The sequence below is a fragment of the Macrotis lagotis genome, chromosome 4 (genome assembly GCF_037893015.1).
Source record: "Macrotis lagotis isolate mMagLag1 chromosome 4, bilby.v1.9.chrom.fasta, whole genome shotgun sequence".
Classification (NCBI taxonomy): Eukaryota; Metazoa; Chordata; class Mammalia; order Peramelemorphia; family Peramelidae; genus Macrotis; species Macrotis lagotis.
The window spans coordinates 216,112,814-216,184,902 of record NC_133661.1 but is presented as its reverse complement, the minus strand read 5'-3'; the positions used below and the strand labels follow the sequence as shown (position 1 = coordinate 216,184,902).

At 33.0% G+C, this 72,089-nt stretch overlaps 1 long non-coding RNA gene across 1 annotated transcript; it reads left to right on the top strand.

The window, feature by feature from the left end:
* The first annotated feature begins 31,440 nt into the window (after window positions 1-31,440).
* LOC141520307 (uncharacterized) lies at window positions 31,441-62,761 on the top strand. Its single transcript, XR_012477584.1, has 3 exons — window positions 31,441-31,569; window positions 47,568-47,676; window positions 61,700-62,761. It is a non-coding gene; the product is annotated as an uncharacterized LOC141520307 (long non-coding RNA).
* The last annotated feature ends 9,328 nt before the right edge of the window (window positions 62,762-72,089 follow it).

Below are 72,089 nucleotides of genomic sequence, written 5' to 3'. Positions count from 1 at the left end.
ATCATAAAAGGAGTGTAGTAGAAATCCTTCCTTTCCTATTTTAAAAAATAATTTATGTAGAATAGGAATTAATTGTTCTTTAAATGTTTTGTAGAATTCACCTGCAAATCCATGTAGACCTGGGGATTTTTTTAGGGAGTTTCTTGATGGTTTATTCAATTTCTTTTCCTGAAATGCAGTTATTTAAGTAATTTATTTCCTTTTCTGTTAATCTGGACAGTTTATATTTTTGTAAATATTCATCCATTTCACTAAGATTATGTAATTTATTGATATACATTTTGGCAAAGCAGCTCTAAATTGTCTCTTTAATTTCTACCTCATTGGCAGTTAGTTAATCCTTTTCATTTTTGATACTGATAATTTGGTTATCTTCTTTGTTTTTTTAATCAGATTAACCAAAAGTTTGTCTTTATTTTATTTTAATGGCTTTTTCATAAAAACAACTGTTTGATTTAGTTATGACAGCAAAGGTTTTCTTGCTTTCAATTTTATAAATATCTCCCTTGATTTCCAGAAGTTCTAATTTGGTATTTAATTGAGGATGTTTAATTTGTTCTTTTTGTAGCCTTTTTTAGTAGCATGCCCAATTCATTGATCTCCTTTTTCTCTATTTTATTCTTATAGGCATTAAGAGATATGAAGTTTCCCTCAAAATTGCCTTTGCTGCATCCTATAAATTTTTGTAGATATCTCACTATTATCATTTTCTTGTATATAATTATGAATTGTTTTTATTATTTGTTGTTTGATCCACCCATTATTTAAGATAAAGTTAATTAATTTCTATTCAATTCTTGGTTTATCTTTCCATGATCCTTTATTAGATATAATTTTTAATGCATCATGGTCTAAAAATTGTTCATTTATTATTTTTTGCCTTTCTGCCTTTGATTATAAAGATTTTGTGACCTATCACATGGTCATTTTTGGTACAGGTGCTATGAACCATGAATAACTTTTCTAACTTCATTTCAGAGGTCTCTCATTTCTAAGTTTTCCAAGAATTTATTCACCCCCTTAATTTCCTTCTTGTTTATTTTGAACTGAGACTTATCCAGTTCTGAGAGAGGGAGATTGATTAAAGTTTTGATGTATATGCCTCTTTGTAAATCACTCAGCTTTTCCTCTAGGAATCTGGATGCTATATCACTAAAGACATACATGTTTAGTAATGATATAGCTTCATTTCCAATGGTGCCTTCTAAGAAGATATAGTTTCTTTCCTTATTCCTTTAAATGGAATTGATTTTTTACCTTTAATTTACCTGATATTTGTCAGGAACCAGAATTCTGGAGACACACCCCAGGTCACCATGCCCCAGGTGCTGGAACATTGTGTGCAAACAAACAGACTGCACTAGTTCCAGGAAGGGCCCTACCCTACAGAATAACAGGAAACTGCCACCCACAGAATGTTCCTTCTCACAGGAACTTCCTCATTCCTGCTCTTGAATATAAGCCTGCACTCAACTCAGTAAACTCAGACCTTGCTTGCCACCATCTCGGTCTCACTGTCCTTATTTCATACCCATTCCTATTCAGGCTGGGTCCTCCTCGACCCCCACTTAATTACTGACCCGCGCGGGTCAGATATTAGCATCACTATCTCTGATTTTTTACTTTAGCTGAGCTATGTATTTCTCCAACTTTTTACCTTTACGCTTTATATATCTCTACTTCAAATGTGTTTTTTTTTATAAATAACATATTGCAAGATTCTGATTTTTAATCCATTCAGATATCCACTTCTGTTTTGGGGTACAGTTAATCCCATTTACAATTACAGTTAAGATTACTAATTCTGTATTTCCCACCATGCTATTTTTCTTCATTTATAATTTTGTCTTTCCTTTTGTCTAATTCCTCCTCATCAAAACTTCACAAACTTTCCCCTTTGACTTTTTTTCAAAAAAATGTTTAGAAAGATTTTATTTATTTTGAGTTTTACAATTTTTCCCCTAATCTTGCTTCCCCCCCGCCACAGAAGGCAATCTATTAGTCTTTGCATTGTTTCCATGGTATACATTGATCTAAGTTGAATGTGATGAGAGAGAAATTATATCCTTAAAGAAGAAAAATAAAGTATAAGATATAGCAAAATTTCATAATGAGATAGTGTTAGTAGAATTGTCATTTTTATTAAATTAGCTCAAACTAACGATGAGCAGTTGATTTTTACCCAGGTATTTGAGTCTGATTAAATTTGTGTGAGAATCGCATTGTAATTGTTTTTGAAAAGTTTTTGTTTCTGTCTTGGCAGATAGACTCCCACATATTTTATATTGTCCAAGGTTACTTTGAATGGGATTTCTCCTTCTAGTTCTTTCTGCTGTATCTTGATATATATGTACACATATATATGTGTGTGTATATGTTTATATATATATATATATGTGTGTGTGTATATGTATATATACATATATGTATATATGTATATAAATGTTGAGGACTTTTGAGGGTTTATTTTATGTCCTGTGGTTTTGATAAAGTTTCTAATTATTTCAAGTAGATTTTGGGGTGGATTCTCTAGGTATACCATCAGGTCATCTGCAAAGAGTGAGAGTTTTGTTGCTTCTTTCCCAATTCTAATTCCTTCAATTTCTTTTTTCTTCCCTTATTGCTGAAATTAACATTCCTAAAACAATATGGAATAGCAGTGGTTGATAATGGGCATCCTTGTTTCAATCCTGATCGTATTGGGAATGAATCTAGCCTATGCCCGTTACATTTAATAATTGCTGATGGTTTCAGATAGATACTGCTTATTATTCTAGGGTCCAATCTATTTATTCCTGCACTTTCTAGTGTTATTAGTAGGAATGGTTTCTGTATTTTGTCAAAAGCTTTTTCAGCATCGATTGATATGATCATATGGTTTCTGATAGCTTTGTAATTGATATAATGAACTATACTGACAATTTTCCTAATATTGAACAAACCCTACATTCCTGGGATAAATCCTATTTGGTCACAGTGTATTATCCTAGGAATAACTTGTTGCAATCATTTTGCTAAGATTTTATTTAAGATTTTTGCATGCATATTCATCAGGGAGATAGGTCTATAATTTTCTTTCTCTGTTTTAACTCTTATGGGTTGAGACTTCAGAACAACATTAGTGTCACAAAAAGAGTTAGGTAGAGTTCCAAGTTCACCTATTTTCCCAAAGAGTTTATATAGAATTAGAAGCAATTTTGGCTTAAATGTTTGATAGAATTCACTTGTAAATCCATCTGGCCCTGGAGATTTTTCCTTAGGGAATTCAATAATGCCTTGTGAAATTTCTTTTTCTGAGAGGGTTACTTAGGTATTTAATTTCCTCTTCATTTAACCTGAGGAACTTATATTTTTGTAAATATTCATCCATTTCATTTACATCATCAAATTTATAGGCATAGAGTTGTGCAAAATAATTCTGAATTATTACTTTAATTTTCTTGTCAGTGGTGGTAAGTTCATCTTTTTTTATATATGATACTAGCAATTTGGTTTTCTTCATTCTTTTTTTAATCAAATTGACCAGAGGTCTATCAATTTTATTGGCTTTATCATAAAACCAGGTCAAACAGGAGGCTCAAGCGACACATGAAAATGATAAAAAGGGGGGGGAGTAAAAAAATGCTATCCAATAAGTTGAAACTGGGTATATCCCAGCATGGGGAAAAGATTATCATAACTCTTGAGAATTGTAAATCTAACAGAGAGAATATAGCGAGACAGAAGTGATGGACAAACATGACTTATCCATGAGACTGTTATCCAGTGGGATGAAACTGGCTATAACCCTACTTGGGAGAAAAACTCTAATAACTCTCAAGAATTGTAACTCTATTAGATAGAATATACTTAGGTAGAAATATTGGATACTCAGAATTTTATATGAGACACATAGAATGATTTAAAAATACCTCCTCCTTAAAAAGGGGGACAGGAAGGAAACAGGAGGAGGGAGGGGATTGAATGGGGTAAATATCATTGCATTAAGAGGTACAAAATACCTATGGTATTAGAGGGAAAGAAGGGAGCAGATGAGAAACACCTGAATCTTCTCATCAGACTTGGCTTAAAATTAACTTACATACACACTCAGTTAACTTAAAAAACATCTAACCTTTCAAGTATTTAAAGGGGAAAAGGGTAAGGGGGGGATGGAGTAAGGGAGGGGAGGAATAAAAAGGGAACTAATGGAAGAAAAGGAAAGGGAAAAGGGAAAAAGGGAAGGGAGAAAGGGTAGGGTTGGACCTAGGACGGTGAACACACTGAAGTGGGTGGTATTCAGAAATAAAATACTGGGGAATATGAATAAAGGGGGGAGGGGGAAATTACAAACAGAGGAAAGATAGCATGGAGGGCAATAAAGAGTTAGTAATTATAACTTGAATGTGAATGGGATGAACTCTCCCTTAAAACATAAGTAAATAGCATATTAAAAAGCAGAATCCTACAACATGTTGTTACAAGAAATTCATATGAAGCAGAGAGTAAACCATACAGAGTAAAGGTAAAAGTTTGGAGCAAAATATATTTTGCTTCAGCTGAAGTAAAAAAAGACAGGGGTAGCAATCGTTATCTCAGACAATGCAGAAGCAAAAATAGATAGCATTAAAAGAGATAAGGAAGGAAACTATATCCTCCTAAAAGGTAATAAAGTGATTTAAATATGAATATATATATACATATATGTGTATATATATAATATATATATATATATATATATATATATATATATATATATATATATATATACCCAATGGCATAGCAGCCAAATTCTTAGAGGAGAATCTGAGGGAACTACAGGAACACATAGACAGCAAAACTCTTGTAGTGGAAGACCTCAACCTCCCACTCTCAGATCTAGGTAAATTGAATCATAAAATAAACAAGAAAGAAGTTAAGGAGGTAAATAGATAGTTAGAAAAACTAGATCAGAGACTTATGAAGGAAACTGAATGGGAATAGAAAGGAATATAGCTTTTTCTCTGCAGTAAATGGCACTTATACAAAAATTGACCATGTACTAGGGCATAAAACTCTAATGATCAACTGCACAAAGGCAGAAATAGTGAATACATCTTTCTCAGATCACAATGCAATAAAAGTCACATACAATGTTGGACCAGGGAGTTATAGATCCAGAACTAATTGGAAACTGAATAACCTCATTTTAAAGAATGAGAGGATCAAAAAACAAAATATAGAAAGAATTAATTATTTTATCTTAGATAATGACAATAATGAAACAACATACCAAAACCTATGGGATTCCCTCAAAGCAGCTGTCAGGGGATATAGTATAACCTTAAATGCTTACATGAATAAATTAAAGAAAGAGGAAATCAATGAACTAAATATGCAACTAAAAAATTAAAGAAAGAACAAATTAAAAATCTCCAATTAAATCCCAAATTAGAAATTCTAAAAGGTAATGGGGAAATTAATAAAAGCAAAAGCAAAAATCCCTATAGAATTAATAAATAAAACCAGAAGTTGTTTTCATGAAAAAACCAATAAAATTGAAAAACCTCTAATCAATTTGATTAAATAAAAGAAAGAAGAAAACAAAATTGTTAGTATCATAAACAAAAAAGGTGAACTCACCACCAAAGAGGAGGAAATTAAAGTAAAAATGCAAAATTATTTTACCCAACCCTCTGCCAATAAATTTGACAATCTAAGTGAAATGGATAAATATTTACAAAAATACAAGTTGCCCAGGTTAAATGAAAAGGAGATTAAATACCTAAACAACACTCTCTCAGAAAAAAAATATTCAATAAGCCATTATTGAAATTCCTAAGAAAAAATCTCCAGGGCCAGATGGATTCACAAATGAATTCTACCAGACATTTAAGGAACAATTGCTTACAATACTATATAAACTCTTGGGAAAAATAGGGGAACAAGGAACTCTGCTTGACTCTTTCTATGAAACCAATATGGTGCTGATACCTAAACCAGGAAGAGTTAAAAGAAAGAAAGAAAATTATAGACATATCTCCCTGATGAATATAGAGGCAAAAAATCTTAAATAAAATCTTAGCAAAACAATTAAAAGTTATCACTAGGATACTACATTTTGACCAAGTAGGATACATCCCAGGAATGCAGGGTTGGTTCAATATTAGGAAAACTGTCAGTATAATTAATTATAACAATAACAAAGCTATCATAAATTATATGGTCATATCAGTACATGCTGAAAAAGCTTTTGACAAAATACAGTACTCATTCCTACTAAAAAGACTAGAGAGTGTAGGAATAAATGGACTATTTCTTAGAATAATAAGCAGTATGTACCTGAAACCATCAACAAGCATTATATTCAATGGGGAGAGGCGAGAGGCATTCTCAATAAGATCAGAGATGAAACAAGTATGCCCATTATGACCAGTACTATTAAATATCATATTAGAAATGTTAGCGCTTCAGCAATTAGAGAAGAAAATGAAATTGAAGGAATTAGAATTGGGAAGGAAGAAACAAAACTCTCACTCTTTGCAGATGACCTGATGGTATACCTAGAGAATCCCAAGAAATCATCCAAAAACCTACTGGAAACAATTAGCAATTTTAACAAAGTTGCAGGATATAAAATAAACCCTCATAATTCCTCAAACTTTCTATATATGATTAGCAAGAAATAGCAGGAAGAGCTAGAAAGATAAATTCCATTCGAAGTGACTTCTGAAAATATAAAATACCTGGGAGTCTATTTGGCAAGACAGACTCAGAAACTTTCTGAAAACAATTATAAAACACCTCTCACACAAATTAAATCAGATTTAAATAACTGGGCAAGTATCAACTGCTCATGGATAAGTAGAGCTAATATAATAAAAATGACAATTCTACCAAAACTAAACTACCTGTTTAGGGCCATACCAATCAAAATTCCAAAATATTACTTTAATGAATTAGAAAAAGTTGTAAGTAAACTCATATGGAGAAATAAAAAGTCAAGAATTTCCAAGGATTCAATGAAAAAAAGTGCAAAAGAAGGGGGCTTAACACTACCTGATCTAAAATTATATTATATTATAAAGCATCAGTCATTAAAACTGTCTGGTATTGGCTAAGATATAAAGTGGTGGACCAGTGGAATAAATTAGGTGCAATAGCAGGGAACGATTATATAAATCTTCTGTTTGATAAACCCAAAGAGTCCAGCTATTGGGATAAAAACTCTCTCTTTGATAAAAACTGCTGGTAAAATTGGAAGTTAGTATGGAAGAAACTTAGATTAGACTAATACCTCATACCCTATACCAAGATAAGATCCAAATGAATATAGGATTTAGACATTAAAAAATTATATAAGCAAATTATAAGGTTTACTTGTCAGATCTATGGAATGGGAAGCAGTTTATGACTAAGGAAGAGATGGAGAACAAAACAAACTAGAAGATTTCAATTACATTAAATTAAAAAGCTTTTGCAAAGACAAAACCACTGTAACCAAGAACAAAAGAAATGTAATAAACTGGGAAACAATCTTTACAACTAATGTTTCTGACAAAGGACTCATTTCTAAATTATACAGAGAACTGAGTCATATTTTTAAAAAAAGCCATTTCCCAATTGACAAATGGTCAAAGGATATGCAAAGGAAATTTACAGATGAGGAGATCAAAGCAATCTATAGTCATATGAAAAATTGCTCTAAATCATTACTTATTAAAAAATGCAAATTAAAGCTTCTTGGAGGTACCACCTCACACCTTTCAGACTGGTCAATATGACCAGAAAGGATAATGATAAATATTGGAATGGTTGTGGGAAATCTGGGATACTATTACATTTTAAGTGGAGCTGTGAACTCTTCCAAACTTTCTGGAGAGCAATTTGGAACTACGCCCAAAGAGCAACAAAAATGTACATGCCCTTTGTTCTAGCAATACCACTACATGATCTATACCCTGAAGAGATGATGAAAAAAGGTATAAACATCACTTGTACAAAAGTATTCATAGCAGCCCTGCTTGTGGTGGCAAAGATTTGGAAATCAAGTAAATGCCCTTCAGTTGGGGAATGGCTTAACAAACTGTGGTGTATGTATGTCATGGAACACTATTGTTGTATTAGAAAACAGGAGGGGTGGGAATTCAGGGAAGTGTGTAGGGATTTGCATGAACTGATGCTGAGTGAGATGAGCAGAGCGAGAAAAACATTGTATACCCTAACAGCAACATGGGGGCAATGATCAACCTTGATGGATTCACTCATTTCATCAGTGAAACAATCAGTAATAATTTGGGGCTGTCTGCAATGAAGAATACTATCTGTATCCAGATAAAGAACCATGGAGTTTGAACAAAGTCCAAGGACTATTTCCTTTAATTTAGAAAAATACCCTGATATCTTATTGTCTGATCTTGTTATCTCTTATACTTTATGTATCTTTCTTAAGGATATGATTTCTCTTTCATCACACTCAATTTGGATCATTGTATAACATGGAAACAATGTAAAGCCTGAGAAATTGCCTTCTGAGGGGGGGTAGGGGGGAGGGAAGTAAGATTAGGGGAAAAATAAATAAAATCTTTAATGGAAAAAAAAAGAAGACTCAGCTTTGCTGGGTAGTAGAGTCTTGGCTGCATTCTAAACTCCCTTATTCTTCAGAATATCTCATTCCAGGCCCTTTGATTCCTTAATGTTGATGGAACCAGGTCCTGCATAATCCTTACTGTGGCTTCTTGTTATCTAAATTATTTCTTTCTAGCCGCTTGCAGGATTTATTTTATTTGAAAGTTCTGGGATTTGGCCATAACATTCCTTGGTATTTTCATTGTAGGATCTCTTTCCAGAGGGGACTGACATATTTATTTCAACAACTATTTTGCCCTCTGATATCAGGGCAATTTTCCATCGCTAAATCCTATAATATCAAGTCCAGGGTTTTTTTCTCTTCATTGTTTTCAGGAAGACCAATAATTCTCAAATTGTTTTTCTTCTAAATCTATTCTTTAGGTCAATGGTTTTGCTGATTAGATATTTTACATTTTCTTCAATTATTTTTGACTTTTTTGGTTTTGTTTAACAGACTCTTGCTATCTCATGAATCATTAGTATCTACAGACTCCATTCTTTTTTTTTTAGAATTTTAGAATTTAGAATTTTTTAGAACTTTCTTCTTTTGCCTTTTGCAACGCCTTTTCCAATTGGTCAATTCTATTTTTGAAAGAGTTTTCCATTTGACCAGTTGAGGTTTTAAGAGAATTATTTTCATTTTGCATTAGTCCAATTGTATTTTCCAAGGATTTGCTTTCTTGTTGCAAGGTGTTAATTTTATCTCCCAAATTTTCCAATTGATTTTTCAACTCCTTCCTGATTTCTTCAAGAAAGTCTTTCTGTGCTGGAGACCAGATCATATTCTCCTTAGATGTTCTAGGTCTCAATGAGTTAGGGCCTTTTCCTTCTAGTAATTTTTCTAAGGACCCTCCTTTTCAATGGCCTTTCTTCATTTTCCTAAGATTTTGTGTTGGGGAAAGGCTGGTTCACACAGGTTTGTTCTTGATTTCCCTAGAGGCTTTACTCACTGGGTTTTGTAACTCCAAGTGGACTGGCCAGTAGGGTGTGTTGGTTGCTTCCTCTGGGGTGTCTGTGACCTTGATTTGAGGCCCTCTTGCATGGCCTGGAGGGGATGATTGAAACTGCTGAATATGTTTATCTTTGAACAATGGTGGCCTTTGCCCTAGGGCAAGGTAATTGCTCTCCCTATTCATAGCTGAAGGAACTCTGCTGCTCACACCTGAACCTGGGCCTGGGGTGGGCTGTAATTGTTTTGTTTTGTTTTTTTTCTGGAAGAGGCTTCAGCTGCAATGAAGGTATGGACTTTGAGTTCCTCCAGACCTGAGGAGCCCAGGGATCGATGTCTGCAACTGTCCCCACTGGAACTCACCCTCCCTCCCTGCCAGCAAACTCCAGACCATCAGTGCCACAACCAATGGCTCTGCTCCCCAATTGGCCCACACTCCCATGGTCGATCAGGCCAGTCATGCTCTGAGACTTCTGCCCCACCACTAATAGTCTCCCCTCAGACTCTCAGGCTCTCACACTTGTCCTGCAGTCCCCGCAGAGTCTACCCTCTGCACCTGGGCTCGCCTACCATCCTAGAAGACAAACCTTGAGATAGTTATTCTTCTCCTAGTTTCTCTTTCTGGATTTGGTCAATTGGGTTTTTATTAAGAGATTTGTTTCATATATACATATATATATATATATATATATATATATATATATATATATATATATATATACATGGGAAGATCTGGAGACTTTAATACAGTGCCTATTTTATTTTTTTAGCCTTTTTATTTTGGTTGATGGAATCTTGCAGTCTTATAGATTCATTGGCTTCTTTTTGTTCAATTCTAATTTTTAGGGTTTTATTTTCTTCAGTTACTGTTTTTTTTCTTTTCCAGTTCATTATTTTTACCTCTAGTGGAGATGATTTCTTTGGTCAGCATGTCACAATTTTCCTGCATGACTTTAATTTCTTTTTTTTTAAATTTTTCTTCTTCCTCTCTTCTTTGAATTTTAATTATTTTGATGAGCTTTTGTATTTGAGTTCAATTTGTAAAGCATCCTATTATCATTTTTACAGGAGAATAGCATTCTATCAAAATCACATACCACAATTTGTTTAGCCATTCTCCAATTGATGAGCATTCCATCAATTTTCATTTCCTTGCCACAAGAAGAAAGCTAATATAAATATCTTTATGCCTATAGTTCTTCTTCTGTGAGTGGTTTTTCACTTCTTCCTTCTTCAGACATGGCATTGCTATTATCTTTGTCTGTAAAGTAATTTTCTCTAGAGTGCTCTTACCTTTTTTTGTTCATCTTTGTTGTTTTAGGTTTTCTCCTGGGCTATGGGGAGTAAAATCCAACTGTTTTTTTTATTTTTTTTGCTGGGAATGGGATCTGATCCCTGGCTTGGTGTTGGTCAAGATGTTGCCTATACAGTCCAGACCTTCCTTTTGCAGAGGGGTTTTTTCCCCCTCCTTTATGTCTAGGTTCTGACTTGACAGTAGTTTGTTCCCAATCTAGTCTTGACTTTTACCCCAGTATTTTCAGAGTTCAGACTCTGCTTGGTTTTGGGGTCCTCCCTGCTGGTTTGCTATCTAGCTGCCAGGACCTCTGCTGTTGTTGTTGGGTTTTTTTTTTTTTTTTGCAAGGCAAACAGGGTTAAGTGGCTTGCCTAAGGCCACACAGCTAGGTAATTGTTAAGTGTCTGAGACCGGATTTGAACCCAGGTACTCCTGACTCCAGGGCCAGTGCTTTATCCACTGCGCCACCTAGCCGCCCCGCCTCTGCTGTTGTTAAGCTGTCAGGATCTGGATTGCACTATGGCAAAAAGCCTCTTATTTTTGTTTTTTAATATGTCCATGGGTAGCATTTATAACAACATCTGAAAACAGTTCATATATTTTAATCCTTTTTCAAATGGGGAATGGCTCTTTTTTTGTAAATTTGACTCAATTCTTTAAGTTTGGGAAATTAAGTGATTATCAGAGAATCTTGTTTCAATATTTTTAAATGCAGTTAGCAATAGTAAATATAAGACAAAAACAAGCAAACAAAAAACATTGAAACAAGATTCTCTGAAAAAGACCTCATTTATCAAACATAAAGAACTGAGTCAAATTTTTTAAAATGTCATTCTTCAATTGATAAATAATAGAAAAGTATGAAAAGTTTTAAATTGCATTCATCAGTACTATTCTATTTATTATCATGATTTTTTAAAACTGCTCTAACTCAATAATTATTGGAGAAATGCAAATTAGAACAATTCTGAAGTAATACCTGATACTTATTGAATTGCTTAATGGTATAAAAAGAGAAAAGTTGTGAAATGATTAAAAAATTCTGTAGAGCAATTTGGAAATATACCCAAAGGTCTAAAATAGCATGTTTACACTTTGACCTAACAATGCCACTACCAGATCTATATTCCAGAGAAGATGAAAAATGGGAAGTTTGAGGACCTATAGGCATAAAGATATTTATAGCAGCTTTCTTCTTGTGGCAAGAAAATGTAAACTGATGGAATGCCCATCAATTTGAGAATGACTAAACAAATTGTGGTATGTGATTTTGATAGAATGCTATTCTCCTGTAAAAATGATAATAGGATGCTTTTAAAAAAAACTGGAAGAAACAATGGAAAATGCACTACATATAAAGTGACAGCAATATTGTTGAATGATTAGCTGTGATTGATTTGTCTTTTTTTAAGAAAAATATTTATTTATTTTATTAAAGTAGTTATTTATTTATTTTCATCTATATGCACATGTACATTTTTAAGTTACAAATTTCCTTTCATCATCCCTTCCCCCACCCCAGCAACAAACAGTTAAGTAAGCATTGTGCATACATATTTTTGTTAAACATGTTTACATATTAGTCAGTTTTGGCATGAGTTAGGACTAAGGTAAAGAGACACATAAGAGTTAATTTTTATAAAATGTTCATCAAATTCTATAGGGTTGATTTTTCTTTTTTGTTTTGTTTTTCTTCTTCTGGATGGGGATGATATTGTCCATGACTTACATTTTATAAGCAATGCTGTGATCCAAGACAACTCTGAAGGACCTATGATAAAGAATACCATCTATCCCCAAAAGACAAAGTTGATGGTGTCTAAATACAGATTGAAGAATACTGCTTTTCAAAACTTTACTTTTCATGATGTTTCTCTTTTCATTGGAGAGGAAGGTGTAGGTTTACTTTCATAGCATGACTATTATGGTGGTGTTTTGCAAGACTATATATTTTTAACCTATATCAAATAATTTGTTTTCTCAATGAGTAGGATTGGGATGGGAAGAAAGGAGAGAATTTGGAATTCAAACTTTTAAAAATGAGTGTTCAAGGGGCAGCTAGATGGCAAAGTGGATAGAGCACCATACCAGGAGTCAGGAAGACATGCATTCAAATCTGGTCTCAGACTCTTAATAATATGTAATTATTATGTGTGATTTTAGGCAAGTCACTTAACCCCCATTGCCTTGAAAAGAAAATGAATGTTCAAACTTGTTTTTACATGTAATTGGGGGAAAATAAAATAAGATGAAAAATAAGAAAAAATAAAATAACAAAATAATTTTAATCTACTACCTCCCAAGATACATGGGAATAGTTTTCCTTGTTAGGAAATTGAAGTGAAATCTGCATTTTTACAAATTCTACTCATTGTTCTTAGTTCTGATACTCTCTGGAAGAAAGAAATGCCACATGAGAATCTTTCAAATATTTTGAAACTACTTTTATATACTCCTTTTTTTTCTTTTCCTAGGTTAAACATCTTAATTTTTTTTTTACTAATTTTTATGTGGTGTGGTGTCAAAACCTTTATTATTCTGGGATTCCTCCTTGGAGACTCTTCAGATTGTCAATTACCTTTCCAACTCTGTGTCCAGAATTGAATGCAATATTCAAAAGTTGTTCTGATCAGGGCAGAGCACATGAAGACTGGTGTTTGGATTCAGATTACCATGTTTCTGTGGAATGCCATGTTGCTCATTAGGGTAGCATTTTGATTAATATTGACCTTCCATTATAAGACTCAGATTTTTTACGACATTAATCATTCATAATTTGGGTCCTACTTGTTCGGATATTATGTTTTTTTAAGCGGATATTGGTGTGGATTTTTTTCAGGACAAACCATTAGTATATTAATTATTCTGAAATTCTCTTGGTTATGTTTTGTTCCTTTTGAGTTTCTATAGTTGTATAGTTTCTATAGTTACATCAAGGAAAAAAATAAGCCCAGAATAATTTTTAAAATAACTCTTGCTGAAGACCTAGTCACCTTTTCTCTGTTTTACTAATATAAACACATGGATTTTCAAAACAGTAATTCATACATTTTAACAACTATTAGAAAAATTATATGATGCAATTATTTATTTAAGGAAGATCAGGGACCCAGCAATTCAAATTCTAGGCCTTTATCCTGAAGAAATCAAAAATAAAAGAGGAAAAGTCCCATATGTTCCAAAATATTCATAGTGGCTCTCTTTGTAGTGGCAAAGAATCGGAAATTGAGGGGATGCCAATCAATTAGGGAATGGCTAAACAGGTTATAGTACATGAATACTATGGAATATTATTGTTCTGTAAGAAACCATAAATGGGCAGTCTCTAGAAAAGCATAGAATGGGATACAGAATCTAATGCTGAGTGCAGGGAGAAAAATTATGAGCAATATACACATTAACCACAACATTGTGAGATGATCAAACTTAATGGAAGCAACTCCTTTCAGCAGATCAAAGAGCTAGGACAATTGTATTAGAATGGCTATAGACAATGTCATTCCCATCCAGAGGAAGAAAAGTAAAACTAAACAAAACAAAACAAAAAACAACCCTTCAGAATCTGATGAACATTTTATGAAATTATCTTTTATGTATTTCTTCCCCTTAATCCTAATTCCTCCTACTGAAAATGACTAATCTGTAAACATGTTTATCAAAACATATGTTTGTACAATGCCAACCTGATTGTTTGCTGCTGAGGGTAGGGGTGGGGGAAGGGTGGGTGGAAGGAAATTTTGTAATTTAAAAATACACATGTGCATATGGATGGAAAAAAATAAAGATGCTATTCCAAAATAAAAAGGAATATCAGGAAAAGAATAAAATATTAGTCAGCAATAAAAATCTATGGAAATCTTCCACATTGCACATAATAAAATCATCTCCAAATGTCAATTGATGCATGTGTATAATTTATAATGAATAATTAATTTTATTGGTTTCTTCTATAGAATATATTTTATCAGTTATACTTTTTTTAAGGATGGAGGGCTTTAGGAATGAGAAAATGTAATATTTATTTGGACTAAAATATATAGAAAAGGCAAATGTGAATTTCTAATTAGGTTTCTGCATTCCAAATCAAGGACAGAGGTCACTGATTTTCTATATTATTTCACAATGAAACAAGTGCTTAGATAATGGACATTTCTGGTGAAGCAGAAATCTCATGTAATTCATAAAAGATTCAAGTTGTAGTTGTCTACAATGGGGAACTCTAATAGGACTATATCTAGGAAAGGTATCCTTTTATTTACAAAGTACATATTCTGTAAATTCTTCTATATGTTCACTTCACCCACCCCAGAACTAAGTATTATGTAAATTCATTAAAAGTAAGTATTATTTCTTTTTTCTCTCTTTGAATCTCCATTGCTTATTACAGTGACTGAAAGATTCTAGGTACTTAATAAATATGTATTCATTGATTAACTGTTGGACAGTTAAATATTTGTTATAACAATAGTTTAGGATACACAAGTATATAGCAGAAAAAGTGATTCATAATCAAAATATCTATGTTCTACTCTAACCCAGATATTTATAACTATGTGACTTTGGCCATATTAAGTTCTCTGAATGTAGTTTCTTCTTTCAGACATTGAGGATGGAAATAGATTCCCTGATTAATTTCCAAGTTTATGTGAGGGAAAAGTAATTTTTTTATTGAAAGCACTTTATAAACTATGCTGTTCTATGTAAATGTGATGCAGTAATGTTATGTGAACCTTTTGTAATGGTACAATACTTTTCAGAACAGTAATGGGCATAAGTAATATTATAAAATTTCTTAGAAGACAATATTACAATGGCTCCCTTTCTGGTTTAAGAATGATTCTGTCAGGGCAACTGGGTCACAAAGTGGATAGAGCACCAGCCCTGGAGTCAGGATGACCTGAGTTCAAATCCGGCCTCAGACACTCAAATAAATACCTAGCTGTGTGAACTTGGGCAAGTCACTTAACCCCATTGCCTTACAACCCCCTCCAAAAAAAAGAATGACTTTGCTACAGGATAAAGCATTCTCTGCTTCTTCCTGTTTTAAGGATCAAAGGGCAACATTTTGTTAAAAAAAAAAAAAACCCAGATTTTAATTATCTGAATAAGAGTGTTTATTACTTTGTGAAAAATTTCCAAATACTTTGTGAGTAAATATATACAGACATATTTTTTTTCAGTTCAAAAAATTCTTCATTCTGAGATATATATTGTTTTTTTTTTCTTTTTCTTGACAGAGATTTTATTTTTCAGGAAGATTCCAATCGCATTCTGTCAGACCTTGATAAATCTGAGCCAACAACTGAACTGCCAGGAAGAACTATAAAGTTGAATGTGATCTAAAAAGATTTACTACTTCACAATGTATGGAGAGAAATATACTCAAATATTAGAGAATATGTTACCCTCCTTTCCCCCAAATTGACATGGGAGTTAATTTTATATTAAAACTCTCCTATTGAAATCCAAGGTTATTCATTTGTAGTATTGCCTTTATCACTGTCTCTATCTTTTAGCCTTCAGTGATCATCAGAGACAGGAAGAAAGAAATTTTCTGAAATTGTATTTTCTGAAATGTATTATAATTAAAAGTTTACATGGAAGAAAGTAATTCCCAATTTAATAGGTGAATGACATCTAAAAATAGTTATTATAATATCCTATTTCTGAGTCAACTATGGTTGGTGCCCATTAGACTGTAAAATTTCATAATTTATATCTGAATCAAGATGGAAAGTAAATGCAAATTAGTTTGAAAATTAAAAATGAGTTAATGTCAAAAGGATTAATTTAACACATTCAGAATTACTGAAATCTATGTCATTTTTATTTATTTATTTTGGTGAGGCAATGGGGTTTAGTGGCTTGCCCAAGGCCACACAACTGGTTAATTATTAAGTGTCTGAGGCCAGATTTGAACTCAGGTATTCCTGACTCCAGGGTGAGTACTCTATCCATTACCCACCTAGATGCCCTGAAACCTATGTCATTCTTATCTGAACTATGCAAACTTTTGCAGTTTTAGACACTCTAACCACATGTTTTTTTTTTCTTTTGCAAGGCAATGGAGTTAAGTGACTTGCCCAAGCTCACACAGCCAGATATTTATTAAGTATCTGAGGCCACATTTGATCTTAGGTCCTCCTGACTCCAGGGCTGGCACTCTGTCCACTGCACCACTGAGCTATCCACATTTTGAAAGGAAGATGTCTTTCATTCATCTACCCTCCCTATTGTGTTTAAATACCATTTTTTTTCTATAAAATTAACTAAAAATTCCACATTTAATACAGCTTTTGTAATACATTATCCCTTGGGAATTTATAGCGAGTGGTAGATATAGTTATATAAAATGCCAACTTAAAATTGGATTTTCATCTTTAAGTAACTGAATCAACATTTTCCCCTATATTGCCAGCCAAGGTAGACAAAAGTACATACTAAGTTTTGCAAGAAATAGACCTTTCCTGATCGTTTTTTTTTTAATTTGAAGAATCACCAAGGGCTTGTTTTCACTTGTCGTATCATCTTGCTGACTCAACTAGGAATAATCCCATTGTGCTAGTGAACATAATATTATGTGGGCTCAGAAATATGTCTCTGGGCCAATGCCCAGATTTTGAAAATCAAGTAAGAAAGAAGAAAATTGGGAAAAGAAATGAGACAGATGCAGGAAAAATATGAAAACAAAGTCAGCAACTTAGTCAACGAGATGCAAAAAATGCTGAAGAAAATAACATATTAAAAACCAGCATAAGTCAAATGGATAAAACAGTTCAAAAAGTTATTGAGGAGAAGAATGCTTTAAAAAGCAGAACTGGCCAGATGGAAAAGGAAATAAGAAAACTCTCTGAGGAAAGCAAATACCTCAGATGTAGAATGAAGCTAAAAGAAACTGACGACGTTACAAAAAGTCAGGACACAATACCGCAACACAAAAGAATGAGAAATTAGAAGAAAATGTGAAATATCTCATTGAAAAACAACTGATATGGAAAAAAATTTAGGAAAGTTAATTTTAAAATTATTGGAATACCTGAAAGTCATGAACAGGAACAGAGCATTGACCTAATTTTTAAAGAATTCCTACAGGAAAATTGCCCAGATATCCTAGAAACAGAGGGCAAAATAGAAATTGAGAGAATCCACCAACCTCCCCTGGAAAGATATCCAAAAACAACCAACCCCCAGGAATATTATAGCCAAGTTCCAGAACTCTCAAGTCAAAGAAAAAGTATTACAAACAGCCAGAAGAACACAATTCAAATATCATGGAGCTGCAGTCATGATCAAACAGGACTTAGCAGCAACTACATTAAGGGCTCATAAGGCTTGGAATATAATATTCCAGAAGGCAAAAGAGCTTGGAATGCAACTTATAATCAAATGCCCAGCAAAACTGAACATCCTCTACCAGGGGAAAAAGATGAACTTTCAACGAAACAGGAGAATTTCAAAGGTTCCTGTTTAAATGACCAGAGCTGAATAGAAAGTTTGACCTTCAAATACAGGACTCAGGTGAAGCATAGAGAGTGAAGGAAAAGGGTAAAATATGAGGGACTTAATGATGATGAACTGCTTGTATTCCTGCATAGAAAAATGATACTGATAATACTCCTATGAAACCTCTCTTAACAGAGCACAAAAAAGAGTTTATATAGATGAAATACAGGAGAGAGATGAATTTGAACAAATATTGTAAAACTGGAGTCAATGACTAAAAGACAAATGTACTGGAAGCAAGAGAAAGGAGAAATGGAAAAGGCTAAGTTATTGTGTTTAAAAGATTTTTTTTATTGCAATGAGCTATTGCAATGATATGGAAGGGGTGAAGGTGAGGGGAGATGAGGGAAACTTCACTCTCATCAGAAACATCTCAGAGAGGAGACAGCATATACACTCAATAGGTTATGGACATCTAGAGTAAAAAGGAGAGAAGGGGGAAAGGGGGAAGGGGGAGGATGTGGGTGATAGAGGAAAGGGTAGATTATAGGAGAGAATAGTCATATATAACACATTTTCTTTTGTAATTCTAGCAAGGGCCTGGGATTGGGTTGCCTGTCCAGGACCATGGGCTTGGGTGGTGTTTGTGTCTCAGGGGTGGTATGTGGGCTTGTGTCCTCTTGGCCCCAGGGCTAGTGATCAGTCTGCTGTGCCACTCATAGATATATGAGAGAGTGGAAGGTATGGATGGAGGGAATTACAATCAGCCACAGCAACAGTAGAAAAATATGGAAGTAACTTTTGTGATGGACATATCATAAAGAATGTGATCCACCCAAGACAGAGCTGATGTTGTCAGAACACAGACTGAAACACATTTTTTCCCCTGTTTCTTTTATTTTATTTTTCAGGAGGGTCTATATTTTTTTGGGGGGGGATATATTATGTTTACTCTTAAACAAGAATATTTTAGTAATGTATAAATAAAAATGAGCAGGAATGATCTATCCATTGAGAATGGAGCACAATATAGCCCAGGCCAGAGCAGAACAGTCACAATACTAGCACACTAGAATCTAGCCTTTGGAGCCACTGAATCAACAGCAGCAGGATTTCCTTTTAGAGCTATCATCCCACAAAGGTTGAAGGGGTTGAACAACAGATCAACAGGTGACTCTTTGCTAGTACTGAGAGATCATATACATATCTGAGTCACAGTCCTGGATGGCAGTCCCAGGCTCAGGAGGAGCTTGTGACTGCAATAGAGTGGATATTCTTTATTCTGGAGGCAGAACCTAATATAAAAAACTAAAATTAATTAATACTCTGTGAGTAAGAGTAAACAGAAAAAAAATTTTGATCAGAGAGTTACTACGGTGATGAGGAAGAGTAAAACCTACAATCATAAGAAAATAACAGTCAAAACTCCTTTATCCAAAGCTCCAAATGGTCTCAGGTCATGAAAGAACTCAAAAGAGTGTTGAAGAAAAAAATGTAAATAAAAATGAGAGTGATGAAATCATGGGAAAAATCAAACAACAGACTGGTAAAGAAGATAAAAAAAATCAAAGCAAATATCAAACAGACTTGACCAAATGGTAATAGAGTTTCAAAAAAATCAATGAGGGGAAGAATTCCTTAAAAAGCAGAATTGACCAAATGGGAAAAAAAAAAGGTTCAAAAGTCCATTGAAGAAAATAATTCTTTAAAGATTAGAATTGAGCAAATGAAGTCTAATAATTTTACAAAAACTCAAGACTCAATAAACAAAATCAAAAGAATAAAAGAATATGAGAATGTGAAATATCTCAATGGAAGGACAATTGACTTGGAAAATAGATTGAAGAGAGAAAATTTAAAAATTATGAGACATCCTGAAAACCAATAATCAAACAAGAGCTAAGACATCATTTTCAAGAAATTAGCAAGGAAAATTGTCCTGATATTCTAGAAACAGAGGTTTGAATAAAAATTGAAAAATCCACTGATCACAACTTGAAAGAGATTTCCAAATGAAAAGTCTCAGCAATATTATCACAAAGTTCTAGAGCTCTCAGTTCAAGAAGAACATATTGAAGGAAGAATAAGTATCAGGGAACCACATTCAGGATAACATGAGATTTATCAGTTTCTACCCAAAAGGATAAGAGGATTAAGAATATAATATTCCAGATGGCAAAAGAACTTGAATTACAATCAAGAATCAACCACTCAGGGGGAGGCTAGGTGGCACAGTGGATAGAACACTGGCCCTGGAATCAAGAGTACTGAGTTCAAATCCGACCTCAGACACTTAACAATTACCTAGCTGTGTGTGGTCTTAGGCAAGCGACTTAACCCCACTGCCTTGTAAAAACTAAAAAAAAAAAAAAAAGAATCAACCACTCAATAAAAGTGTATGGTCTTTCAGGGGAAAAGATATACTTCCAAATGTTCCTGATGAGAAAAACAGAATTGAACAAAAATTTTAACTTTCCAGAACAAGACTGAAGTGAAAAGATAAAAAATGTAAACAGGAAAGGGAAATCATAAGGGATTAATGTGAGTGAATTTTATTCTCCACAGAATTGAACCAAATTGGGTATAGAAATTCTCACCCTACAGGAAAGTAGGAGGGGAGAGATAAGAGAAGGTGGAGTATTAGAAAGAAGGGGTGATGGGAAGAGAGGGTAGTCAGAAACCAAACTTTTTTTTTAGGTTTTTTCATTGGCAAGGCAAATGGGGTTAAGTGGCTTGCCCAAGGCTACACAACTAGGTAATTATTAAGTGTCTGAGGCCAAATTTGAACTCAGGTACTCCTGACTCCAGGGTCAGTGCTCCATCCACTGTGCCACCTAGCTGCTCCAGCCAAATATTTTTGAAAAGGGACAAGGTGAAAGAAGAAAATTAAATAATAGAGGGAGAAATAGAATGGAGAGAAATATAGCTATCAATAATGTGTATTGATCAATACTGACTGTATTTCAAAAAATTTTTGAAGCAGATTTGTCTGATAATCTATTTTTAATCGTATAGAGAACTGAGTCAAATTTTTTATTTAAAATGAGTCATTCCCCAATTAATAATTGATAAAAAGACACCATCAATTTTCAATAAAGTAATCCAAACTATCTATAGCCTATGAAAAAGTGCTCTCTCTATTGATTAAAGAAATGAGAATCAAAGCATTACTCAAACCTTTTAGATTGACTAATATGACAGAAAAGGAAAATGACAAATATTGGAGGGGATATAGGGAAACTGAGACATTAATGCATTGTTGGTTGAGTTGTGAACTGAATCAACCATTATTTAGAGCAATTTGAAAATATTCCCAAAGGGCAGTAAAATCGTGTCTACCCTTTGACACAGCAATACAACTACTAGGACAGTATTCCAAGTAAGATAAAAAGACAAAGGAAAAGTATTTATATTTACAAAAATATTCATACCAACTCTTTTCTGTAGCAAAGAATTAGAAATTGAGGGGAATCTCCATCAATATGGAAATTGCTGAACAAATTGTGGCATGTGATTATGATAGAAGACAATTTTGTGAGATGAAATGATGAGTAGGATGCTCTCAGAAATGCCTAGAAAGATTTAAATGAGTTGATTCACAGTGAAATGGACTGTGTACAAAGTAACCAGCAATATTGTAGGATCATCAGTTGTGGATGATATAGCTATTCTCAGCTACAGAATTCTAAAAGACATATGATGAATAATGTTATCCATCACCAGGCAAAGAACCGATGGGGTCTGAATAAAGATTAAACATACTTCTTTTAAAAACATACTTCTTTTACTTTATTTTTCTTGAGGGTTTTAATTTTTGATCTCCATTTTTCTTCACAACATTACTGTTTTAGAAATATTTTGCATAACTATATATGTATAAGCTATATTGGATTGTTTGCCTTTTCAATGGGGCACGGGAGCTTGGGGGTGGTGAAGAATGGGAAAGATTTTTGAACTTCATATTTTAAAAATGAATCGTAAAAAATTGTTTTCTATACAGCTGAGGAAATCCAAAATACTAACTAAACTAAAAAAGAAAATTAAAACTTCCATTAATAATAGGATACAAATGAGATTTGCCTTTTGATCATCATGACAATATTGTAAGGTTGGGCCTTTTAAATTTTTATAGATAATAACAGTGAGAGAGGAGAGAATTAATGTGTTCAAGGTTACATAACTAGTATGTCCTTGAATTAGAAATCATTTCATCTTGATGCTAAATCCAGCACTCAGTTTGTTATATCAGTTAGTTGTCTATAGAATGTCTCAAGTCTAGAGGAGAAAAATTTCAATAGAGTTTTCATCTAAAGAGATTTGTCAAGGATAAATCACCTGCCTCTTTGATACCTCAGCTTTTCCATGTGTAAAATGAGTTTTGTATAACTTTAGAACTATCATTAAACTATTGCCCATATTATTAGGGTTGGTTTTTCAAGTCTTTTAATACCTCAAGGAGAAAGTAATCAAGATTAACTTTTTTTCACAGTTAGGTCACTTTCCTAGAAATTCACTTTATTGTAAAAATGAAAGGGAATTGAATTATTTGGTGAATTTAGACAGCAAAGACAAAGGACATTGTTATTTCAAAATCTGAAGAGGATTTTTCCAACCTAAATTTTCAGAATCAATTCCCAGTGCTCCCAAATTCACTGACTAATTAGTCAGTTTCCATGAGATAAAGTTAAGCTTAATGTCATTATATTCTGTTACACTCTGACTCTATGCTGATTGGTTAAGACTGAAAGGCAGGATTTAAGGGGTGCTGGAAGGTTAGCTTACCTCAAAATATCTTCCTCTGAGGACAGAACCAAGATGGCAGCAGAATGGCCTTTCCTAGGAGCTGTCTCCAAAATATTTCAAAAACCTCAAAATTATGACTCTAAATTTTCAAGAGACAGAACATAAAGAAAGATCCAGTGAGTCAATTCTCCAGCACAAGGAAACCTGGAAAATAGTGGGAAGCCTCTGTTCCATGTTGTTGGAGGGGGCAGCATCACTGTGGAGTGAAGGAGTTCCAGTCTTCAGGGAACAGCACCAGGGCACTTGGGTCCCTGAGATGCTCGACTCCTAGCAGCAGAATCAGAAGCAGTTTCCTGAACTGCCAACCCAGGGAGCACCAAATACAACTTAGAAGATCAGCAGAGACACCTCTGCCAGAGTTAACATGAAGCCAGGCCAGCATGGCCCTCCTCAGTGTAGCCACATCCCTCAGCATAACCCAAATTACAGGAAACTGAAGCAGGCTCATGAAACCTCCCAGCAAGGAGTCACCTGGCAGCTGCTCCCTGAGAGCTCAGCCCATGGAAGGTAAGGGAGTGGGGTAAAACTTTTAAGGTCTTTCCTCTGTTCCTAGGACAGGATTCTGGGGCTTTGTCCATATTCAGACCCTGGTTGCAGTAAGGGTCCCCATACTGTCATAAAGCAGGGACCCTCCTCAAAGCCTGGGGGCAGAAGGGTGAACTTGTGGTCATTCACAGACCAGGAGAGCAGTCAACCTCCCATAAGACCTTGAAGGAACTGAGGTCCTTGCAGGGGTGTCCAAATAATGCTCAAAAATTTAGGAAGCACCCCAAAACCAGGGCAGAGGCTCGGGAAATGAGTAAACAGAATAAAAGGAACCAATTACTTTGGTCCCTTGGAGGACCAAAACACACACTCAGAAGATGAAAAAGTTCAAGCTCCTGCATCTAAAGACTCCAAGAAATATAGAAGTTGGACACAGGTTATAACAGAGCTCAACAAAGATCCTGAAAATCAAGTAAGGGAGGTAGAGAAAAAATTGGGAAGAGAAATGAAGGAGATGCAGGAAAACCATTAAATACAAGTTAGCAGTTTACTCAAGGAGATCTTTAAAAAATGCTGAAGGAGGGGTGGCTAGGTAGTGCAGTGAATAGAGTACCGGCCCTGGAATCAGGAGTACCTGAATTCAAATCCGGCCTTGGACACTTAATAATTACCTAGCTGTGTGGCCTTGGGCAAGCCACTTAACCACATTGCCCTGCAAAAACATAAAAAAAAAAAGATTAAAAAAATGCTGAAGGAAAGAACTTGTTAAGAACCAGTTTATGCCAAATGGATAAAACAATCCAAAAAATTAATGAGGAGAATACCTTAAAAAGCAGAATTTGCCAGATGAAAAAGGAGATAAGAAAGCTCTCTGAAGAAAACAACTCCTTCAAAAGTAGAAAGGAGCTAAAGGAAGCTGATGACTTTGTGAGGAATCAAGACAATAATTCAAAACCAAGAGTGAAAAACTAGAAGAAAATGTGAAATATCTCATTGAGAAACAACTGACCTGGAGAACAGATGCAGGAGAGACAATTTAAAAATTATTGAACTACTTGAAAGTTATGATCATGAAAAGATCCTTGAATTCATTTTTAAATAATTTCTACAGTAAAAATAACCTTATATTCTAGAAGCAGAAGGTCAAATAGAAATTGGGAGAATTCACTGATCTCCTCCTGAAAGAGATCCAAAAACATAACCCCAGGGCCTTTCTGCTGCACTAATTGGCTACCCCATAGAAAACTTTTGAAGGACAGAATGAAAGGAGAGAGAAAATATAATAAATGGTAGCGGGGAGGAAAGGATGGAGGGAATTAACAGTCAGCAAAAACAAATGTGGAAAAATATGAAAATAACTTCTCTGATGGACTTATGATAAAGAATGCAATCCACTCCAGAGAAAGAGCTAATGCTATCAGAACACAGACTGAAGCACACTTTTTTCTCTTTCTTTCATTTTATTCCTGATAGTTTTTTTTTATTTTTTTTTGGGGGGGGGTTATGTTTACTCTTATAGCAAGATTATTTTAGTAATGTGTAAAGAAATAAAAAATAAAGACAATAAATGTATAACAATATCTTCCTCTGTCATGATGTTTGTAATTGCTGCTCTTATATTCAATTCTTAGACATAATGGAAACATAGTAAGTGGGAGGGAACTTAACTATTTGCATTTGCTGTGGTAGTACACATTAACACAGATTACTTCATCTAATTAACAAAAAACTTGATGAATGAAATACATGATTTGCAAATTCTCATCTTCCTGGGGAGAGGGAGTGGTTAATATTACTGGTATATAGTCCTCCAGGATATAAGTATAGACTGCTACTGGTATACAATCCTTCAAAAATTCAGTTTAAGTTATTCCTTTGTCTGCAACACAATCATCACCATACCTTTTGGAATCCCTTGTGTACTTCAAACCTTAGCTCAAATGTCATCGCCCTTAATTCCTCTCAGCTGCTAAATCATTTCCCACTAAGACTTATATTTTATATATTCTTGATTTTTGTATACTTAAACAGGTAGATATAACCTCCCCTTCCCAAGCAAGCTTATATAGGTTATAAATGTCCGATCATGAAAATTTGTCCATGTTCATCATGTTGAAAAAGAAGAAACAGAACAAAAGTGAAAAACTACAAAACATGTGAAAATTATATACTTCAATCAGCATTCAGACTTCATAGTTCTCTTTTCTGGATGTGGATACCATTTTTGGTTAGGAGGGTTTTGAAATTGTTTTGTGAGATGGGTGAGAAGAAAAAAAATAATTGCTCAATATTGCTGTTACTGTGTACAAAATTTTGGTTCTGCTCAGTCTTTTCACTATCAATTCATGCAAATCTTTCTACGTTGTTCTAAAATGTGCTCACCATTTCTCAAAGTACAATAATATCCATTTATATTCATATACCATGACTTGTTCAGTCATTCACTAATTGATTTCTAATTCTTTGCCACTATAAAAAGAAATCCTATAAATATTTTTGTACATGTAGGTTTTTTCCTTTTTTAATTATCTCTTTGGGATAAAGACAAAGTAGTAGTAGTAGTAGTATGAGAAAAGAAGGGAATATATACAGTTTGTTTGCCCTTTGGACATAGTTTCAAATTTCTCTCTAGAATGGTTAGACCAGTTTACAACTTCATCAAGAGTGTCTCAATTTCCCCATGTCTTCTCTAATATTTACCAGCTTTCTTCTTCTATCATTAGTAGGCAATCAGAGAAATGTGAAGTTGTGCCTCAGAGTTGTTTTAATTTACATTATCTAATAAATAGCAATTTAGAGCATTTTTTCATATGACATTAGATAACTTTGATGTTTTCATCTGAAAATGCCTGTTCTTATATTTTTACCATTTATCTAGTAGGAAATGCCTTATTCATATAATTTTGAGTCTGTTCTCTATATATTTAAGAAATATAGCCTGTATCAGAAATACTTAATGTAAAAAAAAGTTTCCCTTTTTTCAATTTTCATTCTGATTTTGGTTGGCTTTGTTTTATATGTGTAAAAACTTCTTATTCAATGTGATTAAAATTATCCATTTGGAGAAGACTTTTCATAACTGGATATTCTTTATTTTATTCTTTTCTTGAGTCTTGTATTTAGAAATCAAATTTTCTGTTCAACTCTGGTCTTTCCATGAGCAAAGGTTAAAAGTCTCTTATTTAATTAAATGCCTATTTTTTTTTCCCTTGAAAGAGTATGTTCAGTTTTGCTGGATACTTGATCTTAGTTGTAATCCATTTTTGCCTTGCAAAATATCATATAATAAGCCCTGTGATCATTTAATCCTTTAAAGGATTTTAAGGAAACTTTAAAGAAGCTGCCAAATCTTGTCTTATCCTGACTGTGAATCAGTGATACTTAAATTGTTTGTTTCTGGCTACTTGTAATATTTTCTCCTGACTTCAGGTACTCTGGAATTTAACTATACTATTGTTGGAAATTTTCATCTTGGGATCTCTCTTTTGAGAGGAGATCAGTGGATTCTTTCAGGTTCACTTTTTCATGAATATAAGGGAAATCTACCTTGATAATTCCTGGAAGATGATGTGCTGTATCTTTTTATTCATGATGTTCACCTAGTTCAATAATTTTTAAATTGTCTTTCTTGTATCTATTTTCCAGGGTAGTTGTTTTCCAAAGGGATATTTCACATTGTCTGGTATTTTTTCATTCTTTTGGATTTGTTTTGTTTCTTGCTTTCTCAAAAAAGTAATTAACTTCCCTTTGCTCAATTCTAATCTTTTTGTTTATTTTTATTTATTTATTTCTTTATTTATTTTCATCCATTTGTATATGAATATTTCCAAGTTATAAAGCTTCCCTCCAGCTTCCCTTCCCAGGCTCCCCGCCTCAGTCGAGAAGAGTCAGGGCAGCATTTTACATACATATTTTGTTAACCATCTTTACAAATTAGTAATATTGGCATGAGGAATTAGGATTAAAGGAAAGAGATAACTAAGACATAATTTTTAAAGTTTTTATCAGATTCAGTGGGGGGACATTTTTTTCTGTATGTTTTGTTTTTCGTTCCTTCCTCTGGTTGGGAATAATATAGTCCCCAATAATATCATCCACAATATAGTACATAATCTGTCAAATATGGTTGTCATAGCTCTCTGGACTGCCAAAGGGGGTTGCTTCCATCAAGGCTGTTCATCTCATAATGTTGATGTATAAATTGTTCTCTTGACTCTATTCCCCTCGCTCAGCATCAGATCCCATAGGTCATTCCATGCTTCTCTACAGTCTCACAATTTATTTTTTCTTATAGAACAATAATATTCCAAAGTATTCATGGTTGATAACTTGTTTAGCCATTCCCCAATTGATGGGCATCCTCTTAATTTTCAGTTCTTTGTCACTACAAAATTAGCTGCTATGAATATTTTGGAACATATGGGATTTTTTCCAATTTTTGCAATTTATTCTGGATATAGTCCTGGAACTGGAATTTCTGGGTCAAAGGGTATTCACTGTTTTATTGCTCTTTGGGCATAAATCCATATTGCTTTCCAGAAAGGTTGAATCCATTCACCACTACAACAGCAATGTATCAATGTTCTAATACTCCCACAACCTCAACATTAATCAACATCCCTTTTTCTCTTCTGGGCTAATCTAATGGGTATGAGATGATACCTCAGTGTTGCTTTAATTTTCAGTTCTCTAATCAATAGTAATTTGGAGCATTTTTTAAAAGATTATATGCAGCTTTAATTTCTTCATTTGAAAACTGTTCATATCCTTTGACCATATATCAATTGGGGAATGACTTGTGTCCTTATAAATTTGAAGCAATTCTCTTTATATTTTAGATATATGACCTTTATCAGAACTCCTGATTGTGAACATTGTTTCCTAGCTTTCTGCTTTTTTTTCTAATTTTGACTCCATTGATTTTCATTAGTACAAAACCTTTTTAATTTAATATAGTCAAAAATCATTCATTTTGCAGTTTATTATGTGCTCTAATTCTTGTTTGATCATAAATTCATCCTATTTCCATAGATCAGATAGAATTTTTGTGTTCTACTAATTTATCCATGGTATCACTCTTTGTGTCTAAATCTATTATCCATTTTGACCTTATTTTGGCATAGGGTATGAGATATAGATCTATGCCTAGTTTTTGCCAAATTTTTTTTTTCAGTTTTCCTAACAATTTTTTTTTAAATATTGAATTCTTATCTCAGAGGTTTATGTGTTTGGATTTGTCACATAGTAGATTGCTGCAGTTGTTTACCGTGTTTTCTTTTGAACCTATCCTAATCCACTGATTGAATACTCTATTTCTCAACCAGTACTAGGCAGTTTTAATGACTGTTACTTTACAATATAGTTTAATATCTTGTAGAGCTAGGCCACCTTTTTTACATTTTTTCCCCATTAGTTCCCTTGTTATTCTTGCCCTTTTGATACTCTAAATGAATTTTATTATTATTTTTTGTACTTTGGTAAAGTATTCATTTGGTAGTTTGGTATGGCACTGAATAAGTCATTTAATTTGGGAAGGATTGTCATTTTTATTATATTAGCTCAATCTAACAATGAGCTGTGACATTTTTTCCAATTATTTAGAGCTGACTTAATTTGGGTGAGGAGAGCTTTATAATTGTGTTCATATAATTTCTGGTTTTGTCTTAGGAGGTAGATTTCCAAATTTAATGTTATCTACCATTATTTTATTTTATTTTGTTTGTTTTTTTTCATTTTAAGGATTTTGTTTATTTTGAGTACTACAATTTTCCCCATAATCTTGCTTCCCTCCCCTCATCCCCCAAAGATGGCAATTTGCCAGTCTTTACATTGTTTCCTTGGTATTCATTGATCCAAATTAAATGTGCTGAGCAAGAAATCATCCCTATATGTTATCTTCCCTTTGATTGTATTTTCCCCCTTTTTCACATTATCCATATTCCCTAGTATTTTGTTTCTGAATACCACCACCTTCAGTGTGTTTGCCCTTCTATATCTAACCCCCTCCCCTTTCTTTCCCTTTTCCCTTTTTTCCCCTTTCCCCTTCCTTTCTTCTGTTAGTTCCCCTTTTTCTCCCCCTCCCTGTCTCTGTCTCCCCCTTCCCCTTTTCCCCCTTTTAATACTTGAAAGGTAAAATGTTTCTTAAATTACCTGAGTATGTGTGTAAATTAACTTTTAAGCCAAGTCTGATGAGAGGAAGATTCAGGGTGTTTCTCATCTCCTCCCTTATTCCCATGTATTACAATAGATCTTTTGTACCATTTTATGTAATGAGATTTACCACATTTAATTCCCTCCATCCTCCTATCTCCTTCCCATACCCCTTTTTAAAGATGAAGTGTTTTTAAATTATTCTGAGTCACAGAAAATCATGAGTATATGTCACTTCTGGCCAGGTATATTCTCTCAAATAGAGTTCCAATTCTCAAGAGTTATTAGAGTCTTTCTCCCACATAGAGATCTAGTCAGTTTTTTCCTATTGGATAGCAGTCTCATGAATAAGCCATGTGCATCCATCACTTCTGGCTAAGTATATTCTCTTTGATAGGTTCTCAAGAGTTATGAGAATCTTTTTCCTTTGCTGGGATACAGACAGTTTCATCTTATTCAATAGTAGTTTTTTCCTCTCTATCCCCTTTTAAAAAAATGTTTTAACCCTTTCATGCGTCTCTTGAACCTCCTGTTGGATGTCCAAATTTTCTATCTAGCTCTGGTCTTTTCATCATGAATTGTTGGAAGTCTCCCATTTTGTTAAATGACCATCTTTTCCCTGGAAGAGAAGGCTCAGTTTTACTGGATAGTGGATTCATGGCTGCATTCCAAGTTTCCTTGCTTTTCAGAATATCTCATTCCAGGCCCTTCAGTTCCTTAATGTTGATGCATCCAGGTCCTGGGTAATCCTTACTGTGGCTCCTTGATATTTAAAGTGTTTCTTTCTGCTGCTTGCAGAATTTTCTCTTTTCTCACAACATTCCTTGATGTTTTCATTTTAGGATCTCTTTCTGGAGGGAATCAATGTACTCTTTCAAAAACTATTTTGCCCTCTGGTTCCATATCAGGGAAATTTTCCATCACTAAATCCTGTAAAATTAAGTCCAGGCTTTTTTTTCTCTTCAATGGTTTCAGGAAGGCCTATAATTCTCTGGTTGTCCTTTCTTGATCTCTTCTTGTGGTCAATGGTTTTGCTGATGAGGTATTTTACATTTTCTTCATTTTTTTTTTTTTAGATTTTTTGGTTTTGTTTAACAGACTCTTGCTGTTTCACGAAGTCACTGGTTTTCACAGAATCCATTATATTTTTTTAAGAGAAGAATTTTCTTTTTTCACCTTTTTTGCAACACCTTTTCCCTTTTGTCAATTTTATTTTTGTAAGAGTTTTCCATTTGACTAATTGAGGTTTTGAGAGAATTATTTTCATGTTGCAAGGTGTTAATTTTCTCTCCCAAGTTTTTCAATTGATTTTTAAACTCCTTCCTTATTTCTTCAAGGAAGTCTTTCTGTGTTGGAGAGCAGGTCATATTCTCCTCAGAGGTTCTAGGTCTCTCTGAGTTAATGTCTTTTCCTTCCAAGAATTTTTCTATTGACCCTTCTTTGTATTGGCCTTTCTTCTTTATTCTAAGACTTGCTTTTGGGGAGGGTCTGGTTCACAGAGGTTTGGTGTTGGGATCCCTAGAGGCTTTGCTCACTGAATATAATATCTCCAGCTGACCAATAGAGTATGCTAGACGTTTGCTCACTGAGTGTACTATCTCCAGCTGGCCCTACTGGCTGGTTGTTTTCTCTGGAGTGTCTGTGACCTTGATTGAGGCCCTCTCCCTTGGCATGCAGGGAATGTTTGAAGCTGTTGAATACTTTTATCTTTGATTTTGATGGTCTCTACCCTGGGGTGAGTTCATCACTCTCCCTAATCACAATGGAGTTGGTTCTGCTGCTTGGTCTTAGCCTGGGGGTGGAAGGTGGGCTGTGATTATGTTTGTCCGAGGAAGAGGCTTCAACTGAAATGAAGGTAAGAAGTTTGTTTCATATTCTATATGAGGAAAGATCAGGAGACTTTAAGCAGTGTGCCTGCCTTTTCTCCACCATCTTGGCCAGAAGCCCCTATCTACCACTATTTTAAATGAAATTTCTCTTTCTATCTCTTGTTCTTGAACTTTGTTGTGCATATATAGAAATGCTGATGATTTATGTGGGTTTATTTTATATTCTGCTCCTTTGTTGAATTTGTTAATTGTTTCATGGAGTGTTTTTAGATGATTTTCTTGGGTTTTGTAGGTATAACATCATATCATCTGCAAAGAGTGAAAGTTTTGCTTCCTCATTGCCACTTCTAATTCTTTCAATTTCTTTTACTTTTCTTATTGCTACTGGTAGCATTTCTAATACTATATTGAATAGTAATGGTCATAGTGGGCATCCTTGTTTCACTCCTGAATTTATTGGAAATGTTCCAAGTTTATTCCCATTAAATATATTATTTGTTGATGGTTTAGATAAATACTATTTATAATGTTAAGGAAAAATCCATTTATTCCTATATTTTCTAGTGTTTTTATAGGAATGTATATTGTATTTTATCAAAAGCTTTTTCAGTTTCTATTGAGATAATCATATGGGTTCTGTTGATTTTACTGTTTATATGTTTAATTTTGTTGAGTGTTTTCCTAATGTTGAATCATCCATGCCTTCCTGGTATAAATCTAACTGATCATGGTGTATTAACCTAAAAATAACTAGCTGTAGTCTCATTGCTACAATTTTATTTAAGCTTTTTGCATCAATGTTCATTGGAGGGATTGGTCTATGATTTTCTTTATCTGTTTTGGTTTTTCCTGGTTTAGGTATCAGAACCATGTTTAGTGTCATAAAAGGAATTTGGTATAACTCTTCCTCTTCTATTTTTTTAAAATAGTTTATGTAGTATAGGAATTAACTGTTCCTTAAATGTTTGGTAGAATTCACTTGCAAATCCATCTTGTCCTGGAGACTTTTTTTTAGGTAGTTTATTGATGATTTCTTCAATTTCTTATTCTGTAATGAGGCTATTTAATTTATTTCCTCTTCTGTAATCTGGGCAGTTTGTAGTTTTGTAAATATTCATCCATTTCACTCAAGTTGTTCAATTTATTGGCATATGATTTGGCAAAGTAGCTCTGAATTATCTCTTTAATTTCCTCCTCACTGTTGCTTAGTTCACCCTTTCGTTTTTGATACTGGTTATTTGGTAATCTTCTCTCTTTTTTACTCAGATTAACCAGAGGTTTGTCTATTTTATTGGTTTTTCATAAAACCAACTCTTAGGTTTATTTATGGGATCAATGGTTTTTTTGCTTTCAATTTTATTAATATCCCCCTTGATTTTTCAGAATTTCTACTTTTGGTATTTAATTGGGGATGTTTAATTTGTTCTTTTTCTAACTTTTTTAGTTGCATACCCAATTTCTCCAGAGGTATGTCATATCTAAGTTTCCTAAGATTTCATTCACCTTCTTAACTTCCTTCTTGTTTATTTTGTTATTAGATTTATCTTGTTCTGAGAGGGAGGTTGAGGTCTTCCAGCATTAATGTTTTGCTGATTGTCTTCTTTTAATTCACTCAGCTTTTCCTCTAGGAATCTGGATGCCATATCACTAGGTACATATATGATTAGAAATGATATAGCTTCATTACCAATGGTGAGTTTTAAGAATATGTAGTTTCCTTTCTTATCCATTTTAATGAGATTGATTTTTGCTTTTACTCTGTCTGAGATTAGAATCTCTACCCCAATTCTTTTTAATTCAGTTGAGTAATAATGTATTTTGCTCTAACCTTTTAACTTTATCCTTTGTGTATACTTCTTCAAATGTATTTCTTGTAAACATATTGTAGGATTATGTTTTTAATCCACTCTGTTATCCATTTCCATTTTATGGGACAGTTCATCCCATTTACATTTACAGTTAAGATTACCAGATCTGAGATCTGATCCCTGACTTCTATGCTATTTTTCTCCATTTGCATTTATCTCTTTCCTTTTCTCTTTAATCCTCCTCACCAAAATTTTACTACCTTTCCATTTTGATTTATCTTTTAAAAATTTAGTTTTCATTTATACCTTCTCTTCCCTTTTATCAGTCTCTTCTTCCCTTATCTTCCCCTTTCCCAGTGCCCCCATCCCTGTAAATTAAGTTAGATTTTAAAATCCAAGTGGGAATGCATCTTATTCCTTCTACTGAATAGAATTTACTCAGCACTCACATTCTCCCTTCTTTCCCTCTAAAATTAAAATCTTTGTGTCTCTTCTGTTGGTACTCTAATATTATTAATCAGGTATCATCAATCACAGTTTTTGATTGTTTGATAAGCTCCTATTGTTATCAAGATATCTTCACAGATTGTTTACTTGACTGTTTGATATTCAGCATTGATTCAAATTGCAAATATTACTATATTCGTTTTTTATCTTACCCTGTTTTCAAGTATTTTTTAAGTACACAGAATCTTCTTCACAAGCCACAGTATCCTCCAAAACCATATTATTTTTTGAACTATTTGTGACAATTGCCTCCCCCCCTCTTTTCTTTCCCACTTTACCTCCCCTGCTCTCACTTAAGGTACTTAAAACCTTGTTAAGTGAACCAAGGTCCTTTGTCTCTCCCACTTTAACCCCTCCCCACACACAGGGTTTCTAACTCCTTGTTTGGTGAAGCATCTTGATCTAATTAACTGAAAGTATCTTAAAGATCTCTAAATACTGGGAGACTCTGGTGATCTCACTGAGAACTTTAGACATTATTCTAGGTAATAGAGGCACTGTCTCCTGTCCTTGGGGTTTATGCTGTCCTCATTAGACAAAGTGCTTGGTACCTTGTGATTAAAGCCAGTCAAAGTAGTTAAAGGTGACAATCCTGCTTTTTTTTCAGAGCTTTTTAATGTCAAACACAGTAATGTGATCTTGGACTTCTTCAATTGAGAGATAAGACCCAATTACACCTATATCCCTTAGGTTCATTCTCTTCAATTATATTCTATCCTCAAACTATTCTTAAAGAAGAAAAGTTCTAATGAGTTAAAATTGTTATATCTTGCCTTTTAGGTACCAACATTTGTTTAAAACAGTTTTATTTTTTCAGTTCCCTTTTTCATTTACCTTTTTTTATGTAAGTCTTCAGTCATGCATTTGACAACTTAATTCTCTGTTCAGTTTTGGTCTTTGTGTCAGGAAATTCTGGAAGTACTGTATTTCATTCAACATCCATCTTTTCCCCTGATAATATATGCTGAATTTTTCAGGATAGTACATTCTGGGTTGTAATCCCAGGTCCTTAGCTCTCCAAAATATGTTATTATTCCAGTTCTTCTGATGCTTCAATGTTAAGGCATATAGGTCCTGTGTTAGTCTGATTGTGTTCTCTTTGCATTTGAATTATTTTCTTTTTACTCTTTGCAATATTATCTCTTTTATTTGAAGGTTCTGGAATTTGGCTATTACAACCCTTGGAATTTTTATCCTGGATGTCTTTCTGTAGGGATTCTGTGGATTTTTTCAATTATATTGTTATCTTGTTCTAATAGATTGGGACAACTTTCTCTTATAATTTCCTACGTGATGTTTTCTTCTGTTGATCCAGGCTTTCTAGTATTCCAGTGATTCATAGATTGTCTTTCCTGAATTTGTTTTCCAGGTCATTCATTTTCCCTAGCAGGTACTTTACATTTTCTTCAATTTTTTCAGCCTTTTAATTTTGTTTGATGGAATCTTGTAGTCTTGTAGTTTCATTAGTATCTAAATCTTCAATTCTATTTTTCAAGAATTTATTTATAATTATCTATAATTACCTTTTGTGTTTCCTTTTTAAATGTTGATTTCTCTGGTAAACTTTTCACAATTTTCCTGTATGACATTCATTTCTTTATTCCATTTTTCTTCTTCCTCTTTACTTTTATTTTAAAATTCTTTTTTAAGCTTTTCAATGAACTTTTGTATTTGAGTCCAGTTTATAGACTGTTTTGATACTACTGTGAGTGATGTTTCACAGCTTTCTTCTTTAGATATGGTATTGCTGTTATCTTCATCTGTGAAGTATTTTTTCTATAGTGAATGCTCTTTTAGCTTTTTTTTGCTCATCTTTGTTGTTATAGTTCTGCTCCTGGGGTATATGGAGTATAGATCCTAGCTTTTATTTTGCTGGGGCTGAGATCTGATCCCTGGCTTGTTGTTGTTGGTCAAGATGTTGACTATGCAGTCCAAGCCTTGTCATGGCAGAGTTTTTTCCCCTTCCTTTATGTCCAGGTTCTGACTTAACAGAGGATTGTTCCAGACCCAATCCTGTCTTTTGGGCTTTCAAGGTTCAGATTGTTGGGGTTGGGATCCTCCCTGCTGGCTTGTTAATTAGCTGCTGGGTCCTCTGTTATTACTAAGTTGTAGGGACCTGGATTGCACTGTATCTAAAAGTCTCCTGTTGGTTTTCCACATTCTACTGCCTCCTGGACTTTTCTCTCCCTTTTTCACCAAAGAAACAGACCTTGCATGAGGATCCTCCACAATGTCTGTAGCTGAAAACTTCTTTGAATCTTCTCTTTTGCTTGGTGGGATTTGATTTATCTTTTAAAAATTTAGTTTTCATTTATACCTTCTCTTCCCTTTTATCAGTCTCTTCTTCCCTTATCTTCCCCTTTCCCAGTGCCCCCATCCCTGTAAATTAAGTTAGAGTTTAAAATCCAAGTGGGAATGTATCTTATTCCTTCTACTGAATAGAATTTACTCAGCACTCACATTCTCCCTTCTTTCCCTCTAAAATTAAAATCTTTGTGCCTCTTCTGTTGGTACTCTAATATTATTAGTAAAGTATCAGAGAATGTCAGAGTAGAAGCTTCATGTACCTTCGATAGGGAAAGGCTCCAGGAGCTTGTTAACTTTGCACCACCATCTTGGTTCCGCCCCAGAAGTCTGCTCAATTCAAATCTTTAAAGAATTATTTTCTTCTGTGATATTTTGTGACTCCTTTTACATTTGATTAATTCTATTCTTTAAATAATTTTTTATTCAATGAAATTGTGTGCCTCTTTGTCTATTTAGCTAATTCTACTTTTGAAAGAATTCTTCTCCTCATTGGCTTTTTCTATCTCTTTCACCATTTGACCTAGTATTTTTTAAAGTGTTATTTTCTGGGGCAGCTAAGTTGCACAGTGGATAGAGCACTGGCCCTGGAGTCAGGAGGACCTAAGTTCAAATCTGGCCTCGGACACTTCATAATTGCCTAGCTGTGTGGCCTTGGGCAAGCCACTTAATGCCATTGCCTTGCAAAAACTATAAATAAATAGGTAAATAGATAAATAAATAAATAAGTATAGATAGATAAAGTGTTATTTTCTTCAGTATTTTTGTCTCCTTTAGCAAACAGCTGATTTATTTTTCATGATTTTTTTAAACATCATTCTCATTTTTTACTTCCCAATTTTTCATCTATCTGTTACTTGATTTTCAGAATCATTTTTGATACCTTTCCTAACTTTAAATCAATTTTTACTTTTCTTGGAGGCCTTGGTTGCAGGAATTTTTACTTTGTTTTCTCCTTCTGAGTGTGTGTTTTGAACTTCCTTCTCACCCTAGTAGCTTTATACTGTAAGTTTTTTCCTGTTGTTTGTTCATTTTACTCATCTATGACTTGATTTTAACTCTTTGTTAAAGTAGGACTCTACTTTCCAAGTGGAGGGCATACTGACCAAAGTCCTGAGATTTTGTGCAGTTGTATTCAGAGATACTTTTGGGAGCCTCTAAATTTTCAATTCTTCTAAAGTAGTATGATCTAAAGAGAGGTGATTTCTGCTCTTCTAACCTGTATTCTTGTCTATGAATGACCACAAGGATTATTTTCTGTCTGAAATTGTTAAGATGGTCTCCTCTTCCCTGTGGCCTCCAAATTGTGGTGAACTAGTGCTTTTCCTTGTCCTGAGACAATTACCCAGGACTGGGATCAGGATCTGAATTAGGGCAAAGTAACAGAGTATTCCCTCAGTGCTAGTATATAGTCTCCTTTTGACCTGTTGTTTGACCCCTTTGCCTTCTGAGGGTTGAGAGCTTTGGAATTCAATGATGCCTCTATTGATTCAGTGACTTCCAAGTTTGGAGATTTGCTGGAAGATCCTACCCTGGACTGTGCTCCTTTCTTGCCTTGATGCAAAATTCTTTTTCTGCTGATCGTTTGGGTTATATTAGACTGGAAAATTGTTTCATTCTGTTATTTTTCTGAATTCTGCAGCTCTATAATTTGTTTAGAGTCATTTAAACATATTTAGAGAGACCAAACAAGAATTAAAGCACATTATAAAACTGCAAAATGAAAGATCTTGACTATATTAAATTAAAAAGGTTTGCTTTAATAAAACCAATGCTGACAAAATTCAAAGGAAAGCAGAAAGCTGGGAAATAATCTTCACAACTAGGAGTTCTGATAAAAGTCTCATTTCTAAAGTATATATACAATTGCATCAAATTGATAATATCACAAGTCATTCCCCAATTGATAAATTGTCAAAGGGTATGTTTTCAAATGAAGAAATTAATGTTATATATGACCATATGAAAAAATGCTCCAAATAATTAGTGATTAAAAAATTCAAATTAAAACAACAATGAGGTATCATCTCATACCTATTAGATTAGCCAAGATGAGAAAAATGGAAAATGATCAGTGTTGGAGAGGTTGTGGGAGGACTGGGACAATGATGCATTGCTGGTGCAGTTGTGAATGATTCCAACCTTTCTGGAGAGCAATATGGAACTATGCCCAAAGAACAATAAAGCTGTTCATACCATTTGACACAGCAATTCCAATTGTAGGTCTATATCCAGAAGAAATTTTTTTAAAGAAAGGAATGTTCCAAAATATTTAAGCAGCCCTTTTTGTAGTGGCAAAGAATTGGAAATTGAGGGGATGCCTATTAACTGGGGAATAGCTAAACAAGTTATAGTGCATGAATATTATGAAATACTATTGTTCTATAAGAAATCATAAATGGTTGGACTCTAGAAAAATATGGAATGACTTATAGGATCTGATGATGAGTGAAGGGAGTATAACCAAGAGAACAATGTACACATCACCAAATTATTTAATTATTCAATTAAAACATGTTATGAGATGAACAAACTTGCTGGAAGCAGTTCCTCTCAGCAGTTCAGACCGCTTGGACTACTATATTTGACTGGTTATGGACTATATTATTCCCTTCCAGAGGAAGAAAAACACACACACACACACACACACACACACACACACATAAAATAAAAACAATCCCTCTGAATCTGATGAATACTTTATAAAGAATATCTCTTATGTATTTCTCTTAATACTAATGCTTCATACCGAAAATGACTAATCTGTAAACATGTTTATCAAAAATATGTATGGACAATGCTAACCTGATCATTTGCCACTGAGGAGAAAGGTAGTGGCAAGGGAGGGAGGAAGAAAATATTGTAACTTAAAATATTCATATACACATGGATGAAAATAAATTCATTAAAATTTTTTTAAAGTATTTAGAGAGTTTTGAGAGAGAGCTTGAATAAATCCCCTCCTTTGCTATGCCATCCTGGTTCTACCCCCCAATTTTTTTATTTATAATTTATCATCGTTATCAGAGTCACCTCAGAAAGGCCAGCAACCATTTTTATTGACACACAGAAGAGAATCTAGTAATATCAAATTGACTCTTCTAAGAAAAGTGGTTTGGCATTTAGGTGTAATTTATCATGCCCCTTATGACAATTAAACAATGCTAATTGCTTTCTGAAACTCCTCTGCCTCTTACAATCTTTGCTAGAGTATCAGTACCATGGGATTCATTGTTTCCCTGGAAGAGATCAAATCTCATCTAACTGCACAAGGAACGGCAAGGATAGAGACATATCTTTTTGGTGGATGGCACCTAGGTTAAGCAGATTGGAGTTTAACATAAAAGGAGCTGATGTCTTCAAGGGTAATGGTATGAATGATAACTTTTCTTTTCAATCATATCTTTAATTTACATAGGAGGGAAAGCTCCATAACTGAATAAAAGTTATGAATAGAGAAATATGGCTTGAAAATGAGGCATTAATCTAGAGTAAGATCAGTTACAAAATGGAATTGATTACTAAATGATGCAGAATAATTTTAATTTATTCAAGGGATGAGCAAAGAAATTTCTAGAATTATTGGGAAACTTTGTATATATGCTGGACACTTAATCTTTGTTGAATTGATATAGTATTATCTCCTGAGATGTCAGAGGAACAACACTAGGTGACTGGTCACTAAGAATGAAGATGAGGAGACAAATCAAACACTAAATCCAATTTTAATTACTTCTCAATTTTGCTTTGGTGTAGTGCTAGATATCTAGAATATGAACTTTAAGTAGTCAAAAAATCAAAACTACTATGTAGTTTAGTTTTTGGAAATGGAACATAATTAGACACTTCACTACAGTAGTAATTTAGAAAAGCATCATTCTTTCCTGGATTTCATTATTCTTTGAAACTTCCAATGTCCTTTAAACATGTTTTAATTGAATAAAATTTTTTCAATCTCTCTTTCTTTAATTTATTTTTATTAAAGATATCATTTGAGTTTTACAATCCCCCCCCAAACTTACTTCCATCCCCCCACCCCTTCAATCTCTCTTAAAACCATGGCTCATGTTGAATGTACTGTGTTGGCACCTAGAATATTAAATTTAGCACCTTTCAACTACATTTCCCATCCTGTGCAATGCATGCACTAAGTTTTCTAAGATATCAATATAATACTTATTTAAATTGAAACACAAGCAAGAATATTCAGTTCATTTCATGCCCTCCTAGAAAGACGAGTATTTCATTCTCTCTAGCTCATTCTTCTCTCTCCTCTTTTTCCTTCTTCCTATTTTATTATGAAGAAGGGAATGAAACGAGGAAGAAGAGGAAAATAATGAAATAAAGAAAATAAATTTATGATAAATATTGGATATGAATTATTCAATTTCTGTACAGCATATGATAGATGTTTAAAAATCCCTAATTCTTATAGAATATTTATATAAAAATTGTTCCATTGGATATTATTTGCATAAAGTTGTTACATTTACTGAATGTATTTTATATTTCCAAAAGACAGGATAATGATCTTGAATGTTATTTACTTATGGATCCTTTTATATAATGATGCTTAAAAACCAAATAAGAATGCATTCCACACATACTTCCATATCATAGTATTCACTAATGAATTATACTTGAATTCTTAAAAGCATATGTGTTATAAATGGATTCTGCCCTACGCATTTTTAAAATTACCTTTTAGACAGAGGAAGTATTTTTGTGCCGGTAGTTTTTTTTTTAATAGTTAACAGTTTTCTGACAAGCTTTATTTTTAGGAATTAGGATTGTGCTGTGGTTTTGTCCTAATGAATTTTCTGAGGGAGGCAGAGTAGATAATGGAGAAGCTGAATCTGTAGCCATAAACTCTAGGTTCAAGTCTTGGCTCCCACTCTTATGAAAAATAACAATTTAATTTTTCTTCCACCTAGGCATTAATTTCCTCACTTATAAAATGATGGGCTTAAATTGGGGTAATCTACCCCATATCCACACTCATGTGTACACACACACACACACACACACACACACACACACACTACTTTCTTCCTTTTAGAACTAACCAAAATAGGCACAATATCAGGAATCATGAAAATCTGTTTTTGAGACCAGCCTCAAACACTTAATAGCTGTGTTATGATCCTGGTCAAACTATTTAAAATCTAGTTTTTATAGTTTCATAATCTGTAAAAAAAAAAAAAGGTGGTGGTAATATATTCTATCTCCCAGGATTGTCTTGTGGATCAAGTAAAATATTATAAATTAATTTTCAAATTGTAAAGAACCATAGAAATTCAAGTTATTACCCATTTTTCTATCATGGAGTTTCTTATTCATGCATTAGTTGCATGGTTGTCAGTCTTATTTCAGACTAAATTCCTAAGATTCTTTGAATTTGTAACCAAATAATCTCTAAGATCCCTTCAGAATATAAAATCCTATGACCTCTTATTACCTAGTTTCTTTTTTTTCTCTTTTAAGAAGATAACAAATACATTTATCTGTAAGATTACAGAAATATAAAATTGAAAAGTTGGAATTTCAAATACCTTCTAGTCCCATTCATCACTGAAAGGAATGTCTATAACATACCTCACAAGCTATCTTCTAAATGTCATTTGAAAAATCAATTTATTTCCTGCCACATTTCCCTTTATAATTTTTTTAATTTAATTTATTTGCATCCATATGTCCATGTATATTTTTAAGTTACAAAATTTCCTTCCATTCTCCCTTCCCACCCTCCTCCCCTCAGTGGTGAACAGTCAGGTTAGTGTTGTATATATATATTTTTTTGATAAACATGTTTATAGATTAGCTATATTCAGTATGAAGAATTAGGATTAAAAAAAAGAGATACATAAGAGATAATTTTTTATCAAGTGTTTATCAGATTCTGAAGGGTTGTTTTGCTTTGTTTTTTTGTTTGTTTTTGTTTTTAGGGATTTGCAAGGCAAATGGAGTTAAGTGGCTTGCCCAAGGCCACACAGCTAGGTATGTCTGAGACCAGATTTGAATCCAGGTACTCCTGACTCCAGGCTGGTGCTTTATCCACTTTGCCACCAAGCTGCCCCTGGGGTGTTTTTTTAGTTTGTTTTTTCCTTCCTCTGGATGGGGGTAACATTATCCATAGTTAGTCTAATATAGTTGTTCTTACTCTCTGAATTTATAATTTTCTGATTACAGTATTAATGATTCAGGTTGCAGCTATTCTTAACTTCTTACAAAACACAATAGAGACAGGATAAATAGAAAATTTATAACTAAATAGAGGTTTAGATGACAGTATCTTAAGATAATAAAGAGAGCTATTATGATTAATAGATGATGTCCACAATATTCACATGGACTTACAAAGTATAATAACTCTCCATGGACTATGGAGAACAACTAAATTGTTTAGTCTTTAAATTAGTGACAATGCCTCTATTGTATATATGTTACTGTATGTGTATATGTAGGCATATTTATGTTTAGGCAACGGTATATGAATATTTTTGTTTGAAAGAGAGCACAGCTTTCTGGAAGGGTTAGAGGAGACATATAATTGAAAATCTAATTAAAATGAAATTAATTATTTTATTTTTGTATCTAAAAATTCCATGCATGTTTCATGACTTTTGTCTTCAAAAAATTAAAAGAAAATGGTAGAGACAATGTTTTGGTAAGAATTTCATAACATTAATATCTTACCTATCCTGAATTCCTTGTTTTACAAAGAGCATTTTTCACAAAATCAAACAAAAACCCACAACAAAAATTTGTATTATATGAAGCAAGAATAATTATTGTTGCTTTGTAAAATAGAATTACATTAAATATCTTGACTTGGGTCATAGAAAATAAATAATTTATATGAATATTAAAGTATTTCCTAGTGTGGCTAGAGCGCCTTCTCTCATGTTATATTTTTGTATTTTTTTAAAAACTGGTTTTAATTTTTTTAGAATCAAATTTTATCATCATCATTTTCATCAATTATCTTTATTTTTATGGAGGTACATTACCTCATTGTGTTCCAATTTTCCCAATAATTATATTCAAAAAATTCCTGTGTAAGCAAAAAAATGACTTCTTGCCCCCCCACCCCCAAAGTACCAATATAACTATTGGATAAGCATCTGTATTTGCAGAGTTACTACTAGACACCATTTGGGATTATGGAAGCAACAGTATCCAGAGGTTGCAAATGACAGTTCATGATGAGTCATAGATCTCTTCAATTCTTACAATAGGCTCTTTGTTCAGCTTCTCAGTATCCAACTATTAAATTATTTAATCAAAAACAAAAGATTATAACCCCCCAAAAGAGCAAAATTTAAAAACAATTTATATAGACCTTACAGGTAACCACGAGTGATTTACAAGTTAATAATAAAAACAAAACATATGTACATTAATACTTAGAGAACAGTCCTGGTAAAGGAATACTTAGGATGAAATATACCATGTTTTATTTGTATATATTGGGTCAATGTATAAAGGGTTTTTTTGGTAAAATTACAAAGAATATTCATGTGACCACAAATACAATTTATTAGAATATACTCCTTTGCAGTGGAAGTAATACCAAGTGTACTGAATGACATTTTCCTGACACATCGGTTTTGCAGATTACACACCCACATATATACAAACAGACACACAATTGTTGTCTTGTCTCTGGATTTTGATAACTCTGGAGGAGAGAGATTGACAACTTTTGTGGTTCTTCTTCACTTAAATCCAGTTCATTCACATGTTAATACATCTCTTTCCTTATGTCATTTGTCCTCTCTGTAAAGACAAAAAGTTATGTTTTTCATTGAACCCCCAGCCCAGATTTCTGTGGTTCATTGTTTAGGTTTTGATGACTTCAAATAATATTTGGAAGTGAGCTTAGTCAAATCACTGATTAAAATTATTTATACACATACACACACACATACTCCACACACACATTTACTTTTAGTGAAAAGTATTCTTTTTTTTTTTTTAGATTTTTGCAAGGCAAATGGGTTTAAGTGGCTTGCCCAAGGCCACACAGCTAGGTAATTATTAAGTGTCTGAGACTGGATTTGAACCCAGGCACTCCTGACTCCAAGGCCAGTGCTTTATCCACTGCACCACCTAGCTGCCCCCTTAAAGTATTCTTCTTATTGTGGATAAGTTAGTATTAAGAAAGTTTCAGTCTTTTGATCTAAAGGAAGAAGTCAGTCATATAAAATATACAGGTTAAGTACTGAAACAACAAGTGCATAATATTAAGGAAATGGGAGCCTGATTTAATAGTCATGATTAAGAAGGGAAGAAATGGGTATTTACTAGGTTTTTGTCTTGTATTGATATTCCGCATCAATGAGTTTCAAAGAGAGGGAAGAAATAGTATAAAAACAGAGTGGGGATTTAATGTAAAACACAACCAATGAGTAAAATGAGCAAAGAGTATAATAAACAATTTGTCATGCTTAATATAAGAGAGAATACTGGCATTGTATTTAAATCCCTAAAGTAATGTTAACTCTTCCCATTTCTTTGAACAAGCTTCGGTTGTGGAAGGCCAAAACTATGTCTGAGTTCAGCTCACATCATGAACCATTTAAAATCTGGAACTATGTTTAATATAAAACTTTTAGCTCATTCACTGTGAATGCTCTGCACAGATTAGGTATTTAATAAATATAGAAGTTGAATTGTTCACAGGAATATCACGTGATTTTTGTCCAAACCATTGCCAAAATTCAGATACATGGAGTCAGAAGCTATGGATCTAGTCTAATCATCTATAGAACAATGTGCAAGAGAAAAAACACAAAGAAATTTGGTCAATTATGTATGATCCATTCTTTGCTGATGCATATTAATGCCTAGTTTTTACCAATTTCTTCTTTTAATTAAAAGTATTACTATTTATTTTTCATCATTTTCATTTCCAAATTCAATTCTTCTTTTCAAATACTCATGCTTTATAACTAATGATTTTAAAAAAGAGAAAAAAAATTCAACAAAGCAACAAATATATGAACTGAATATAAAGTTTCACCTTCATAGTTTCCCACCTTTGCAAAGAAGAGTGGAATATACATTTTCTTTTCTTCAGGATCAGGTTCATTCATTATAATAACAACATTCAGTTTCATGTTTTGTTTCCTTTATTGTTATTATTTTTGCTTCCATTTAAAGTATCACAGATATAAATATATATATATATATATATTTCTTATTTCATTTTGTATCACTTCAATTTTCTCATATTTCTCCATAGATTTTTATAGGCATAATATTTTATGTCATAATGTATTAATTTATCACAATTATTTTCTATTTTTCCCATTTTGGGGTTTACACTTTGTTTAAAGTTGCTACTAAAAAGATGCAACGAATATTTTGTTTATATCCTTCAGGGGGCGTTTGTCCAGTACTAGGGCATCTATGTGAAAATTATAATTTCTTCCTCATTGCTTTCCAGTACTGATACATCAATTTGTTCTTTTGCTATTAGTTGCCAGGGGCCAAGAAGCCCCCATAAAAAGAGCAAATAAATTCCAGACATACCAGGAGCCAAGAAGCCCCCTGTCAGATAAGATAAAAGGAGCAAACAAAATTCCAGGCATACCAAGGGCCAAGATAAAGAAAAGAGGCCTCACCCTCCATTATCAAGAACAAACAGACCACAGACTATCCCTTCTCTCAGGCCAAGGCATACCAACTCCACCCCTAAGCTAATCCCCTTGTTCCTTCTCTACAATATAAGCATGTACTTTCTCAAATAAACTCAGACCTTATCCACCATCCTTGGGTCTCACTCTCCTTATTCTCACCCATTCCATTTCAGGCTGGGTCCTCCTCGACACCCCACTTTTATGTCCTGCGGGTCGGGGCAATTAGTAGTATGCCACTGGGACAGCTAGGTGGTGCAGTGGATAAAGCACTGGGCCTGGAGTCAGGAGTACCTGGGTTCAAATCCGGTTTCAGACACTTAATAATTACCTAGCTGTGTGGCCTTGGGCAAACCACTTAACCCCATTTGCCTTGCAAAAAAACTAAAAAAAAAGTAGTATGCCACTAATTTCCTTCCTAAGGACTCTCCCAATAGAATCTATTCTAGAACATTGTGTAGGATCTACATCTATCTCATCAGTCTATAATTTTTAAAAACTATCTTTACTTTTTTAAAGATTATTATCTTTGTCCAATGCTCTGTTCTTCCTCATGATAATTAATAGCAATTCAGTAATTATATTTCAGAAATCTTTCTGAGAATACAATTTATTCTCATTGATAAGACTAAAACTTATTGAGTCACTAAATGATTCTTTACAACATCCATATAATTTGGGTTCCAATTTGGGCTTAAGTAAGTTTATTTTAGCCTTTTCATCCTGCATAGAATTTTCATTGAAAGAGAAGATAAAAGCATAAATGCTTCATGTTATGTCTCAGTTTTTCTCCTTAGATAACCCATCGAAAGTATTTATCCTTATTTTCTTTCTCATCTTTTTCTGTAAAACATATTTTAAACTTAATTCCTGTTTCTACTGCACTTAGCATTTCCAAAAAAATTCTCCTCATTTTAAAACTTCTATGTCATTTTTGGTCCCTTCCATTTTGTGTGCATGTTATTTTTTTGAAACTGAGTTCCTAGGAGATCAAGATCTATTTCTTTGGACCTCCCTCAATTCTACACACACACACACACACACACAATCACAAAGACACATTTCTTTCCTCATCAGGATAATTTCTATAGTATCATGGGAATTTCACTTATGAGAAGTTTACAGACCTCTTGAAGTTGTCTTTCAGATTATTTGTCTTCTTTTGACTGAGATGTTACAAAAGAATGTGTCAATGAGAAGGAAACTAGTTACCTCTTGGACTTGCTATTGAACCCCTTACAATGGTTCAATGGCCTTAGTCCAAGGCAAAATGATTTTTTTTCCTTTAAGTATATTGGAGAATGAATCAACCTTTGTTAAAGAAACTTCCTGTCTTGATGCTATATGAATTCCTACACCGGTATGTCAGGTCATACTGCTCTTACAGCTGATCTTTGCAATCAAGAAAAATTTGAGAGAATGAGCAGAAATTAGAATGTGTTTGCTAGACTACAAGAAAAACAGAGCAGAAGAGCATTATCTAAAATGGAAGGGGAATGTGTTCATCCATGTGCACATATTTATGTATTCATAATATACTTAAGCAAATGTAGAAAGATATGAGAGTTAAAATAAATAGTTGCCATGATTTCTGTTTTGTATTAGTCACCTTTCTTTTCATTTGTATCAAAAATTGAGAGGTGAGTTGTTTTAATAATTGAAGTCCCACAATGTACCTAGTATTATGCATAAAAAGTCTTTTATGCTGTCTTTGCAATTAGCTTCTAACTACCTAAGAACTGATTATCTACTTTTTTCTTTCAGCTTCTTCCTATCTGCCAAGTGGTCATTAGCACCTCCTATCTCCCTGACATTAGCACATTTCTGGCTCCCTGCCATTTGCTTGTTAGCACCTCCACTGGAGAATGAGCAGGTAAAATAAAATGAGATAAAATTCAAAGTTGTCTATTTTTCCATTTTGAGCAACTATGGTAAAATATTAGGAAGGAAGGAAGGTTAAAGTATTGGCTAAAATTGTTTTGAGTTCCTCAGTGGACAATAAACATTCATAACATATGAATTTTGGTATTTGTGGTAGGCAAGGTGGGGGAGGAAAATGGAAACAAGATATCGGGTGCTATATACTTTGAACTCATTCTATATTTTACTTAAAATGGTCCAGAATATTTTGAAAAATAAGTGAAATTAAATACAATAAATGCAACCCCAGGATAAGAATTAAAATGATCATATACAGTGTTACAAAACCCAAGAGGAGATATACTAGCAATGATATGAAATTTTCTTGTGCGTTTGCTTTTACTATGTAGAAGTTTATTTCTATTGAGGTGGAGAATAAATGACTGTTAAGTCAAATCAGGAAAAATTTAGGCTGTGAGAGAGCTACTTGACAGAATGGTGTGAAAGCACTGATTTCATAAGAGAGAACATAGCATGTCCATAACATTTTTTAAAGCAAAGAATCACCTATACAGAATAGATGAGGTATGGTCCTGTCTATAGGTAAAGAAAATTGTAGATTGTGACTTCATGTCATTTAAAAATTGAGATTCAATAGTCTCTGTGTCTAAAGTACAAAGGATAGTAGATATTTTGCTAGTATCTGTGTGTCTGTGAGAATGTGTGTGTGACTGTATGTGTGTTTGTATGTGCATATGCAGATATAGAAATAAGAAAAATGGCTCACCAAAAGACTAACACATTAAATGAGAGAAACTGTTATTCCTAAAATTATTAACTAAGATGAGTCCTATGTGTCAGGGAAGAAGTAAAATAATCAAGTCAAATCAAGAACTACAAGTGGAGGAATTGATCATTTCTTAATTTTTTCTTTCTTTTCCTTCTTTCTATCTTCTCTCTATCTCTGTGTCTCTGTATCTTTCTCTCTCTCCCTCCCTTCTCCTCTCCTCTTCCTATTCTCTTCTCTTCTCTCCTCTTCCTATTCTCTTCTCTTCTCTTCTCTTCTCTTCTCTCCTCTTCCTATTCTCTTCTCTTCTCTTCTCTTCTCTTCTCTTCTCTTCTCTTCTCTTCTCTTCTCTTCTCTTCTCTTCTCTTCTCTTCTCTTCTCTTCTCTCTTCTTCTTCTTCCTCTTCTTCTCTCTCCCTCTCTCTCCCTCTCTCTCCCTCTCTCTCTCTCTCTCTCTTTCTCTGTCTCTCTCTCCCTCTTTCTGTCTATCTCTTTTCTCTCCCTCCATTTCAAATTTAAGAAAATGTTTCTATTCTTTGGAACTGTAAGAGCGCCATCTGGTGACTTCCAGGACTTCAAGATGATCTGATTTTCCTAATAAATTTTTTAGGGTCCTAGGGGTATGGGTCTACATTACAATGGAGATTAATATATTTTCACGCTGTATTTTTACTTTGTGTACAAAGGAAATTAGAGTTTGCTTCCAATGGGAAGATGGCCGATAATACAACTCTAGAAAGTATATAAATATTTAAAACAAACTGAAACTTGATTGCTTCTCCCTGCCAAACAAAATATAACACAGTGCAGAAGCTTATGAAGTATAATACCAAACCACAGGACTTTGAACTTGTTTGAGATTTGAATAGATATATTCTCATGAAAATTATTGCCAAAACCCAAGAGGAGAAATACTAGCAATGATAGAATAAGCCTGGTTGCAGAATATTCTGCTTGCATTGATTTTATATAATTACAAAATATAGAGTGCAGTTTTTCTATAGGAATACACTTATATTTTAGTATGATATTAACTGAACTACTAAAATGTCTTATATATTCATAGATTTGTCAGAAATTTCCCCAGTGGGAGTAGATTTAGCACCTGAAAATGCTTGTAGTTTTGTATGGAAGACTAGCTTAAAACTGTGTGTAGTTCCATTAGATTGCAAACTTGAATTTCAGATGAAAAATGCATAACCAAGATTGAATTAGGATTAACAAATAAAAAAATCTTGTTTTTGGTAAAGGAAGAAATTTTGAAATACAATTATGTCTACTGAGTCAACTGTGAGAAATTCAAAACTGATTAAAAATATCTTGCATGTAGCCAATTAAGGATAATAATTTTATGAAAAATATCTTATTAGGAGAATTTGGAACTATATATATAATACAAAAAAAACTGCAGATGAGTATTTCAATTTTTAGTCATGATGTATTTATTGCTATACTCTTTCTTCAATTGCATGTCTGTTTTAGTACCAAAAATGTCTTGAGGATTGCCATGCTAGAGAAGGTTACTCTTAGCCATACTTGGAGTTTGACAGAAATAAAAAGTAAATGAAATGATATCTCAAAGTTTTGTGAGGTTATATAACTATAAAGGGCTTTCATCATAACAACAGTATAAAGTTTTTAATTCCTAATCTCATAAAGTGGGAGATTGAGGTTGAGAGAGAGAGAGAATGTGGCTTGGCATCATTTTGGAAAAAAAATCCTCATTTGAGAAGTTCAATTCTTCCTATTGAAGCTGATTTCATTTTTTTAGACTTGATAGAATTGATTAATGTTCATTTTAAACTTAAATTGCCTACCTTTGAACTTCCAGATGGGAAAATAGACAGTAACTGTCTCTCTCTTTCCTGGATGGGGGATGGAAAGTCACAACATCCATTATCTATCATATTATCTAGAGCATGAGGATGATCCATGGAAATTGTAGAAGCATAAATGAAATTTATATTTCTAAAAGCATCATTAGAAAGAGTAGCTATATAAAATGTCAGCAATCCTTCATGTTGCTAGGTAGGCCTAATGACTAACGGCATATCAAAATGATGCCCAAGCAGCTCCTCATTTACTGAGGGCATTTAAGTGGACAGCCCTTGTACACAAGTGCAGAGTAACTAATGAGCTGTGATCTGTGAATACTTCACACGAGCAATGATCAGACTTCCTTCACTAATATTTTGACTTTTGCTATTCATGACAATCATACTGTGAGTTGCAATTTCTAGATTTTTCTCTCCATAAATATTCCTCTTTCTCAAAGCAAACAGTCTTACTTTTCCCTTCCCCAGCTTTGAAAATGTGTCTGCTTTAATGCTGGGCTTTGTTCTACAACGGCACAACTCTTGACTGCCTATTGATTTTTCAGATGTTGTCGCACCAGAATCTACTTGAAGCATTGTATTCTGTGTATGGCCCAGGAAATCAAAATAACAGCTCAAATAGATTTATGCAGCAAGAAAATTGCATTACCATCCCTGCAACCAATTCTGAACAATGAAAATTGAAAGGATAAGCTGAGTATGTTCAAAAGTGTTTTGATGTTGTGATAGTATAGTCCCAAGTTAGAGCTCAGCAGTTTTACTTTGAAGAATTCTAAGTCAGTAAGAAAAAGAAAACAAAAACAAAAACAAGAAAAAAACTTTGTACACAAATGGCCTTCCACTTTTACAAATTTTAGTATACTTCAACATTTCAGTGCAGTGAACTAGTAACATTCTTGCACCTGACATGTATTTCTTAAGGATCTGAATATAATTCTGCTTGCACTGGAATCAAAAGCTATATAGAGCAAGAGATTGCTGAGGAAATGAATTGTGTACAAATAAAACACAAATAAACTAAGTGCTATCTAAAAGTATAATGAACTGTTGATTAATAATACATTAGCAGTTAACACTGAAATCAAATTAGTCATCTGAAGAAGTTTGCATATATGTTTCCCCCTTGTCACTGATGGTGCAGTAATAGTTTTTAAAGCAAGTGTGCCTGTATGATGAGTTCATTTGGTATTCAGTGTAATGGCACTGATAATAACGAACTCATTTGGCTTCCATTATATAAGCATTAGATAATGGATACCTATATTAGAGTGTTACTGCCACAGTAGTGCTTATTTCTGTCTTCATTTGTACGCAGCTCTAAATCTTTAAAGTTGAGCTTTTATGCAAATTCCTGACATTTATATCTTTGAATCTTGACTAATTTTATGGACACAAGCATCCCATTATTGTCAGAGTTGTTTCCCATCCCAAGACTTGCAACAATCATATTTGCTAAGAGTTTTATGACTACTATCCTAGTTGATAGCTTTTATACTTCCCCTTTTTAAATTATCTTTATTTTTGTAAACAGAAATTCATAATATTATCTTCGAAAATGTCATTATATCAGGTCCTTGAAGAAACCAGCTGGGCGAATGCTCTGTATTGCTGCAGTTTCTTATTGATTTCTGTTTATTCTTTTCACTTTCTTACTGAGAAGGAATGAATTTTACCCAGAAATAAAATTAAAATATATGAAGGCAGCAGAATGAGTATTAACTTTCTGTCAGGAGAAACTGTAGTTACACATAGTAAAGATCATGTATTGGCAAATATTTGGACTTTATCTTTCCTGTCTATATGTAAATTGGTCTATGAAAATTTTTTTTTGTAAATAACTTCTGACTTCATATTTCTTATATTTTATACTAAAATAATTTGTGTCCCCAATGTCTGTATCAGAATTAATTTAAAGCACATGAAGAGTTAATTTCATATTTTGAAAGACTGACAAACATTTCACTCTAACACATTGAGAGAGTTTCTCTAAAACAGAAAAGTGCTTGACTTTAGTGCATATCTTTATCACATTTATTTTATAAAACCTATAGAAACTATTAATTTATACAAAGTAAAGAGTGAAAAAATATCTACTTATTGGAAAACATATGCATATGATTTCATGGCATATTCCCTTATAAATGGTAGAAATAGTAAGCATTATAGCTCAATGGCAAGAAGAAAGAAATTCTGTTACATGGAAAGTTGTCTTACTCTAAATAAATGCTAGCAAGAAGAGAATGTCATATATGTAGAAAAAGCCATGGAAACTATAGTCAGTTGTGCCCCCCCAAAAGCTTTCTACAATATGGAAGGGAAGATTGTTAATTCATGATTCAGCTGATATTTATTGAGTACATATCCACCATGTACAAGTAACTGGATTGAGAGCTATATGGCATAGCTAGATCAATGAGTTATGGTTCTATCTGGAGATATCCATTATTTACTCTTCTATCTACTTACCTTACACCTGTCATGGCTTTGTAAAATTGACAAACTATTATTTACTGTAAAGAAAAAATGGCCAGAGAGAGAGCATGACTCCAACTAGGCTTTGATTTTATGCATGAATATTTTTTTGATCTCTAATTTGTATTTACTGTTTTAGATGGAACTGAACTATTTTGCTAAAAAATTCTAAGGTCACCCTTGTTCATAGTCTGTAAATAAATGGTGCTTGAATCATTCATGTTTTCCTTTAAAAATGTCCTTCATGTATATCCCAGAAAGATCACATAAATTAAGACCTTCCTAAAAAATATTGGACTAAAAATGTTTGAAATGTTTGGCAGCGTCATTGTGGGTAGATAGTTTACAGGAAACCTCATGTACACATTTGAATAGGCCTATGGGAATAAACTTATATAATACATGTGAAGCAGAGTTGAGTATTCCTGAGATTCTGAAGTGAAAATGATTCTCTGTCCTAGAGGACTTATGCTTTAATATGGCAAAACAATTCTTTTATTTTTTTCCATATTTTGTGTGTTTTCTCTATCATGTCAAGGCACTTGTCTAGGAACACTGGGATGGGAGTCAGAATACCTGATCTTTGATCTTAGTATTTCTGTGAATTTAAAACATGAAAACTTTTTGAACTTCAGTTTCTTTCTCTCAAAAGTGAGCAGGAACTAGATTTTCAACATCATGTTCTATGAAAAATTTTAGAATTTTGGGAACCCCCATCATTCATCCTTAGTTTTATATCTTTTTAATGTTAAATTCATATTATTAATTTATTTCATTAGTGTGCTTATCTATACCATAACTTCCCAAGCAGTAACTAAAATAGTACTTAATACCTTGTAGAAGTTCAACACCTCTGAAATTTAAATACACTATATATTTTGAAGTTGGAGATTTTCCCCATAATAAAACTATAAAAACAGCTAATAACAGGGATATATTTTTGTTATGATATGCTTATCAGATCTGGAACTCATTAATATATTAAACTTTATCTAATCCTAGTATGCAACATTAGCAAATTTTCTTCATTACAGTGACCTATAATAAGTATATTTGACAGTACAGGAAAGAGAGTCCAGACTATGCACTTATTACCTGCTCATGTGATCCCCCTTCCCAGTCGTCATGAATCTACTAAACATCAATAAAATATTAGGGCAGAGAACCAGGACATCTGGACTCTCAATTGGAGTAAATGTCCCTTTGTATGCCTAATTCACTATTCTATAGAACTATAGGGTGAGGAAATTACATATTTAAATGAATGTGAATAATAAAGTGACTGACTCATGATGATCTTTTGAGTGTTTATGTTCCTTCCTCATCTATGAACTAACTTCTACAAAGGGAGATCTCAAATTCATTGTTATCCTCCTTTTATTGAAGATTCGTGAGCTGAGACATTGTCCGTGGTCTTACAACTAATATCTTTTGAAACCTAAGTTATTCTGGTTCAAAGTTCAATATTCTATCCACTATGAGATATTGGAGTGTATGGGTATTCAGGGAACACCAGCATCTTCAGTATGTGTTTCTGAGCCCTTTTCTTACCTGCTTTCCACCTTTTGTGTCCAACTATCTCCTAAATTTCACTTATGTCTCCAAGAAACTATAGCATGAACAATGGCCACATTTTGGCAAATGATTTTGGCAGGTGGGCAAAACTAGGTAAAGGTTAGCAGTCAAAAATAGGGAGATGAGAGGTGAAGACTTCCCCTGGTGGAATAGGAAGATAAGAACAATTTGGCCATGAAAGCAACAGAAGCATGCACTGTAAAGCAAACACTAAGAACTTGATTAGACACTGAAGACATAAAGGACATCTGTGGTACCTTATAACCAGTTGTCTTGACTTTCATGTTGCCAATGGACTTCAATTGCTCTCTTTGAGAGAGTGAAGCCCCATAGTGTTGTGCAATTCTATTTCACTTCAATTCATTTCAGGTGCAATTTCCATGCAAAGGCCTCACATATAATGTCTTAGGTCCTCTTCAAAAATGAAAAATGAACAACCTAAATTAAAAAAACAGCATTTTGATGAAATCAATGTTGAAGATCACAGGTCATCCATACCTTCTTATTGTTGATTAGCTTTTTAATCATGTTCTTCCATAAACTCTATCCAAAAGGATATCCAATATACTGGGGGGTATTTCCTTAGATCTCAAGACATTATGTAAATTAGAATTGAATGGACATCATTTATTCCTCACTTTCACTACTTGCCTAGACAACTTCTCTCCATGCATTTCTTTAGTATTTTCTGCTCGTCTTTTACTGGTCAATTATTTATTAATAATGTACACAGCATATTCACATCACTTACGTATCTCTCAAATACCTACAAAGTCAACTACAACTTCATTTATTTAATTATTTTTATCTTGTAGTATTCCATTATTTGCATCATTGACTAAATGCTGATCTTCAAATTATAAGCCTTTGTTTCCTGGAGAAATCTGGAGTTAAAAAAGAAAATGCCATTTTTTTTCCAAAAAACAATCAAAGATGTTATCTTCCATCTGTCGATATTGAGATTCAGTGTATTGCATATGCAGTGTCTATCTAAGATATATGTATTAGCTAAACACACATACACATATGTATATATATATAGAAATGAGACTTAAATATGGATTAGAAAGATACAGACATAAATGTAAGCATAGTTATAGCTATAACTATGCTTACTATGCTTATAGCTATAGCTATAGGTTTACATGGATTGACAAGTTTATATATGCATGTGTATGTTTATGTGTCTGTGTGTATATATATATATATATATATATATATATATATATATATATATATACATATATGATATTTATCCTTCCTTCTGGAAGGAGTTCATGACATAGGGGAGGTGATGTTATACTACGCACATGAATTGAATTTTGAATGAGAAGGTTGCTGAGCTAAGTCACCAGCCTCACTTTCTCCTCTGAAGCTATCTGGGTCAAGTGACCAGATATAAATCAGAATGATTGGAGATAGCCTTCGATGTGAAATAGTTAGGTTAAGCAACTTGCCCAAGGTCATAGGTAGTAAGTGTCTGAATCCAGATTTGAACTCAAGTCGTCCTGACTTCAGGACTGGCCCTCTAACCAGCAAATTAATTCTTTTTAGACTATGCAGAAATGCTTAAGCAAGTAATAAAGAATGAAAGAAAAACCCATAAATTGGTCCATTGTGTCTTTCAGTGTATACTCATATGTGTGTATACATTCATATGCTTTCAATGTACCAATTTTATGTGACTTTTCCAATTCCATATAATCATCTGAATTATAGTCATTTTATCTACTTTGCAAATCTCTACAGGATATTTTTATTCTCTTTTTAAAGAACACATTCATAACACAAAGGACATTAGTGCATCTTACTGCTGAATCCATAATATAATATATGATAATATTGCCAATATATTCTTTGTCTTTTGAGACATCTATTTTAAATAGTTCAGTTTGGAGTCACTTGAGTCACAAATTAGAAAGCCTTTTTTTTCATCTAAGTTGGTATAGATTTTTGATGTTTGATCAAAAGTTCATGAATTGACAGTTTATTCATGTTAAATATGTTAAATATATTCTTTTTTCCAATTAGGAATATAAGTTATGCCATTTTTAATGATATTTCTTCAAAATTGTTATGTCCAGCGTCTCACCATTCTATAACTGAAGACTATATTTATATGATATATAGAGATGTCTTCTATAAATTCTACATGCTTTTTTCTGAATCATATTATTATCCAATATCTTTTTTCTTCCCCGTATCTACCTTTTCATTGTAATCATATGATATTAAAGTGTATTCTGATTTAATTTGAAAGCCCTCATAGAGTTCTTTATAGAATTTTTTTTTCTGAATTTCTCAGCCTTCACAGCAGATAACTGGCATATAAGCAAATATTATGTTCTTTGTAATATTATTGTAAATGTTTGCAAAGAACACTGCAATATAAGATGACTAAATATATCCTAAATTGATATTTCTTCCTGCCCTTGAATATACAATAAAAGCAATTATGCATCTAAAAGATATTCTCATTTAGTTTCATCTTTCTTTTGTATTTGGTTTAATTTATACAACAAATGTACATAAATAAATATGGATGCATTTAAATTACTTTATTAATTCCACTCATTTATTGAACAACAGTCTCACATTTATGGTATTAACTAGTAAATTAACATTCATATATGGGGGCAGCTAGGTGGTGCAGTGGATAGAGCACCAGCCCTGGAGTCAGGAGTACCTGAGTTCAAATCCAGCTTCAGACACTTAATAATTACCTAGCTGTGTGGCTTTGGGCAAGCCACTTAACCCCATTGCCTTGAAAAAACTAAAAAAAAAACCATATAAAATTCAATATTTATAAGTACTTTCTGTCTTCTTTGCCAACACCTTGGTACCAACACCGAAGAGTCACGATAGATAACAGAGGATTAAAGGTCTGTTTGCAGGTTTTTTTTTTTACTTTTATGGCCAAAGAATTTATCAACTAGTGGACAGACTACTTGTGAGAATCCTCTTTATTTTAATAAGGTTGCTACTTAAAAAACAGACATGGTCTCTTTTCATTATTTCTAGATCTTTTTCAATAAGGTTGCAACTATCAGAGTTTGTGCTCTACTGGCAAAGTTATTAAGAACCCATGGACATATTGGACATGACTTTGACAAAAAATGTCAAATGACTAAATGAATATAAGATATTTCCATTGAGACAGATTTCTTAGAAGAAATTTGAAATTAAAAATTAATGAAAATCAGGAAGCAAGCCTAAAATAAATTCCTTGCATTCTGTGTTGTTTTGTCATCATCATCTATTAATGTTTGACTTTGTCTCTTATGCTTTCTTTATATGAATTTGTCTGAATTTATAGTTCTAAATAAGAATAATGAGACAATGTGTCCTGAAAACTTTTGTTATGGCTGCTTCATAGAAATTTGGTTTGGAGATATATTGTGCTTATAAGAGTTAAAATTTGACTTTTTTATGGGAATTGAAAATTTGAAACATAAATATATATTATCTAATTGCCTAAAATATACCCAAATAAAGATTATGATCATTTGACAGCATGCCTTCCAATCCTTCAATGAAGTTTTGGTTTACTTATTTATTATTTTCATCCATATGCATATGTATATTTTGAAGTTACAAAATTTCTTTCTACCCTCCCTTCCCACCCTGCTCCCCTCAGTGGTAAAGAGTCAGGTTATCATTGTATATACATGTTTTGATAAAAATGTTTACAGATTAGTGATTTTCGGGATGAGGAATTAGGATTAAGGGAAAGAAAAACATAAGAGATCATTTTTATAAAGTGTTCATCAGATTATGAGGGGTTATTTATGTCTGTGTGTGTGTGTGTGTGTGTGTGTGTGTGTGTGTGTGTGTTTTGTTTTGTTTTTCTTCCTCTGGGTGGAGATCATATAGTCCACGGTCAGTCTAATCCAGTTGTTTTAGCAATCTGGACTGCTAAGTGGAGCTGCTTTCATCAAGGTTGTTCATCTCATAATGTTGTTGTTGATGTGTACAATGTTCTCTTTTTTCTACTCCATTCAATATCAGATCTTGTAATTCATTCCATATTTTGCTAGTCTGACATTATAGTTTCTTACAGAATAACAGTATTCCATAGTATTCACATACCTAAACTTGTTTAGCCACTCTCCAATTAATGGGCATCCCCTCAATTTCTAGTTCTTTACTACTACAAAAAGAGCTGCTGTGAATATTTTGGAACATGTGGGACTTTTCCCTTTTTGATAGCTTCTTCTGGATATAGACCTAGAATTGAAATTGCTGGGTCAAAAGGTATGAACAGTTTTATTTCTCTTTGGGCATAGTTCCATATTGCTCTTCAGAAAGGTTGAATCCCTTCACAACTCGACCAGCAATGCATCAATGTCCCAATCCTCCCACAACCTCTCCAACACTGATTATTTTTCCTTTTTCCATCTTGGACAATCTGATAGGTGTGAGGTGATACCTCATTGTTGTTGTAATTTACATTTCTCTAATCAATAATGATTTGAATGATTTTTTATATGGTTTTATATATATAGCTTTAATTTCTTCATTTGGAAACTATCTGTTCATCTCCTTTGACGATTTATCATTAGGGGAATGCAAATCTTTGATGAAGTTAAGAAGTTCATGCATTTTCAAAACCAGAATGTTTTCCATTGTAAATTAGCCAAATCATTACCACCTTCCTGGTGTACATCAAGAAGAGAATAAAAGGGGCGGTTAGGTGGTGCAGTGGATAGAGCACAGGCCCTGGAATCAGGAGTACATAGGTTCAAATCAGGCCTCAGACACTTAAAAATTACATAGCTGTGTGGCCTTGGGCAAGCCACTTAATCCCATTTGCCTTGCAAAAAAAAAACCCTAAAAAAATAAAAAGAAGAGAATAAAAATGAACTAAGAGAATTTCTGATAGAGTTTCCACAAATTCTTATAAAAATCAAAATGGAAATATCAATTGCTGAAAAAAGTGAAATACAGTGCATTAAAGGGATGTTGTAATTATTTTTTAACCTTTGTTATCACAGAGTTATGACATAAGTGAGGTGCTGCCATGACATACATTGAATTGGATTTAAATGAGGAGAGCTGGGCAATAACCAGCCTCACTTTCTCCTCTGGAGTCATCTGGGTCTAGTGATCATAAGTGCATCAGAACTATTGGAGATAGTCCTATAGGCAATGGTCTGTAAGCAAAGAAATAGGGGGGGATGTAAAAATATGAAAATGCCATCAGGATATTAAAATAAAATAATAAACCATAAGAACAAAAATTAGATATTTATTGAAAACCTTAATTTCTTAGCTAATTCAATTTTGTATACCATGTAAGAGATAATACAAATAATAGTCAATTAGGACATTGAGTGCGAGTGATTATATATTCATCTATGCCAAAGTAGAACTGAACAGGAAAGTGTATTCAGTTAGGTTGGATAATAGACATTCTCTATAAAGTACTGAATGTTTTAAAAAACAATAAAGTAAACATTGCACAGCAGAGATCAGGAAAAAATCTACACGGAAGCAAAGAAAAGATGGACAATTTTGAACATAATGTGTAATATGTATTATATAATATATATTTGAAATTGAAATATATTTTTGTATAATATGAATTCTCTCATGTTTTGCTAAACAAAATAAAAAAGAACACTTTAAAGCTAATTTGTCCTCACCTCCAAGACTCTTTGATATAAAATTTAATTAATTAATGAAAGATAAAATACTAAAGGGAAGTTGGAAACACTTCTAGAGACTATCATTATTGGCACCCATTAGGATGAAACTGTAGTGAGACTCAATCTAACAGCAGCAGCGATTTACATTCTTACTAAAGAAAACTATATAATTCACATATTCTAGAATTTTCAATGAATTTTCACATATACTTTCTCATTTGAATTTCACAATAAAGCTATGAAACATCAAAGCAGATACTATTGACCCCATTTTATAGAAGAGACTAATGTTCAGTCAAATGACTTGATTCAGATCATACAGTTAATAAGTGGTGGAGGCAAGATAAGAACCTATATTTCCTAATTTCTAGTCTCAGTCCTTTCCACTATATTAAATTTCTCCATTTCTTTTTTTCCTCATCTTCCTTCTCATTATCTTTAAACATTAATGTTGGGGGGCAGCTAAGTAGTGTAGTGGATAAAGCACCTGCCCTGGAGTCAGGAGTACCTGGTTTCAAATCCGGGCTCAGACACTTAATAATTACCTAGCTGTGTGGCCTTGGGCAAGCCACTTAATTGCATTTGCCTTGCAAAAAAAAAAAAAACCTAAAAACATTAATGTTGGGATAAAAAAATCAAATCTTCCTTACCTCTTTGCCAACTTAGGATGGAAGTAGTAGCAATCTAGATTTTTATTTTTTTCCACTCCCAAATATCACTGCACTTTCTCTATTATCGATACAGAATCCCAAAAGTTAAAATTACTTTTTCTTGGTTTGAACCTATTTTCATTGATGTGTTAGATTCCCAGTGTGGAAATTTTCTCTAGTGATGCTGAAGTAATTTACATTTTTAAAGAGCTGTCCAAAGTAAAACATGGAGAAAAAAAAGGATTTGTTCACACATTCAGGTTTCAAAATGGAATTTTATAACTCCATTGCTGCTCGGCTAACCATCTTCCCACATTGTACCCTAGATGCTGCATATAATCCTTTATGTTCTTTAATAATTTTCTCAAAGATAAGAAGAGAAAAGTACAAGACTTTTGTCTCTTTATTCCTCTGCATACAGCCAGTGTTAAGCTTCACAAGTATCCCCCTTCAATGGAGATCTTTGAGAAGAAATTGGATGATTATTTTTCTGATCTATTTTAATTCTGTATTATAACTTCTGGTATAATAATCAGTTCTGTTATTCAGAGCTCTTCCTCTTCAATTTAATGTATGCATTGCTCTTAATTAAATTCTTGTCATTTTTGCATTTAAAAATAAAAGGAACAGCACCAAAAGTCACAGAAAATATGTTTTGAACTCCTATTGCTTATAATATGGCAAATCATTTGGTTTGACCATTTAATTTTATAAACAAGAAAAGAAGCATAGAATAATTCAATGATTTTTCCAGGGCTGAACAGCTAATTAAGATACTGTCAAAACTAGAAATTAGATTTCCTTCCTTCAGAGGAAAAAGTGATTGCTACAATGAAAATTATTATAATTATTCTATGCCTTGTCTCTAAAACATAACTAGTAAATTCTTGATCCAGGACTAGAATTTTGGACCACTAATACTTTGGCTATTCCACAGCAAGGTAGTACAGTGGATAGAGAACCACCTCTAGAGTCAAGAGGACCTGAGTTCATATATATTCTCAGATACTTGACACTTACTAGCTGTGTGGCCTTGCCATATCACTTAACCCTGATTGCCTTTTGTTTAGGGAAATCTCAAGTCATTCTGCTTCATATATAATTCTGGACCCAGATGGCACTGGAGAAGAAAGTGAGGCTGGTGACTTAGCACAACATACCTTCAATGAAATCCAAATTGACTTGCTTGTCCTGGTGTTACCTCCCTGATATCATGGGCTTCTTTGAGAATGAAGGATAAACATCATCATTAGACAGTGTGGAGACTACTATGTTCAAGTGTGGACAATGTGGGAGGAATCCATCAATTTATTTATATTTATCTACTTATTCTTTTTGTATTTTTATTTTCTTTGTTCATTTCTTTATTAAAGTAATAAACCATAGTCTGTTACTCCACATTTATTTGGAAAATTTTCAGTTAGAAAACAATATTCAAGGAACCCAAATCTCCACTTCATGTTATATTCTTATACAATTTGAGAGAAACAAGAGTTTAAATGACTTTTATAAGTTTACACAGCTAATGTATCCAGACAATTCTTAAATTCTGGCATTTCTCACTCTAAAATTTAAGATATTTGTCAACTATTCTCACTATGTCTTTCTGTCTGTCTGTCTCTGTCTCCCTCTCTGTTCATTTTTTTCCCAGTCTTTGTCTCCATTCTTTTTTGTTTCTTTCTCTGTCTCTTTCCCTGTGTTTCTGTATGTCTATCTGTCTCATGTCTCTATTTTCTGTCAGTCTGTCTGTCTGTCTGGCTGGCTCTCTCTCTCTCTCTCCCCTCCTTTCTTCCTTCCTCCTTACTACAATAATGGAAACACACTTCAATGTGAGAAAATTTTTTTATAAGTGTTGTCTTTTTGAGCTTCTTTAATGCTCATTACATCATAAAATAATTACTGTGGCAAAGATTATGTGGCAAAGAACCTAAAAGTCATATTTCATTTTTCCAGTTATTTTCATTGTCCATCAGTAACTGAAACATTCCCCCTACTTCCCACCCAAAGCTGCTAATAAGATAAGGCCGCCTACCACTATGAATAAGTGTAACCTTCCTTGAATATCATTGTTTTATGTGTTTTGGGAAATTTGTTCTTTAATACTTAAGTGATCTAGATATAGTCTTTTCTCAGAAATTTACTAAGCGTATGATTCATGATTCATGATTCTTAAATATTAGTTGCAAGTGAATGTACTGTAGCTAACAGAACACGGAAATTGAATTAGATGAAAACCAAATGAATGATTATTCTACAGAATATATATGTATATATATATATTAAAAATAATAGTTCTACAAACATGAAATTATCACAATCAAACTAAAAATCTAAAAGACCCCAAATCTTAGATGTCTTTATTTCAGGGTTGTATCATTGTCCATTTGGTGATCTGATGAAGTCTATGAACCTCTTTCCTGAATGATATTTTAATGAATAAAATAAATTGCATATTAAAATATTCCACCTTCTCTTATGAGATCCTCTCTATCTCTTATTTCATCTTGATCTTTTCCCATAGCAATAGAATGAAAGGCAATTTCTTCTTCATTACTTTTATTTCTTTATGAGGTGACCATTCATATACAGGTATATAAACATTTGGAGCTAATCTTGATATAAAGTGGGTGGTATTTGTTTAAATCGAATTATTGCCATACTTTTTTCCAGTTTTTTCCAAGAAGTTTTTGCCATAATAGTTAGTGCATTTTTTGACAACTATTTTGTTAATTAGTTAGGCCAGGAGAACATCGTACATATCACAACAAAGATAGGATGCATTAATATGAAAAATACATAACACATTTTTCAGATAGTCAATGTGGCAATTAGTTTTGTTTGACTATGTTTGTGTGACGAAAATTTTCTTTCTGTACCTTTTTCTTTCTTGCTTCCTTCCTTCCTTTCCTTCTTTCTTATTTTCTTTCCAGCAGCTAGAGAGAAAGGAGGAAGAAAATAAATGCTTTGTAATTAAAAAATTATAAAAAGCATATAATGAATTTCACATATTATTTTTAAATAATTTGAGAACTCCAAATAAAGTAATTATATTTATTCTAGAATAATATTTATAAATATATTCAATATACTTACTAAAATCAAAATTGAAAAAAAATAAGTTAATGGACCCCAGCATCAGTTCAACATAATTTTATGGATGATGAAACTGAAGGCCAGAAGAATAAGTTACTTAAAATAACAAAGTGAATGTAAAACTTGGATTAGAGCAGCCTTAAAGGTGGTTATTCTATCTAGTTAAAATACAGATATTTAATTTTAAATGATCTGAGGGAATTCAGTTCAAGATTTTGAAGTATACACTTTATACAAATAATTATGCTAAGCATTAGCTGTGAAAAGATGTAAAAATTGCAATTGATGGGCAAAAAAGCTCTATAATAAAATCAGGTATTTCCTATATACTTCTCTGATGGAATATATTAAATGTTACATGAAAATCAAAACACAGACTATATGATGTTCAGCTTCCATTGAAAATAATCTCTATTTTTCCTAAATAAATGGACAACTTATATTTAAAACAAATAGAAAAAGTTTCATGCATTTTACTTTAGGTTGAACTTTCAACATAAGATTTTTCATTTGTTATTCTAAAGTAGGTGAACCATATCTTTGGCACACTTCCTCCGATTTTTCTATCCTTGAAGGGAATTGACTATAGTTTACCAGTTTATGCAAATTGTTTCTTAGCTTACTTAGGGTACTTCCTTATGGTGTTCCTCTAAGGACTGATCTTCTCAACTGAAATCCGTTACCCAGATCTTTTATACCTTCATTTCCTATCAAAATTAACATATCAAATTCCCATTCTAGAAGAATGGATTGGCACTTTTGTTCCTCTAACTTTCTTGGGTTATACAACAATGTTCAGCAAAATACAATCAACAATTCAAATGTAGCCCAATATTGTTTTTTTATATAGCCCCAAAACAAAGATTGGTTCACTCAGAGGCCAGTACAAAAAATGGATGCAAGCTAGATTGATGCATAAAACTATAGTTTGCTGATTCTTGGAAATAAAGTACTACTGCAATTTACTGTAGCAAGGTCACATAAATTTCAAATTATAACACATAGGCTTTTGCAAACTCTTACTCCATGAATGACTATAACATTTAAACAAATGGTAGCTATTAATTTGTTGTTGTTTAATTATTAACAAATATGTTTCTTTTAAATTTATATTCTCATTATAAATCAAATCAGAATACACAATTTGTGATAAAATGGAAGATTTCATCATGATTGTATAAAGGAATTGTCAAAGTTGACTTGTGAGTATGCCTAAGATAATACGACATTTAATCATGTTGTTTGGAAGTGCATGATAACAAGAGCAATGGTACTACTATGATGATATCTGCCACCTTAGGATCAATATTTGTTATCCATTATAAAGTAGAAACAGTGTGTGGAGAATTTAATTTGATTGTGCAAATCAAATTGTCCCAAAACTTGGTACAAATCAGTGATTTCAGTGGAAAGAGGGTAAGGTATCAAAAGAAAATGAGAAAAATGATTTAGGATTATGAAATGAAAGAAGTCAAAAACATGAAGGTCCTTTAGAGGTCAGTTAGAGGTCCTTAGATAAAACAATTGATCCATGCCAAGAAAGACTTGTTTTTCTCCAAAATATCAACCAAATCTGTGATTTTGAAAAAAAAATCACTTAATATCTGTTTGAATCAGTTTCCATATTTGTAAATGAAGATAATAGCTTCACCTAGCTCTTCAGGTTATCATAAAAATTATTTGAGTTATTAGTTATAAAATATGTTATAAATCTTAAAGTGCTCTATAAATGCTAGATATCATTATTACTATATTGTTTAGTATGTACTTTCATAAAATAAATTTAGGAAGGATTAGTTGTGGTATTAAAAATATCCTAAAATATGTACCTGAATATATCTTAATGAAGAAAAGGATTTTGCTAATGTAGCAATTCAAAAATCAGTTACACATATAGCTAAATAATCAACTGGTTAGAGCAAGGAATCATTATATGACAACTTAGAAGAAAACAACAAAAAAAAGAGAAAATGATACTATGTTATTACCATGACCCCAAGCTAATTTTTTAATCATCAGCACTAAAAACAAAAGCACACAAAAAAGAAAAAGCCAACATATCAAAATTATTTTCATAGATTAGAGAAATTTAACATATAACAAAATTCACCAAAACTAAGTAGAAAATGATTAGAAACCATGTTAGGCATCAAAAAATATAGGTAAACACTATAAATTATCAGAAGGGGAAAAATGTGAGTTTACAGAAAGCTGGACCTAAACCAACTAAATTAGAAGTAATTTCTATATGAAATTGGAGGGAGGAAAATATATAAATGTAAATGAAGAAGAAATCTGCCAATTTGGGGGGCAGTGATTGTTAGTGAAACGTCCACATTTGAGATGAATCAACTTATTCCTTTAGCATTTGAGAGAGTGAAATAGATATACAAGAAAAGTAAGTATGAGAAGACTCTGTGAACCTACTCAAATGTTTACAGAGGGAATTTAGGAAATATTAGAAAAATTTTAAAAATACTTGGAGAAGAATTTTCAAGCCACCTTAGAAGAGTCCAAAAGAGAAGAAAAAAATCAAAATTATAATCCCACAAGTGCTTTCAATTATTTGCCTATAAGATCTTTAGAATATCAAAGGCACCTTTGATCAAAATTGGAGAAGGTAACAGATAGAACAGCATAGATAGTACGAAACAGCAGGTAATATCATTATAGCACCATGATTTTGAGATTTTGAGAACTTAGACTAATGTAAAGTTTTGTTGATAGTGATTAAAACATACACACATATATGCATGTGTATATACAAACTTCTTTGACTTGATAGAGCAAACATCTTTAAAAGTTTTTCATCAAACTTTGCTTCATGCATTTCAGAATTATACTATATTCCTTAATAAATGCTACCATAAATATAACTTTAAATAATAATTCCTGATTATTAATATCAAGTAAGATATAAGAATGGATATTTATGCTGATCAAATATTTTTTCCATTATGATTGAGTGTATCCTAAATCACAACAGTAACTTATTAGGTGAATGACCCTGAGTAAGCAACTTAATTCCTCTTAGCTTCAATTTCTTCATCTATTAAAATACAGATAATAAAGAGAACCTGTCTCAAAAGGTTGTGGAAAGGATTAAATGAAATGATATAATTAAAGTTTTTTTAATGATAATGGGATATACATATTCTAAGTATTAAAAATCATCATTATCATCATTTCTGCTGTTGTTTTTGTTATTGTTTTTACTATTTATTTGACCCCTGGTAATTAATTTGAATTCTTTTTACCTTTGATTTCTCACTGGAAAAAAAAAGTAAACATGCTAGACTCAAGGCCCTCTATGAATCCTTTTAGTTCTAAATGTATTCTTTTTAATCCTCCAGAGGAAAAGTAAACCATCATTAGATGGTGACAAACTCCAGAGTTTTTCATCTATCAATAATTTCCTATTTTGATTGAGGCCCTGAACTATATAGGGCTCCTTAGGCACCTACGCTATCTAATAAAATTGTCTAATGATTTACAGAAAGAAAAATAAGTTGAAAAATGAATATTATTCATATTACACATGAAGAGTCTCTGTTCATATAAGTCCATAATATATATCAGAATATATCTTTGTCGTCTCTCTCAAATATATATATATATATATATATACTCACACATATACACAATTACATATATGAATAAAGCATCTAGAGAGATAACTATATAGAAATACATACTTATATACCTTGCCCTGACACTTCATAATGATAATAATTCCTAGAATTTAACAGAAGAATGACGTGATCCTATCTGAGAACTTGTATAGCTCTTTAAGTATTTCCATATTTAATGTTCTATACTCCCCAGTCTATAATTTTTAGCAGCAACATTTCCCTGGTAATATCACATAATTGTAGTAGTTTAACACTAACACTTAATATCTACATCACAGAATTTGCTAACCTTAAGAAGCTAAAAAAGTTTTGTTTATTAACAAAGTTCTTTTTAAAAAAAAAATATAAGTTTTCTACAGTCCCACAAAGCAAAATTGAAGGCTTGAAATAGGAATAGGTGGTACCATATTACCTGAAATGGCATGGGCATGTGTAGAGAAAAGAAATCATCAAAAGAATATATAACAAAAATGTTGGACCAATCTTGCATTAAGAGTGATGATGACAGATTTAAAGTATTGGTGTAAACTGAAATATTTAAGAACTTAGAGGAAGACTTTGAACACATTGGAGAGATCTTCTCTGGAGGATTTATTGAAGAATATGGATGAGAATTGCACTAAAGCAGGAGGCATGGACGAGTTATAATCCCTCTGGTTGAGTGAGTACCCATACCAGTTATATCATATATCCATTGAAGCAAAAGGTCATAACCTGGAGACATAATAATTTAATAATGTAATGTAAAGGAAAGTGCTGGTCCATGGGGAGGAGATTTTACAGAACATGGAGATGTTCCTAATGGTTTCAAATCAAAGGATATATACTGCTGTTTCCATTCCTGATACAGTTTAATTTGGAGTATAATGTTAACAAACGATTACTTCTTCATAACACATTAATGGCAATGTACATTTCATAACATTGTTTTAGTTGTGTTTTGGGGTTTTTTTGCAAGGCAATAGGGTTAAGTGACTTGCCCAAGGTCACACAGCTAAGTAATTATTAAGTGTCTGAGGCCAGATTTGAACTCAGGTCCTCCTGACCCAGGTCTGGTGCTCTATCCACTGCTCCACCTAACTGCCCCTATAACAATCTTTTAAAAGATATGACCTATAGGCTGATTCTAGTCACTCTATTAATCTCATGAGTATTTATAGAAGGAAAACAAAACATCACTTTGGACATCTTTCTTCCACCTTGATTCATGACATAGAATCTATTTATTAAAAGATCAATGTCACGCTGCTACAGAAATTATAACACACTTGACTATCACAGAGATAGATCTAACTTGCCTTAAATAACAGCTATTTTATTTTGTTCTAATGAAATTGATAATGTCTCCCCATATTGGGAAGAATAAATTTGCCAAATTCAAATTATAGATAGTAGAACTTGGCGTGGATACCCTCTGAGATAAATAAATAGCTGCTGATTCAATGAGTTAAATTAGGAATAGTGTAAAATACATATTTAGTGCAGAGTGGTTTTAATGCTACCTTTGGTAACATTTACCAAAGGCAGATTCATAATTTTCCACTTTTGTTTTAGGTTTTTGCAAGGCAAATGGGGTTAAGTGGCTTGCCCAAGGCTACACAGCTAGGTAATTATTAAGTGTCTGAGACCGGATTTGAACTCAGGTACTCATGACTCCAGGGCCGGTGCTCTATCCACTGTGCCACCTAGCTGCCTCAATTTTCCACTTTTTACTTCTAAGATCATCATCATCATATCCTCAGCATTTTTTAATTTTTATTTCCCCTTCCTCTCTCTCTCTCTCTCTCTCTCTCTCTCTGTCTTCTATTTTAGTGTAGACTTTTGTCTACAAAAGTGTGCTTCACTTTGATTTTCTCAATCTTTATTAGGGTATCCATACAATTTAGTAAAAATATGTTTATACAATATAACATCTAACATTTGTTATTATGATAGAAAAAGAAAATGATGAATGTTGGAAGCAATATAAGAAAAAGTGGGACACTAATGTAATCTTGGTAAAGAGGCGAACTGTTTCAAATACTATGGTGAGCAATTCAGTAGTTTATCCAAAGAACTATAAAACTGTTAACTCAGAAATATCACTAATAGCTTTGTATCCCAAAGAGATAAAAGGAAAAGAAAAAAGGAGATATGTATATGTATATGTATATGTATATGTATATGTATATGTATATGTATATGTATATGATATATATATGTATATATGTGTGTGTGTAAACATACCTAAGCATATATATATATTATTCAGCTCTTTTTGTGATGGCAAAGAATTGGAAATTGAAGGGATGCCCATCAATTGAGGAATGCTTGAACAAGTTGTGATGCATGATCGTGATATTGTGCTATAAGAAATAATGAGCAGAATGCTTTCAGAAAAACCTGAGATGACAAATGAACTGAAGTGAAGTGAACTGAGCAGAGCTAAGAGAATATTGTACATAGTAAGAGCAATATTGCACAGTAATCAACTGTAAATGACATATCTATTCCCAGCAATACAATTATCCAATACAATTCCAAAGGATTTTTTCTGAAACATGCTATTCACCTTTGGAGAAAGAACTGAGGGAATTTGAATACAGATCAAAGCATGCTTTTCTTTTTCTTATTTTTCTTGTTTCAGCATGGTCAGTATGGAAGCATGTTTTCATGACTGTACATGAATAATCTATATCAAAGTACTTTCTTTCTCAAAGTAGGACTGAGAGTAGGGAAGAAGGGCAGGGATTTGAAACTCAAAAAATTATCTTTTAAAATTAAGTTAAATTTGTTTTTACATATCATTGAAAAAAAGGATTATACATTGCATACATACAGATAACTGACCAAAAGTTTCTTTATATTTTTATACTAGTTGAACTTTAATTATCATAGTTCATTTTTTTAAACTAATGAAATGTACAAAAACATTTTATCAACCTCTTTCAGATGTTAAAAAAAATTGGAAAGCAAAGTTGTATCTATCAATTGGGAATGACTGAAAAATTGTATGAATGTAATGGAAAACAATTATTCTACAAAAGTAAAGAAATAGTGTCAGAGAAAATTTGGAAGGCTTGTCTGGGCAATGTCAGAGAGAAGTGAGCAGAATTAAGGGAACAATTCAATTTTTACTATAACAACATTGTAAATATTCAAGAATTTTGAATGTCTTTTGTACTTTTATCAAGCAATGATTAACAAATGAAATAGGAAAACTGTCGTCTGTGGATTCCTAAGATAGTTTTCTCACAGTTACAGGTTTCACATTTAAAGTTGAAATACTTATGATTATTACTATTAAGATAGGTGAAAATGTCAAAAAATGAAATTTACTTTTTATTTTCAACATTTGTTGCTAAGTGAAGAGTCTTTTTTTTCAATTTTGCCTCTAATTTGTGGTCAGATAGAAACCTTTGTTCAAATAGAACTTGTTGTCCCACTATTTGAGGTTTTCTTAGCAAAGCTACTGAATTGGTACATTCAGATGACTTTTTCAACTCATTTTATAAATGAAGAAATTGAATCAAATAGGTTTGAGTAATCTTCTCAATATCACAGAGTTAGAAAACATCTGGGTCTGATTTGAACTCAAATCTTTCTGACCCCAGGTTCTATGCTTTATCCATTTTGCCACATAGCATTCCCAAAATAGAGGCTAGAATAACTAGTAAATATTTACTACTCCTCAAGCTAGTCTGTTAGTTACTGCAATTTCCCAGAAGTTTCCAGATGTACCAGATTTTTTGAAGCTGAATTTAAATTGATCTTTAAGTGTTTCTTCTGTCAACAACTATTTCATAGAACCCATGGTTGATTGCTTGTTATGCTTTGTATTCAAAAAAGAACCAAAATGGCATTGTAATGTTGGTGTCAAGGTACAGTATGTCTGACTCTGGCTAATCAAACCCATATGAACTTGGAAGGCTCTACCACAAGTCAGGTACAAATAGCTCATATGAACATCTGAACATTCTACCATAATCCACTACCCACAAATCCTCCATAGCAGAGTGATATAACATTGAAAACAAAGCAGCTCAAATACAGCAATACATTGAAGTTCAAACACTTCCAATCATCATTATTAGGATTACTACCCATTGTGCTGTTGATTCCAAAACAAATCTTCTTATATTTGTGTTCTATTATGTACAGACATTTGTTCAAATTTTCAACATGAATTTATTAAATACTATCTCTGACAGAAGATGTTATGTATAGTGATTAATAAAGACAAAAATTCAAGACTGACCTCAATCAAAGTGATGCCTTCAGAGTCTAAAGAAAAATCCAGAAGAAAATATAAAAGTAGGAAAAGTTCAACATCTTCCAAAATATTCATAGCAGCTCTTTTTTGTAGTGGCAAAGAATTGAAAATTGAGGGGATGTCCGTCAATTGGGGAGTAGTTAAACAAGTTATGGTACATGAATACCACGGAATATTATTACTCTATAGGAAACCATAAATGGTCAGACTTTAGAGAGGCATGAAATGACTTATGGGATCTGATACTGAGCAAAGGGAGCAGAACCAAGAAAACAATGTACACATTGATATCAACATTGTGAGATGAACAACACTGAGAGAAGAAGCTCCTCTAAGCAGTTCAGAGAGATGGAACAACCCTATTAGATTGTCTATTGACAATGTTATCCCCATCCAGAGGAGGAAAAACAAAACAAAATAAAACATGCAAGAAAAAACCCCTTCAGAATTGATGAACACTTTATAAAAATTATCTCTTATATA